This window comes from Somniosus microcephalus, chromosome 8, assembly GCF_052327205.1.
Source record: "Somniosus microcephalus isolate GS21.2 chromosome 8, FLI_Smic_1.0, whole genome shotgun sequence".
Classification (NCBI taxonomy): domain Eukaryota; kingdom Metazoa; phylum Chordata; class Chondrichthyes; order Squaliformes; family Somniosidae; genus Somniosus; species Somniosus microcephalus.
This window is the reverse complement of record NC_140994.1, coordinates 225,675,154-225,738,358: the sequence shown is the minus strand read 5'-3', so window position 1 is coordinate 225,738,358 and position 63,205 is coordinate 225,675,154. Positions and strand designations below refer to the sequence as shown.

Genomic DNA, 63,205 nt, shown 5'->3' with positions numbered 1-63,205 from the left:
CCCCTCCCCTTCTCCCCTCCCCTTCCCCCTCCCCTTCCCCCCTCTCTCCCCTCCCCTCCCCCCACCTCCCCTCCCCTTGCCCCCCCCCACCTCCCCCCTCCCCTCCCCCCTCCTCCCCTTCCCCCCTCTCCCCTCCTCCCCCCCTCTCCCCCCCTTCCCCTGCTCCTCCTCCCCCTTCCCCCCGCTCCCTCTCCCCCCTTCCCCCCGCTCCCCTCCTCCCCCCCTTCCCCCCCCGCTCCCCTCCTCCCCCCTCCCCCTGCTCCCCTCCTCCCCCTTCCCCCCCTGCTCCCCTCCTCCCCCTTCCCCCCCCGCTCCCTCCTCCCCCTTCCCCCTTCCCCCCCCCACTTCCCACCCCTTCCCCCCTTCCCCCTTCCCTTCCCTCCCCTTCCCCCCTTCCCCCCTCCCCTTCCCTCCCCTTCCCCCTTCCCCCCCTCCCCTTCCCCCCCTTCCCCCTCCCCTTCCCCCCTTCTTCCCCCCAGTCGCTCGCTTCTCTTCCCCCAGTCGCTTGCTCTCTTCCCCCCAGTCACTCGCTCTCTCCCCCCAGTCGCTCGCTCTCTTCCCCCAGGTCGCTCGCTCTCTTCCCCCCAGTCGCGCTCTGTCTCTTCCCCCCAGTCACTCTCTCTCTTCCCCCCAGTCGCTCTCTCTCTTCCCCCCAGTCGCCCTCTCTCTTCCCCCCAGTCGCGCTCTCTCTTCCCCCCAGTCGCGCTCTCTCTCTCTTCCAACAACAACATGCCCTCGAAAAAGCCTTGGCAACCCGCCGAGCACTCCAGCTAGTACTGTTATATATCGGTGAATGGTAGCTGTCTTAAGTAAGACTCTCAGTGAAAGGCTACCTCAGGTGTATAGTTTTGCACAATGGTTGAGTCTCAGTGAGAATCTGTTAAAAATCCATGACTGGGGGCATTAGAATTATGTGTTATAAAGCAAAGGGCAGCACGGTGGCATAGTGGTCAGCACTGTTGCCTCACAGCGCCAGGGACCCGGGTTCGAGTCTGGCCTCGGGCGACTGTCTGTGTGGAGTTTGCACATTCTCCCCGTGTTTGCGTGGGTTCCTCCGGGTGCTCCGGTTTCCTCCCACAGTCCAAAGATGTGCGGGTTAGGTTGATTGGCTATGATTAATTGACCCTTAGTGTTAGGGGGATTAAATACGTGCGGTTACGGGGATAGGGTGGGATATGTGTTGGTGTAGGGGGTACAGGGATCAGGTGGGATATGTGTCGGTGCAGGCTCGATGGGCCGAATGGCCTCTATCTGCACTGTGGGGTTTCTGTGTTCTGTGATTTCTGTGAAAGAAAGACTTGAAGTGTAGTGATTGTTATTATGTAGGCAAATGTGGCAGCTATTTTGCATACAATAAGATCCCACAAATGGATAGTGAAATGTACTTCCAACCAGTTAATCTGTCTTGTGGTGTAGATTAAGGGAGGAATTTTGGCCACAACACCTGGAGAACTTCTGACCCGTTTCAAATAGTGTAATCGGATCTCGACTGTCTGTCAGAATGACCAGAATAGACAGAGCCTTTGGGAAATGTCTCATTTGAAGAATGGCACCTTCAACAATGCTGCTGTCCTTCAGTATTGCACTAGAGGATCAGCCTAGATCATCACCTGGAGTGGGCCTTCAATCCATAGTCTTCTGACTTAGAAGTGAGGTTGCTGACAATGGAGCCAAGGGTAACACCATCTATTAGTTATGGGTTTGTTAAGTACAACAAAATGATCCATTCTCACAATGGAACAATATTTTTGGTTAACATTCTTAAAGCTTGGAGCTGTACAAATAAATTAAAACATGTAAAACAGAAATGTTAAAAAATGGAAAAAAAAAACCTAAGAATATGAGACTTTTTTAACCATCACAAATAGCAACATTATGACAATGCCCAAGAGAATGATTGCACAAAGGAAAATGGCCCAATAGCAAAATACTGCGGATGCTTGAAATCTGAAACAACAACAGAAAATGCTGGAAACACTCAGCAGTCAGGCAGTATCGTGGAGAGAGAAACAGTTAACGTTTCAGGTCAGTGATCCTTCATCAGGAAAATGGTTATGGTTGTTGGAGGCCAATTATCTCAGCCCCAGGACATCACTGCAGGAGTTCCTCAGGGCAGTGTCCTAGGCCCAACCATCTTCAGCTGCTTCATTAATGACCTTCCCTCCATCATAAGTTCAGAAGTGGGGATGTTCGCTGATGATTGCACAGTGTTCAGTGCCATTCGGAACTCCTCAGGTAATGAAGCAGTCCGTGCCTGAATGCAGCAAGATCTGCACCACATTCAGACTTGGGCTGATAAGTGGAAAGTAACATTCGTGCCACACAAATGCCAAGCAATGACCATCTCCAACAAGAGAAAGTCTAACCACTTCCCCTTGACATTCAATGCATTACCATTGTTGAATCCTCCACCATTAACATCCTGGGGGTCTCCATTGACCAGAAACTCAACTGGACCAGACATATATATATACTGTGGCTATAAGTGCAGGTCAGAGGCTGAGGATTCCCCAAAGCCTTTCCACCATTTACAAGGCATAAGTCAGGTGTGTGAAGAAATACTCTCCACTTGCCTGGATGAGTGCAGCTCCAACAACACTCAAGAAGCTCGATACCATCCAGGACAAAGCAGCCCGCTTAATTGGCACCCCAGCCACCACCTCAAACATTCACTCCTTCCACCACCGGTGCACAGTGGCTGCAGTGTGTACCATCTACAAAATGCACTGCAGCAACTCATCAAGACTTCTTCGACAGCACCTCCCAAACCCGCAACCACTATCACCTAGGTGGACAAGGGCAGCAGATACATGGGAACACCATCACTTCCAAGTCACACACCATCCTGACTTGGAAATATATTGCCATTCCTTCATTGTCACTGGGACAAAATCCTGGAACTCCCTCCGTAACAGCACTGTGGGAGAACCTTTACCACACGGACTGCAGCGGTTCAAGGAGGCTCATCACCATTTTCTCAAGGGCAATTAAGGATGGTCAATAAATGCCGGCCTTGCCAGTGATGCCCACATCCGGTAAATGAATAAAAAAAGGGGATGCCTGCTTTTTATTAATAATTGTTTTGTCGTTTATTCCTCTATTTTGCCCATCCCAGTTAGTTCATGTCCCATTAATACAATTGCCTTCAATGGCAAGAATGTGGTTGGAGCTATCAACTAGGTGGAGGCAAATCTAACTGGTGCCCACTGGCAGCTTCTGCATCAGGTCTGGCACTTTTGCTCTGATGGTGTTTGGGTACTTTCTGCATTGCTAACATTGGAGAAGAATGACAAAATCACGATGTGCCTTTGTATGAAGTGGCCACAAATGTGCATTTGCTGTAAGATCACAATGGTGATTTCTAAGCAACTGAACATGCTCAAATCCTATGCAAGCACAGTTGTCCCACTGTTGCTAAATCTGCCCTCCAGTGTAAACATTCCGTAATGGTAGAATTAATTCAATTACCGAAACACTTGCAGTGGAAGCAGTTTCATTTTGTCAGTTTTTATCGTGGAATATCACAATCAGTTGTTCAGCTCCTTCCATTCTTCAAGCTCTGGTGTTTATGAACAGGATTGGAGTTAACGTTTTGAAGTTTGTACACACATCAGCTAATCTCTTTCTCTATTCTCCTGCCTTCCTGCTTAGCTTTCCTGGGATTTGAGCGCAGAAGATATATAGGGGTCAAGGGCCTATTTTCTCAGTGTTTAAGCTGCTTAGAATAATTAATTGAAAATATGTTTTAATTTGATAGCAGTAAATTAACAAAAGCAAAAGTGGAAAATGACATTCTAATGGTTGTATGTTAACTGTGTGTAATTATTGTAGACTTACTACTTAAATAGTCTTAATGACTACAAATAAGATGATATCCAATGTAAATGTTTTTGAATCTTTCAGTCCAGTCCTGGACACAGGTCTAACTTTTATCAGGTTTTCCTTTGCCTGTTTAAAAGCATATTTTTCTTTTACAAGAAGCCAATGAATGTCTGCATTTGTCACAGTGTGTTATGCATTAGCAGTGTCTCAAATACATTTCTGACTGCTATGATTAAAAGGCAGTACTAATTATTTCATGCTGTTTTTATTATATTTCTACAAGCTGTGACCCCACTTTGCTTAAAGCAATGAATATCCATCAGACACAATAGAAGCAGAATACAAAAAAATTTGTTCTGTCATTTTTAAAAAAAGAAAATGCTTTAATGAGAGTGGACTAAGGGACACATGGGAACAGAACATTTCCTTTTCTCCTCTGGAATCAATCCAGTCAAGACTGATGGGACTAACATCTCTCTGCTGGCTCCTTCATAGGATCCTAAGCAAAATGAGTGCAGCAGCCTCTGCTCAGCTCAGCATCTGATCAACATGGTCCATAGAGATATGCTAAAGGGACTATTTTAAGGTAGGTCTCTTCAGAACGTTTTAATAAATTCCCCACAGGATGCTGAAGTCCAACTGGGATCTTCTATCAGCAGACTGAGTTCCTGATGTCTGAGGTCTGACACACAACTGCAGGCTTAAGAGACCTGATTGCAGCTCATTTTTTGTGCATTCCACAGGCCTTAGGTCCTACCAGGGGGTGAGCCTATAATGGGAGTGTCCCCAAGTCATGTAAATAGCTCAGGACAGGAAATCATGGCAATTGTGGGGCTGGACAGGAGCAGTACACTTTCGGAGCTGGGGGGCAGGAAAATCTGCCCTCAAGACAGAATCTCAATTCTGCCATGTGGCTGAGTTCCTATCTCCTGTACAAACATATGAAACCAAGGGTAAGGAAAGACCATGAGACTTACCAAATTCACTCCATTCAGTAGACGGTGTAATCTCACACACCGTCCTTTCTAGTACCTCATCTGGCCATTATTTTCTTATATGTATGTTGCTAAGTAAACTGCATTTGCACATTCCTACCCACACATATTTCAAGCCTTGTTTCTGGGGCAGCAGTTAGAACAGAAATCCAGGCAAATGGGCCTGAATTTGCGGTCGGAGGCTTCCCGAGAGGAAATGCCTCCGATCCGCAAATAAAATCCGCGCCTACCTTCTGCCTCGGGAGCCACAGACACTCACGCTCCTGGGCCTCTATGCGTAGACATGTGTAGAGGCCCACGTATCCCAGGGGCGCAGGCAGTTCACAAGCGCCCCTGGGATCACGTGGGCCGGCCCAACCAATGAAAGAAGGGGAATCCCCATTCATACTTATGGGGATTCAGTACGTACAGAATCCCCATAAGCATGAATGGGGATCACATAAAAAACACATTTACATACCAAATACATAAAAAAAAATACATTTTAAAAATTAATTAAAGTACAATTTAATTAAAACAAAAATTTAATTTTTTGAAAAATAAATGTAAATGTTTTAAAGGGGCTAAAAATAACCCAAACTTATTTTACAGGTTTTTTAATGTTTAAATAATTGAATTTTTTTTATTTTTATATTCATTTAAACTCTTATGCTGGTAAAAGCAGGCCTTACACCTGCTTTTACCAGGCATAAGAATTTCATGGGCATTCGCTGGGCAGTAGTTGGGCAAATAGCCCAACTATTTGCCCGCAGATGTCCATTTCCTGGGGATGGCTACGATCTGTCAAGAAGATTCTTGACAGATCACAGTTTTGGGTTTTCGCGCATGCGCTTTGCGCGCGAAAACTGGGAACTTGCGCTGCCCTTACGGGTGCGTATACACCATGTACACATCCGTAGGCACCGGAAAATATGGGCCATTATTAAGTCAGTGAGTAGATGAATGAAGGCACTAACCCAACCACAGCATGGCACAATACACTCTGGCTCTCCAAATGAATGTAAAATTAACAATAAGTAAAATAAGGAAGGAAAGAAAGAACTTGCATTCATAAAGTGCCTTCCTTGACCTCAAGAGATCCAAAGTGAACTGCAGCCAATGAGATACTGTTGAAGTGTAGTTACCATTGTAATGTAGGAGGACAATGATAAAATTACATTGAAAGAAAATGTAAAAGATATAAGACATATTTCTCCTTTAAGAAGAGCCCATATAATGTATGTTGCGATACTGTAACTAATACATTCAGAAACATTCTGTTTGCAACAACAGAGCAGTTTAGGACTCTGAAGATATTATAATACGTAAACCAGCTCGGCTTAGTAGGTAGATTAATCACTAACAGATTTACATTTACACTGGTGAGAATTATACACTTACCGCAGATCAATCTTATTATCTACTGGCACTTGTGCACATGTGCTTTGAGAAAGGTCAGAATTCAGCAGGGAAATGAAATATCCATGATACAGATTTAATTAAAAATATGAACTTGGATGCATTGTTCATAATTCTCTGGCAAAATCAATAGATATTGCACAAAGGTGATTGGTGATTTTTGGTATTTTTGGTTGTGTTTTTGTTACAAGTCCTGTTCTGCCTGTGTTGAGTGTTGTGGTCAGGAATGTGCTGTTTGAGTCCAATTGAAGATGAATATTACCCATGCTCTTTAGCAAGTGCGGCACTGGTTCACTTGGAATAGTAAAGGTTATATTACAAGCACCAAGAATGTGAAATGAATGAAAAATATTAAACAGAAAAATTCCTTTCCAACATTCATCAGCCTGTGGCATTAAATTCCTCATTAATATTGAATTAAATTACAAAGAGACTTGTGAATCAACGGTTAATTGGCAATCCTTTGAATTAATAGATGTTGGTTATCTTAAATTATTGATTGGTTTAATCTTTGTATATTCAATAATGGATGGCTAGGAGTGAAGTACAGACTGAAACCTTTGTAAGGGCTTGCATTTTTTATAGCATTCGATCTGTAAAAGAACAATGTATTTTGATGTGCAGCCTCTGTTGTTATGTAGGCAAAAGTGAGTTACAGGCTGAAATTTAATGAAAGATGGAATTGCCCTGAGGAATGGTGGGAAGCGGGAGTGGAAATCAAAATTAAAGGTTAAATGACTATTAAGAAATTTTCATCCTCGTGTTTAAATCCCTTCATGGGATTGCCCCATTCTATCTCTACAGCCTCTCCCAAACTCTCCATTCCTCTGACCTCTTGTCTATCCCCCCTCTTTGCCACACTATTGGTGGTTGTGCCTTTCATGGTCTAGAACCCAGGTCTGGAATTTCCTCCCTAAACCTCCCCACCTCCCTCTCCTCCTTTAAGACGCTTCTTAAAACCCATCTCTTTGACCAAGCTTTTGGCCACCCCTCCTAATATCCCCATCTTTGGCTCAGCGTCCATTTTTTGATTATGACCCTGTGAAGTGCTTTGGGATATTTTTCTATGTTAATAGAGTTATATAAATGCAAGTTTTTGAAGCTAATCAATTCAGTCTTGTGAACTCTGAATTGCATATTTAGCTTTCAAAATCAGCTGGTTTGTTTTTACTTTCATGTCACAAAAATTGAGGGCAGAATCATCAAGCTTGTGGCTATAAAGGCTATTTGTGCTATAAATGCAGGGTACTTATGCACATTTACGACCTAACTGATAATATGAGTTTTTCCCCCCATGCTAGTTTATCACTGATGGTTAAGCAGTCTAGTTGGACAACAGATGAAACTGTTTAATCAAGTATGATTCAAGTATTGATGAGTGTGACTTAATTTCTGCATTGGGTACTGAAGCAAAATGTTTAAGCAAACCCCATTGATATACAAAGCAACATTTCACGGAACATAAGCTTAGTACTTTAGTGAAAGTATTCATTTCAAAAGAATAGTTAATTGTGACCTCAAAAGCTTTCTACCTACAAAAGTTGATGTCAGCTTCCCCTCGATAGCATAGTGGGTAATACCATGGTCTGGTAATAATCTACACAGTTCAGAAAGTCCTAGGTTTAGTTCCTGGGCTGTGCCAAGTTAACTAATTTCCTCTGAGGTAGCACTTGGGATACTATAATTTTCCTCAGTGATCTGGGGTTGAAGGAGAAAAATCAACCAAGCTTTTCAGACCTAACTGTTATCCAATGACTCCTGCTGGAAGGTGGGTGTGTGCGGACGGGATCAGGCTCGACCTTGGAGCCCTCCATAGTTAACTAATCCACTGACACTCTCTGTCTGGTATTATACTTGAAAACCGGCCACTTGGGCGAGGTATCATGGGGCTGCCAACGTTGATGGAACTGAATCCCAGCAAGAGTCATTACCTTCAGGAATAATACTGATTGAAGTCAATAGAAAGGAAAATTGGGCAAGGTGAATAACGGGCGGCTAATCCGATATCGGCTGTTTCACACTATCGGCAAAAGTTAGAGTGACCCCCCGTTGAGGGCACAAACGATTGACACAGAATCAGTAGGTGACTTTTTGTCAGGTTGACCCCTCAATAATTTGCCTATTACTTTAATTGGTGACTTGTTAATTCTGCATTCTGCCTGTGATTAATTAACTGCACAAAATGCAAGTGTTAATTATGACAAAAGATGGGTTAATGTCAAAATATCTATTCCATAATAATATTAGTGCAGACAAGATGATTGTTCTGTATCTTGCTAATGTGGAATGTTAAAAAGTAGATTAAAATGCAGAGCCACAAAACCTTTATTTTACCCTGTTCTTTGAATAAGTAGAATTTGTTTTTGTTTTTGCCAATTAAATTATACTGAAGGATTAATAAACTTCAGAATTTAAGCCATGTGGATAGTAGAGGCCAGGTTTGGAACACTAACCTGTGTGAATCATTTCATGCTGTGAATCCAATTTGACTGACTCTTTGATTCAGGCGTTAGTTTAGGCTCATGTTCAGATCTCTTTGTGGTGTCCATCAAAGCAACACAAACACACTTCTCTTTCATGTTGCTGTTTCTCTTTTCAAAGCCTCATCACATCTCTCTTATTTATACCAAAGATTTAAAGTTCACATGGAAATAGCCATATGTGAAAGTGGTTTGTGTAATCCTTATTAGATGGTGTGTTATTGCTTATATAATTTAGGATAAATGTATGTGAACCTTCTAGTCAGTTAAATATTGATACACAGACATACATTCAGGAATCTTTTAAATTGTTTTACAATATTGACTCTCAAATAGTGGCAAACATCAGACGTGTAGTCTAATAATTATACCTGAGACATTTGGGTGATTTAATAGGGTATGACACTAGCAAAACTGCAATAGAATTAATTTCAACCTTTCCACTTACATTCTGTAAAATATCTGTTTAATTTATACATCTGCCAGTGCTAGAAAACATTAAGAACTGTTTCTAAAAAATGTTGACTTGATTTGGATGAAAATCAGCTGGGATCCGATCTTGATGGAGCTTGGTATGTATTTGATTCCCGAAACACTCTAACACATTTTTATATTGCAAAAAAAAACACTTCGCATAAGATAAAAAGTTTTATAAACAAATAAAATCTGCTGCAACTCTTTCAATAAAATGAAAACACAAAACACTGCATAATAGCCAGGATTTGTATCTTGATTCTATTTCTGTTCAGGTGACTGTGCAGCCTGTCTCTGCACGCTGTTCTGCAGATGCTGACTGAAGGACTTTTCACAGAATCTTCTAGTCAGTTACATGTTGATACACATGCCCACATTCAGGAATCGTTTAAATTGTTTCACCGTATGGCCTCCCAAATAACAGCAACACACGGTAGGAACTAAACTATGATTGATCTTGAAGGGAGTCAATCCAGGACCCAACCTAGATAGGAGCTGAAATGATCCCAAGACTGCTTGGGAGTGAAATTGTGACCTGAAACTGGTGGGAATCAAAGACCTCAATGGGAGTCGAACCATAACCTGACCTTGATCGGAGTTCAAATCTTACTGACTCGCAATGGCAATTAAACTGTGACCCACCTTCATGGGAGTTGAATTGTGACTTGACCTCAGTGGGAGTCAATCTATGGCCCAGTCTATATGGAGTTCTAATAGCCTATTATGAAAAATATCGGGTTGTTGCAGGAGACCTTTTTTTTAAAGAAAGAACGCATATTTACCAATCACATGAAGTATGTAAAAAATTACAAAATGTGAAAGGCCTCTTGGGGTAGATTACTGTTGCAAAGTTTCAGCAAACATTTACTGTGACTCAACAAGAAAGGTAGAGAGTAACACCTTGTTATTTCAGCAATAACAACATTGTTGGATGGGGCTGGAATCATAACCTTATATTTCCAGTCATGAACACTGTATAATATTTGTCCAAACAGTGGAGGGAAAGAGTTTCAGACCAATTTATTAACCTGAAAATGACTTGATTATTACCTGTCTTCTCACAACCAACACACTTATTCTTTGCAAACAGCTATGAATATAACGACTTTCATCCTTTGTTCTATGGTGTGCTCTTCCTATATATTAACAAGGATCTTTCTTCCTTCAGTAACAGCAGAGTATTGGATCATGTTGGCTGAGCTGTTGTGAAATGTGCTCTAGCAGGTTTTGAGGATCATTGTGTTTTATTTCATCATTTAAAGACCTTTGCAGTAAAGTTCACTGTGAACATAAAATGGTCTGCTTTTCTTGCGGGAAATATATGTTTCAACTGGCATTTGGATTGAGCCAATTCATACATCTCTAACAGAAATGGATTATTTTTGAGCTGTATCACTCCAGTCTTTTACATAAGAATAATAATTGATTATGTTTGCAAGAGATGATGGCTAATGTAGTTTTTTAATAGACTCTTGTTGAAAACCCCAGCATTGTGGCTACAAAATGGTAGAAACTGAATAGAGGCAGGAAGCATTTATATCGTATTAAAAAAGAATCACCTGCCTTCATTAGTCATCTCACCATAAGAATGTTAGAATCATAGAATAGAATGGTTACGGCACAGAAGGTCGTCATTTGGCTCGTTGGGCCCATGCTAGCTCTCTGCAAGAGAACTTCAGCTAGTCCCACTCCCCCGCCCTTTCCCCGTAGCCCTGCATTTTTTTTCTTTCAGGTACTTATCCAATTCCCTTTTGAAAGCCACAATTGAATCTGCCTCCACCATCCTTTCAGGCAGTGCATTCCAGATCCTAACCACTCGCTGCGTAAAAGGTTTTCCTTTGGTTCTTTTGCCAGTCAACTTAAATCTGTGTCCTCTGGGTTTCGACCCGTCCGTCAATGGGAACAGTTCTCTCTATCTACTCTGTCTGGACCCCCCATGATTTTAAACACCTCCATTAAATCTCCTCTTAACCTTCTCTGCTCTAAGGAGAACAACCCCAACTTCTCCAGTCTAGCCATGTAACTGAAGTCCCTCATCTCTGGAACCATTCACATAAATCTTTCCTGCACTCTCTCTAAGGCCTTCACATGTTTCCCATCACAGCCGTTGCTATTTCAAGGGCTTCTGCTCCAGTCCAATTTAGAGTACTCCAGCTCTACTGCAGCTCCAGCTTGTTCCCTCCCTCTCATTGAGGCCCACACCAGGAATTCCAAATCCTCTCTGCTATTGGGACCTGACTTTGAAGATTCATGCTCTGATCTTTCGCTCCCACCGAAGCTCACCTGGAGTAGGCCAGCTCTGACTCTAGTCCCCCTCACCAAGCAAGGTTGGCTTCAGCTGGTCCAGGTTTTGTCCCTTACTATCAGCAGTAGTTTCAGAAGAACTTTGCAGCCCCACGTCCCATTCTGCCCGTCCATATGGCTGCGAGCAGTGCCAAAGAAGATTAACTAGTATTGATTAAATATATGCTGGATTGTTATAGTCTGTTGTCCTGAAGTGGAGTTTTGCCTGTGCAGTTTATAGTGGCCTAGAAATTCGTCTCGGGCGGTGACACAAAACGGGCGGTATCAGATTGGCCGCCCGTTATAAGCAACACCTGATATTCAGTTCTGTTGACTGCAATGGAGCCGAATATCCGGCGCTGCACATAACGGACGGCTGATCCGATAACCCCCATTTTGCATCACTACCCGAGAGGAATTTCTAGGCCGCTATTTCTGTAATATTAAATTCAGTATTTTTTCTCTACAAGGGAGTAGATGAGACAGGAGCCTTTTCATCTTTTATAGGTAAACTGGATAAATATTTGAAGCAGAGGAAGATACAGAGTTATGGGGAAGAGAGTGGGGCAGATGGATTTGTTTTGGACAGTGGCAGAAGGTGGGTAGTGGTGTTCTACAAGGATCAGTGCTGGGACCACCGCTGTTCACAATTTACATTAACGATTTAGACTTTGGAATCAAAAACACAATTTCTAAATTTGCAGATGTCACCAAATTACTGGTTATAGTTAATACTGAGGACTGCAACAAGTTACAAGAAGACATTGGCCCAGAACTTGGTGTCGGGGGCTTGCTGCGCGTGCAAGCCCCCGATCTGCACTCACCCTGCGCGCTGACATCTGAAGCCCGGGCCTGCTTGCATTTCCTGTCACCGGCCCGGTTCAGATGTCAGCGCGCAGTGCTTACCTGATCCAGCGGTGTAGTTAGTGCGATGTGCCGGCTGGGATCAGGTGAGCACTGTACAACCAATCGGGGAGGGGAAGGTTCATTCATGAGTTTGAGAGTAAGAACTGTCAAACTCATGAAAACTACGGGGGCCCAAAACAATATTTAAACTTTAAATAAAAATTTAAAAAACATCCCAATCATTAAATTAAGTATAAATAAGTTAAAAAAAATAATTTAAACAATAATTTTTTTTGAAAATAAATTTTTATAAAAAGGGTCTAAAACTAAACTTACCTTATTGTAGATTCTTTAAAATAATAAACCTGTGGAATTTTTTTTTCTAAATTACACTAAAACACCACTTACCTGTAAAAATAAATACTTACATGTGCTTTTTACAAGCGTAAAGACCGGAGGCCTTTAGACATGCGCAAATCCCCCAAAACAGAGGAAATCCAAGACGCACGCGCTGCCCCCTACAACGCACGCGCTAGCCTCTTCACCTCTTGGGTTAGAGGAGAGAAAATGCCGGTTTTCAGCGCATGCGCTGTGCATGCTGAAAACCGGCATTTCCTCCGGCCAGACGCGCGAGTACCCCTTCCGTACTCACGCGTTTGGGGAGGAATTACTGCCCCATTAATAAACTTGCAGAATGTGCATATAATTGGCAAATGAAGTTCAACACAGATAAGTGTGAGGTATTACAGTTTGTTAGGAAGAATAGGGTGGTCACTTATCACTTGGAGGGTGCTAGTCTAGGTGGGGTAGAGGAACAAAGGGATCTAGGAGTACAAATACACAAATCACTAAAAGTTGCAAGGCCATAAAAAAGCAAACCAAGCACTAGGTTTAATTTCTAGAGAGATAGAATTGAAAAGTAGGGAAGCTATGCTAAACCTGTATCGAACCTTGGTTAGACCACACTTAGAGTACTGCATACAGTTCTGGTCACCATATATAAAAAGGATATAGAGGCACTGGAGAGGGTGCAGAGAAGATTTACAAGGATGATACCAGAAATGGGAGGGTATACATATCAGGAAAGAATGAACAGGCTGGGTCTCTTTTCTCTTCAGAAAGAAGGCTGAGGGGTGACCTAATGGAGGTCTTTAAAATTATGAAAAATGTTGATAGAGTGGATACAGAGAGAATGTTTCCACTTGTGGGGAAGAGCATAACTAGAGGTCATCAATATAAGATAGTCACCAAGAAATCCAATAGGGAATTCAGAAGAAGCTTCTTTACCCAAAGAGTGGTGAGAATGTGGAACTCGCTACCACAGGGAGTGGTTGAAGCGAATAGTATAGATGCATTTAAGGGGAGGATAGACAAGCATACGAGGGAGAAGGGAATAGAGGGTTATGGTGATAGATTTAGATGAGGAAAGACGGGAGGAGGCTCGTATGGAGCATAAACGCCGGCATGGACTGGTTGGGCCGAATGGCCTGTTTCTGTGCCGTATATCCTATGTAATCCTATGTAAAGCTCCGGCAAAGTGTTGGTCAGGCAGGATGAGCTGAATGTTCTCTTTCTGTGCTCTAAACTTCTGTGGCTCGATACTTAATAATTCAGCAGCCTAAAACCATACTGGTTGCCATTGAGATTTGGAGTATTAATTAGTAAACAACAATAGGATCGTTATGTACAATCTCTAGCATTTCATGGAAGATGACTCCCTTGAAACATCTGAGAGGCCAGGCATCATTCCATTCCATTTTCACAGCTGGGGACTGTTAAGTCTGTGTGTCCCAGTTATGCTTATTATAAATCACTGGACACAGACCACAAGAATAACTTTAACAGGTCTTTACTATTCGGAGGTCAGGGCTGAACTGCCCAGCAAATCCCTACACAACACTTATATACCGGTGTGGTCACCACCGGTATTACAGTATACAGCAGCCAAGAGAAAGTAGTACATCTCTTAAGGTAGTTCTCTTAAGGTGGAACAGGTTACATACATCACAATCCTCCCTTTTTAGCTTAACAGTTATATCCCCATTTAACATAACATAATAACATATATATATACAACTTCATGCAAAACAGTTCAAAGATTCAGTCTCTGAGGAGGCCTCCTGATTCGAGTTGGATAACGCCTTTCAGGGGTCTCTGATTCTCGTTGCTGGGGTGACTCATCTAGTTGGTCTCTTATGGATTGGACATCATCATCAGGTACATTCACTTCTGAGGTAGATGCTTCAGGTTCACTAACTTCTTCCACGGTTGTCTCTGCTGTAACCATAGGTTCGACCCTTGTTCTCGATTCTACCAGTTGGTCAGCATGACGCCGTATTACATTTTCACCAATATCTACCGTGTACATCAGGGGTCCTTGTCTGGCCCGAATTGTTCCAGATTGCCATTTCTCGTTTTTATAGTCCCGGGCTAACACTGGTTGTCCTATTTCGAAACTCCGAGTGGTCTTGTTATTTATATGCTGGAACTGTTTGTTTTCAACTTCCCTCCGCACATTTGGTTTTAACAAGTCCAACCTGGACCGCAACCTCCTGTTATAGAACATCATGGCAGGACTTTCGTTTGTCACTGCATGAGTGGCGTTTCGATATGCCAGTAGGAATTTGTCCACCTTGTGTTGTAGTGGAATCTGATCTTCGCTCATGGCCTTTATTGCTTTTTTTGAACGTTTGTACAAATCTCTCGGCCAAACCGTTTGTAGCCGGATGATACGGGGCAGAGGTATAATGTTTCACCCCATTCTTCTTCATGAATTTCTGGAATTCTTCTGACACGAACTGCAGTCCGTTATCTGAACATATTTGTTCTGGCAATCCATTTCTTGCAAATATCGTTCTTAGCACCGCGATCGTCTTTTCCGAGGTAGTGGTAGTCATCTTAAGGTGGAACAGGTTACATACACCACAGGGACATGGTTAAGAAAAGGAGGCATTCCACACAGTGTGATGGCAGCCTGGTGGGCCGAGTCCCTCATCTCACAGACTTATGGGAGAGGGCACTCTCTCTCTCTCTCAGAAACAGTAAGTAAACTGTGCCCTAGTAGGAAGCAACTCAAAGTTATATTTTAAAAGTCAGGACCAGCTAGCTTTGAACAGCTTAGCTAAAAAAGTGAATCTACATTAATGGAGTTAGTAAGTTGGACTTTATTATTTTTCCATAACTGAATACCATAGGATATTGACTGTCCTCACTGTGAAAACGCTATTCCATTTGTTCATGTGCTTTATGTAAAATAAGCCAGTTGATCATTTGAAATTGTGCCTCATCTCGATAGGATGCTTTTGAGTCACCTGCCATAAAGAGGGAACGCACGTACTGGCACATATGATATTTCAAAGAAAGAACTTGTATTTATATAGCGCCTTTCATGACCTGAGGACATCCCACAGTGCTTTACAGCCATTGAAGTACTTTTGAAGCGTAGTTAGTGTTGCAATGTAGGTAACGTGGCAGCCAATTTGCTCATAGCAAGGTCCTACAAACTGCAATGAGAAAATGACCAGATAATCTGTTTTATTGATGTTGGTTGAGGGATAAATATTGGTTAGGATACCGGGAGATCTCCCCAGCTCTTCTGCAAAATAGTACCATGGGATCTTTTACGTCCACCCAAAAGGGCAGATGGGGCTTTGGTTTAATGTCTCATCTGAAAGACGCACCTCTGTCAGTGCAGCGCTCCCTCAGTACTGCACTGAAGTGTTAGCCTGGATTATGTGCTACAGGAAGGAAGACTCCAATCTGGGACTTGAGCCCACAGCCTTCTGACTCAGAGGTGAGACTAAGCCACGACTGACACCATAGTTTGTATACAGAGTAAGGGTTCTCAGTTGCGATCCCATGGCCATGGTAATCTTGATACTGAGTAGTAAAAGGTGTTGAATCATAGGATGGCAAGGTCTGCGTCTGGGAATTTAGTGGAAAAACTTGAAAATTGTGACAAGAATATTACAAACCAGATTTACTGTATATTATGATTTGCCATATCAGCATTGTAACCCAGAAGTCAGAGTCTATTTGAAAATATAAATAGAGTAGTTGCCCTGATGGCTCCAAGGTAACGAGTAGCTTTGAGCCATTCATACCAGGAAGCTCTAGGTATGACGCCCGGTCTGTACTGAGCTAGCCAGTCTCTGCTGGGGGTGTGGTAGAGGCACTACAATTAGTTTCAGCACCCTGGGTTAGGGAGGGGGAAATTGGCCAAGGTTCCAAATTCTAAACCCTGCTGGGATTGTGTGTGTGTGCATCTGGATTGGGGGCTCGGCTGTGCCTCCCCACAGTTAGTAATTTTCCTGCACTCATTTGTCTAGGCTTACACAAGAAAAATGACAACTTGGGTGAAGAATCAGTGCCCATGGAGCCATATCCCACAGAGGAAGGAAGGGTAGAAAGTTAGGAGGAAAAGATAGATGAAGGTAAAACTAATATACAAATAGAGACCCCAGATGCTTTGTAATTACACAGACTATGTGCAACTGAATGGCAGATAATTGACATTCTCCATAAGACTGCCTCGGCTTGGCTTGATTGGAACACATAGATTTCCATAAAATGCTGGACCTAGGCTCAGTGGAAGAATGCTTTATCAGAAGATCTCTTGATTGAATTGAGTTTTAAAACAGCACAAGATAGAGTACGGAGGTGGCAACACCGCCAATGAGCCTCCCAAACAGTATTCTTAAGCATCCATTCTACGTGTGACCTAAATGGATGCTATAGCATACCTGTTTGCCTATAGATGGCAGTATTGCAACATGATCATCTAATCTATTCAAATAAACCACTTTGATTTAACTCAATCACTACCCACTGTGATTGTAGTGTCACCTGCTACACATTCACTTTGCACATCGACAATACTGACATCATCTCCAAAGTAAACCATGTCATTGGCCCTGATTACACGAAGGCTCCAATGACATCTAACTTACTGATTAGATTTGCTGCAGTTAATTAATTTGAATTTTTATCTGGGCTAATTTGTTGACCCAGATCACCCAATTTGATGTCTAATCTGATGTTGGTAATTAAAGATCATTGATTATTCTTACTTTGTGGTCTAGTTCCAGAATAATCCCATCTCCAGCATGTACATGTAGTCACAATTCACTATCTGGTTTAGTGGTCTGGTCCATATCAGATACACTTGCACAATTTATTCCTGATTTACTAATGACAATAGCCTGACTCTTCATTTTCTTGTTTTGATGTTCTCTTAAAAGTGTTTGTGATTTTCTTATGATGCCAACCAAGATGAGGGATGCCAGTGTTAGGGAATAAATCTTTTTGCATTTTCTGTGCCCAATATCACATCAAGCACCCCAATTGAGTCATAGCACAGGTTAGATTCAGACTAAAGCTCCTGCTTGGCCCTAACAAAGCACTTTAACCCTCCCCCACAACAGCAGTGTGTAATTTTCATTTTGTAAACTGACCTACACTGTGACCTCTTTGAGTGAGCCTCCCTGTTTTGTGACAGATGCAGTGAGTTAGGTAATTGGTGCAGGAATTGGTTGAGGATATAGTGTAATGAATAGCATGCACAATAAATCTCTACTGATTAAATAGAAGCATGTTCGGTGTTCTTGTTCACAGCACTAACTACTCATAATTCAACATTAATTACATTAAATTGGCAATCTTACTCAGACATGTCATAAGGACGGCTGTTGTTAGAAGTGAAAATATCTCACTGGTGCTGTGGTGAATACTTTTCTGATGCTGTGAGCTAAACCTTACCTTTGGCCAAGTAGAAGAACCTCTTTGGAAATGAGATTGAAGGCTTTACGGATAACTGAGATGACAATACTCCATTATGCCTGATGGGTTCCTCTGCTACCGGAGTTGTGCATGTTAACTGTGGAGGGCAGCTGACCAGAGTTACATAATAGGAATCTGGGATGGATAGATATTCTGGAATTTTGCTTAATTACCTGTGGGGACACGGGAATGATTATTAAGTAGATGGAGTAGAGTTCATGATCTGTTGAAGGACTGGATGGTGTTTCCTTTTCACATGATTTCTTATGTTCTTACAATATAGATTAGATATTCTGGAATTTTCCTTGATTTAAGCTTTGAGATGCAGGAAGAAACATTGCAGTGCTTATTTAGAGAGATTAAATGTGTTGGATTGAGTGATTGGGAGAGGGTCTATGGAAGAAATGAAATTAATGGGCTGAATGGCCTTTGCTCGCTCAATGCCTTCATATTTCCAGCTTTTCTTTACTTTACCCCTCACTGATGCTGAACTAGGAATTTTTGGTGCTAACATTGGGTAAGAAAGTGTTCCATTCCCAGCATTATATGATTCACCTTGATAAACAGTGTATTAATTCAGAGACGATTCACTCGGTTAATTCCAGAGATGAGGGGGTTGACTTATGAAGAAAAGTTGAGCAGGTTGGGCCTATGCTCATTGAAAGTTAGAAGAATGAGAGGTGATCTTATTGAAACATATAAGATACTGAGGGGGCTCGACAAGGTAAATGCAGAGAGGATTTTTCCCCTCGTGGGGAAATCTAGAATGCGGGGGCATAGTTTCAGAATAAAGGGTCGCCCTTTTAGAACTGCGATGAGGAGGAATTTCTTCTCTGAGGGTCGTAAATCTGTGGAATTCTCTGCCCCAGAGAGCCGTGGAGGCTGGGTCATTAAATACATTTAAGGTGGAGATAGACAGATTTTGCAAGATAAGGGAGTGAAGGGTTATGGGGAGCGGGCGGGGAAGTGGCTTTAAGCCCAAGATCAGCCATGATCTTATTGAATGGCGGAGCAGACTCGAGGGGTCAAGTGGCCTATTTCTGCTCCTATTTCTTATGTTCTTATTAACTGTACTTGTAGTTACCAGATGTGGTCTCAATTGTAAAATAAGGAATTTAAACTACTGGCAGGATTCTGACAGTTATTTAGTGAGTTGGGTTCAGTTGAGTGATTCTAGAGCTTGAATTGACAATAGAAGTGAGCATCTCTCTGATAAAGGGTAACAATACTTATTAATAGCTTCCATCCATGTTTCAAAATTTAAATAAAACACAAACATTTTTTTTTCTGCCTGCCTTTTTGTTATAGTATGGTGCTGATTAAGAGTTAGGCTAAAACATTTCTGACATTTAGGGCCAGAAATTCAGTGGGCTTTGCGCCCAGTTACCGCCCAAAGAGGGCTTCTGCGCCAGTAGAGGAGTTTGCGCTGATATTCAGCGCTGCGGTAATGGCGGCGGTAGCCGGTAGCGCTGCGCCGGCACCGATGACATCATCGGTGTGCGCAGTGCCCCGGTTCCGCCCCGCTACCGGCCCGACCCCCATATTTAGTTGCAGCCGCCTCTTCCGCAGCGGCCGCAAACAACGATGTGAAGACCGGGCCGTGCTGCAGCCTTAGTGGCGCTAGTTAAGGCGGAGGTGCGGCCGGCCGCTTTTTCGGCGGCCGCCTGCCCGCACCTCCTTCCCCAGTCTCCTCCACCCACCCCCCCCCCCCCCCCCCCCGCGGCATTGCCGGCTGCTTTCCGGGAGCCCGGCACTTCTCCGTGGTGCCGGGCTCATTTGCCGGCACTAGCGAGCGGCGATCTCCGAGTTGCAGGCACCTCCCCCTTAAGAGAAGGAGGAGGCCTGCAGTACCGCAGCCTGCCGCTCCGCAGCGGGTGGCGCTGCGGCACCTACAGCGCTGAAATTCAGTTTCAGCGCCCCAAGCGGGGGCGGGCACACCCTGGAATAGCGCCCGGTTCCGACTTGGGGCGCAAAAACTGAATTTCTGACGGGCGCAACTGGCTCCACGCGCAGCGCTAACTTTTGGGCGCTAGCCAGCTGGCGGGGCCAAAGTGAATTTCTAGCCCTTAATCTTTTGAGAAATTCGGGTTGGGGGCTTCCCGCGGGTGTAAGCCCCCGACCTACACTTACTTTGCACGCCGGCCGTTGAGCTGTAGGGCCCCATGGAATTCTGTTCCAGGGCCTGGCCCAGCTGCCGGCGCGCAGTGCTTGCGTATCCCAGGGGTGCAGTTAGTGCGATGCGTCCCCTGGGATCACGTGGGCCATGGGCAGCCAATCGGAGGAGGGAAAAGCCCATTCATAAGGTTGACAGGAAGAGCTGTCAAAACTTATAAATACTGCGGCCCCAAAATAGCAGTAAACCTTCAAATAAATGTTTAAAAAAATCACACTTTTTAAATAAACTGTAAATTACATTAAATAACTATTTTAAACAATAATTTAAATTTTTGAAAAAAATAATTTTATATTCTAACGGGGCTAAAAATAAACTTACCTTGCTTTAAAGTATTTAAAAATAATAAACCTGTGGAAAAAATGTTTTAATTTTAATTAATTGACCACTTACCTTGTAAAAAGCAGGCCTTATGCCTGCTTTTTACATTTCTAAATCCTGCAGGCTTACGATCCCGGGAAAACCTGTAAAAAAAAACCGTATGTTTGACGCGCATGCGCAGACTCTCCTGCGCACGCGTTCGACCTCTGAACCTCTTTCAGGGGAACGGAAGTGCCGGTTTCCTGCGCATGCGCAGTGCATGTAGAAAACCGGCACCTCCATTCGGCCTACGGGTGAGTACCCAGTGCGTATTCACCCATGGAGACCCGAATTTCTGGGTTATGATTGGTGTTACACATGGGTGGAAACAATTAAAACTGAGAGAATGGCCCAGATTTTCCTGAAGGCATGCACTGTCACAATGGTGCAGCTATGTCAGCGGGATCCTGGAATGGTGCAGAAGAATGAGGAAATTAGGGAGTAAGTGACTGCTGCTACCACTTTTATGGCGCGCCCTAGTTCCCGGTACTTTTACGTCGATCTGCCATTAACCCTCACTGAAAACAGCAGAAAGTTCATTTTCATTAGTTTGTCCCCATTAAAACAACAGCGATCGTGATTTTGCTGGATTATCGCCAGTTTTCATGCTGCTGCCATTTGGATTTAAAAATAACAGTGCTGATAGCCTGGCAGTGGCATAATTGTAGCTCATAGATTATGCATTTGCTGGTAGGATTATAAGCAAACCATTGCACTAACTTGCACATGGGCCCATCTGCAGCTAGAAAACAGGCACAGCAAACTGATGGCATCTCTGTCCTCCAGTTCATAATGCTTTATAACAACGTGGCCTCAACTGAAGCAGGCCAACCAATTCCACCGAGAAGAGATCAGGCTTGGTGGGAGTAGCGCTTTTGGTCACTGCCATACTTCAGCTTTGCATAAAAGCCCGTTTTTAAGTCTTTACATTGCTGCCCTGTTTAACGTATTCGTCAAATCACTGGGGGTGGGTGGGGGAGGGCTGCATTGCTTCTGATTCACCGCAATGTTTGCTGTGGTATATTCTAATTAGAATTGCCGGAAAATAAGGACGAAATTATCCACAGCGAGATCAGTGCACTTGACGGCTAAATTTATGGTGTACATCGCCAATCTCGCCATTGCAGGATTGGCGACGGGCACCATAAATCTAGGCCACTTTGGTGCAGAAAGGCTCAATTCAATTCTATTGGACCATAAAATAGCTTCACACAAGCCATATACAATGTTCTCTATTGTGTATTCAATGGGATATATTTTCAACTTGTTTCCTGGATGTAAAACTGGTGTTATGGATCAGGGTTCTAGGAATTTCCTTTGATCTCACATCCTCTTGACTTCCTCCCTGTATTCTCTTCTCCGCTCTAGTTTTCTTCCTCACCACCGCCCCCCCCCCCCCTCCCCCCTTGGGGCTGCTGACTCGGGCTGGAATACAGCTTCTGGATGCTAGATGTCATCCACTTCTCGCTCAAGTGGCTGTTTTTCCTGGGTGAATCAAGGCAATGAGTGTCAGCAAGTTATTTTACCAAGGACGGTACTGCATAAAAATACTAACTGCATATAATATATACTAAGATATGGATAACTGCATCACTTTGCATAGTATATTGCGATATCTACCTATTTAAATTTAAAAATCTTGCATTAGAAGCATATCTGTGGACGAAAGAAATCCTGATTGGCTGAAAGTTTGCCCAAAAACCTATGATTGCCTTCGATTTCCCAGGAGCCAACCAAAGACCCTTTAATAACAACAGAAAATGCTGGAAAAACTCAGCAGGCCTGGCAACATCCGTGGAGAGAAAGTAGAGTTGACGTTTTGGGTCTAACCCTTTTTCAAAACTGGAAAGGAAATAAAATAGATCGAAGGCAGGGCTGCGATAGAACAAAAGAAGTAAAGAGGTATTCAAAACCAGATGAGATGGTAATAGGACAGTGGAGACAAAAGGCAGCTCAGATTAGGTGTGAAGTGTACTGGCAGGATGAGAGACAGCTGCCATGTGGGAGAGAGAAAAAAAAGGAAAGGGGGGTGGTGGGGAAGGGAAGACCCAAAACAAAGGGGTGGAAAAAATATATAAGTAAAAATGTAATAGGGGCCGAGGTTATGATCTGAAATTGTTGAACTCGATATTGAGTCCGGAAGGCTGCAAAGTGCCTAATCAGAAGATGAGGTGCTGTTCCTCGAGTTTACGTTGAGCTTCCGTGGAACAATGCAAGAGGCCAAGGACGGTGAGGTCCGAGTGGGAATGGAGAGGTGAATTAAAATGACAGGCGACCGGAAGCTCGGGGTCACCCTTACGGACTGAACGGAGGTGTTCCGCAAAGCAGTCACCCAATCTGCGTTTGGTCTCCCCAAAGACCCTTTAACATTGATTCTACAGCCTCTGTGCACATTTCTATAAAAACATTCTTTATGTCCTTTTAGCAGTCATGTTTTTTTAGAAACATAGAAAAATAGGAGCCCTTCAAGTCTGCTCCGCCATTCAATATGATCATGGCTGATCCTCTATCTCAATACCATATTCCAGCTCTCTCCCCATACCCCTCGAGGCCTTTTGTGCCTAGAAATCTATCTATCTCCTTCTTAAATATATTCAGTGACTTGGCTTCCATAGCCTTCTGTGGTAGAGAATTCCACAGGTTCACCACCCTCTGAGTCTTCCAACTTGGGTCTTTACTGTTACTCTTCCTTTTATACTTTCTACTATCCATTCCTATTTATTTTGATTTCCCACTTTCTTACTTGTTCCCTGTCAATTATTTCTTTCTTTCTTTCTTGCTTTGCTTACAATAATCTGCCGAGTACCAGGTCCTGCCATTCTTCCCCTGCTGGACGCCGATTACCACTGCTCAGTGCCAGCTTGTTGTGCTCTCCCAAGCTCACTGCCAACTCCCATTGTACTTTTCTCCCACCGAAGCTAGCTTTCAACAGAAAAGAAATCAGACAAAACAAAATGAGCCAAACCGAGCCAAACCAAACCAAACCAAACCACACAAAAACAAGAAATGCTGCATAAAAAATAGGGTAGACTAAAGTCGCAATTCAAAATGACAAATAAAATCGATACAATGGGAAAGTAACTAAAGAAATCCATAGAAACACAAGGAAAAAAAATATCTTTATACCACAATTAGATTTTCAGTGTCCTCAATTTTTCTTTCATGTTTTTCACCTTGAACAATGGCACGGAATGTCCACTAGAATCTTGACAAGCTTGAACTCCTGGCACAGGGCTTCATTGACCGCAGCACATACCGGGATCACAGGTGATTGCCTGTCCCCAGATCATCCATTAAAACTAAAAATAGTGAGGAGTTTGTGCCTGAATTCCCAATGTGCACTTCTATCAAACAAGACCCTTTGCTAGGAATGTGATGTCATTAAATGACCCCTATAGTGTTCATTGTCCTCTTTTATTCACAGTGCAGAATATTTTAAAATTAAAGATATATAGAACAATGTCCTATGCCACTATATTTAAAAACAAAATATACAATTTAATATTATAAATTCCATAAATCCTATGTTTGTATCTGTATAGATGATTCCTCTGCATTGAGAAGTACGCAGAATCTTCAGAAATAGAGTCTGTTCACGTGTGTGACAAGAAAGAAGGAGATAAGTTGGAGCATTGAGAGGAAGAGGATGGGATTGATTCTGCTGGCACCAGAGATCCAACATCCAAGCACAGGCCATATTCAAATGGTTGTCGTCGTTTCTGTCTCTTTACACTCTTCCCTTGGAGAATAAGAATCACAGAATCACAGAAACCCCACAGTGCAGATAGAGGCCATTTTGGCCCATCGAGCCTGCACCGACACATATCCCACCCGATCCCCGTAACCCCTGCACCAACACATATCCCACCCTATCCCCGTAACCCCACGTATTTAATCCCCCTAACACTAAGGGTCAATTTATCATAGCCAATCAACCTAACCCGCACATCTTTGGACTGTGGGAGGAAACCGGAGCACCCGGAGGAAACCCACGCGAACACGGGGAGAATGTGCAAACTCCACACAGACAGTCACCCGAGGCCAGATTCGAACCCGGGTCCCTGGCGCTGTGAGGCAACAGTGCTAACCACTATGCCACCGTGCTGCCATAGTGTGAAGTTGTGGAAGGATTTGCAAGCTGATTAACAGTCTGAGAGGCCGTGACATGAACGCTCTTTCCATGGCCGGAACCATCATTATACCAGCCAATAGGGTGCTTAGTCCGATATGGCGTGGGGGGTGGGGGTTTAGGGGCTCCCACAACCCATACGACGAGGAGTGGCCACTCACACTCACTGGGCACAAGTCTCCCTGCAGGATGTCAACCCAGAATTCCGATCTCCACCTGCCAGGACTAGATGGAGTGGGGTTCAAGCACTGATTCAGAGGCACGAATGCTACCACTAAGCCAAAGGCTCACTCCATCTTTAAATGGTGAAGCATCTGAACAGGAGCATGGTGTGGATTGGCCCTTGCTCTCCTCCACATATGATGCTTTGACAACAGGGAAACAGTACCCCAAGGCTGCAAGGTGCTGAAAACAGTTTGGAAGCTGTGACTTTGTCTGCCTTACATTGGCTAGAAAGCAACACCATGCATCAGAGTATGCAATATGATTGGACATGGCCAGCCAAGTAGCTTGTTCCTGATGTCAATCAGCTGACTGCAGTAGTCTGCATCATCGTGAGCTGCAATGACTCTATTATAGTTGTGTAAATCAAAGGAGTCACTCACTTAGAAGCAAATGTAGGTCAGATTTATGACTAAGCATTAGTTGAACCATGTAGAATGTATTAAATCCTACTTCAGATCTAACTTATTGTGCACACACAAAATGTGGAAAATCGCTCGTTGGCTTAATGTGGTCAAATCCAGCTGCTAATAATTGACTTTGTTTATGCTTTAACCCTAATGTGCTGGTGTAATAAGATTGGCTTTGATTCAATAAGGAAACCGGGACCAGCAGTACTACTTCTAAAAATAGCAGTTATGAATTGGGACAGATTCCGTACTCAACAATATACTGGTTGTGGAAGTGCAGAACTGCAGTTTTCTAGCTTTTGTGCCAGATGTTGCATATTCAAGACTTTTTTTAAATCCTTTTTACTCTAAACTAATTTGGCTCTCGTATCTTAGATCATTCTCATGAGTGAGTCCCAACTCGAGAATGTATATCCTAACCTTGTGATTGAGGTAAACTTCCAGTAACATGCCTGGAATGATGAAACAGAAAACTCTGTTAATTATTTTTAAGCTAGCTTATCCTATGCCGCCATGTGTTCTCTCTCCAATTTTCAAAAATGATAGAGCATTACACCAGAGCTCACTTTAAATCTAAAATATCAAGTGAATTTATTAAACAATGAACAAGTGATTAATCTAAAAAACTAACTCCTCAAACTGGAAAAAAAAATAAGAGTTGCCGTCTAACAGTAAGCTGTTATTTTATAGATAACTTTTATATACATGGGAGCAAATTTGTTCTCCTGCCCATCTACCATAACTTCAGCAGAAGAGCAGCGGAGAACCTGGGGGAAAAAAAGGGGAAAACAGCCATTGTCTACCTTACCTTTTCTTGTGGGGATTCCAATTAGTTCCACTATCTTCTACCAATTAACTCAATGAACAAATCCACATGCTTAAGGACCCTTTCACTTGCATTCAAAAAATAATTGGAGGTTGTAGTGATCAATAGCATGTCATTCTATAGTGGACACTAGGTGGAGCTGTATATAGCTGTATGTTTAAGACTACATTACGCATGAGGCACTAGGCTACCCAGAAGGCAACAGTCAAGATGGCAGCCTGCACACAGGAGCACACATGGAAGCCTCTACAGATACTGTACCTAGAGAATGTGTATTGAATAAATAACTAGCTAGAAGCTAGCTGTGTTCATAATAAGAATGTCTAGTTATTGATGAACATAACATGGTTGGCGTAGTCGGCAGGATAGCGTGGTGCGCAACTTGCGACCCATTAGTAGTTCAGCAGGTGAAGAACCACAGTCTAAAGGTGAGGCTCGGTAGCTCAGCAGGGCGAGATAAGGATCAGACTTGCTTTCTGTCGCTTTCTTCAATAGCTGCTTGAGAACTTGAACACCTTTCTCTGCCTTACCATTTGACTGAGCATACAAAGGACTGGATGTGATGTGCTGAAAGTCATAATGCGCTGCAAACTATTGCCACTCCTTACAGTTGAAGCACGGACCATTGTCGCTAACGGCAATCCTGGGAATTCCATGTCTGGTGAAGATGGATTTCACATGCATTATGACACTGCTTGCTGTGGTGCTTGAGAGCAGCGCCATCTCAGGATAGTTAGAATAGTAGTCAATCACTATTAGATAGTCTTTACCATTTAAATGAAAAAGGTCCATACCAACCTTTTGCCATGCTGCTGTTGGTATGTCAGCTACTATCATTGGTTCCTTTGCTTGTTTGCTTTGGTGTTTCTGACATGTCTCACATTTGCCTATCATGTTCTCAATGTCCTTATTTATGCCAGGCCAATAAACAGTGTCTCTTGCTCTCCTTTTGCATTTTTCAATTCCGAGGTGTCCCTCATGAATCCTTTTGAGCATGTCTTGACGTAGAGCCTGTGGAATGACTATTCTGTTCTGTTTTAGTAATAGTCCACTTGCGACACTCAATTCTGACCTTATGTGAAAATATTTTGGACAGGAACCTTTTGGCCAACCATGATGAATGTTCTCTATTACTGTTTGTAATACTGTATCTTTTACTGTTTCTTCTGCTATTTGCTTCATGGGTAATGTAGTCTTAAACATACAGCTATATACAGCTCTACACAGCTCCACCTAGTGTCCACTATAGAATGACATGCTATTGATCACTACAGAGGTCACATGTTTAACTGAATAAATCACACTCCTGTGCTGGATTTTGTCAATGGGAAGCTTTTGGAGGCGGGATTGCTGCTTGCCGGCTTTCAATCCCGCCTCCATCAGCTTCTGGCCAACCAAAAGGATTTCCCCCTGATTGACCTTGCTCAGCAGGCTAATTAGGGGGAAGTCAGTGACAGAGCACATCAATGTATGACGTGCCATCTGTCAAGAACTCTTGAAAGAAGAAATGTCAGCATTTGACAGCTCTGTGAAGCTGTCAAACACTGACGTTCTGTGTAGTTTGATGAGTCCTTGTGTTCAGGACTCATCTAATCTTTCAACTTTGCAGAAATCACCTGGCTGTTGGTTCGGCGGATCCAACAGCCAGTCTGTGAAATCTACAATGGAGATGTTGGGACTCCGGCTCCACAGCGGCTGAAGGCTGTAGGCAGAAACAAAGGTAAGTGAACATTTTCTGACACTTTACGCTCACCTTACATACTTACTACTCCACACTTGCACCCATCACTCACCTCTACATTGCACTTTCAGACCCCTCCGACCCCCGCAGACCTCCTACTCATCTACTACACCCTGGCAGGGTTCCCCGAGGTCGGGAAGCCTGCACTTCATAGCGAAAAATGGGGATAATCCTATTTTCTGCTGGTTAATAGGCTTTAATCCCTTTCCCGCCTCAGAGACGGGACTCTGGGTAGGACGGCTTCCAGCCTCCTGGAAAAAGGGCACGGAGGCGGGTTGGGGGCAGGTTTGCCACCTGCCCCCAAATTCTTCAACTTTACCGGCAGTCCCGCCTCCATACCTGCCTCCTCGGGGCTGACAGAATCCAGCCCACTGTGTTTGTTCAAAAGTAGCTTGATTCCTTCCCATAAGCCTACAGTTCAAAAGTCAGTTTGAATTGACCTTGCAACATATGTATCAAATTTGGCTGGAACATGTTTTTTTAACTGCACCTGGCTTTAAACTTTTTATGCATTATGACTGGATTTAAAGGGACAGCTTCCAAACCAAATTTAGACAAACCAAAATACTAAATTTTTACTATAGGATTATGCATTTTCCTTCAAAGCCCAGTCTGAATGTGCGCAAGAAAAGGTTCATGTGAGATGGGAGTGTTGAAGAGGAATATGATTTAAATATTTTTCACTGACTTTTAATTGTGTCCTTTTGAATAGTCTTTCCAATATTTGATTTAAAAAAAATCAATAGTACATATTTTTGAATTCACTTTTAGTGGGTGATTTTTACTTACTCATTACGGTAATTTTGTTTCCAAAAAGTAGTCCATTATTGCACATTAAGCCACTCGAAGTGGACTATAAGGTGAAGCATTTATGGGACTCCAGAAAGAGATGAAAAAGAGGAAATACAAAAAGGAGCTCTTCCAAAACCCAACTTTCATGGGAGTTCAGGGAGCTAAAAGCATTCAAGGTATAAGCTGCAGGCTCCTCTGGCTGGCAACAAGTAAAGATAAAGATGGGGGGCTGGTTTGGATGTACCCCAGATACAGCATTTGATGGTAGAAGTAGAACGAGATGAAAGAAGGCATGGCAAGGAGATGAGCAGGTACCTAACCGCACTGATTGCACCTAACATTATACAACTAACTGTAACTGCAGGCCTTGCACACCTACCTACCAATGACAAAGGACAACTGTCTTCACAGGCTGCTGGCTGGCAAGGAGCTTTACCATCCGCAGCCAACCTGCAAAATGGCCATGCTAGTGGTTGGCAAGAACACCGCTGGCTTTAATCTTTCTGCCTTCAGCTCATTTTAGACTAGCACTGTTGTAACCATGCCTGTATCAAACGAACGACTGCTGCATCAGTTAACGTGTCTAGCAATTTCATCTCTTTTCCTACTGAAGAGCAATAGGAGCATTGGTGAATTTGAAAATGTACACAGAGTTATTGATGACAGCCATGTGGATATCTGCCACCCCAACCACCCCCCCCGAGTTTCATAGGAACAGAAGTAGGCCAGTCAGCCCCTTGAGCCTATTTGCCATTCTATTAGATCATGGCTGATCTGTATCTCAACTCAATTTACCTGTCTTTTCGCCACACACCATGATACCCTTAACTAACAAAAATCTATAGATCTCAGTCTTAAAAATTTCCGTTGACCATGCATCATGCTGCTGGTTGTGTTACAATGATTTGATGTTGGAAGGTGTCCGTGTGCCAAGTCTTTTAATTGTAGTTTGCATCTTGAATGTGTCTTGCTGAAGAATGGGTATGCTATCAGCTCATTTAAATACAGTAGGTTGAATATATTTCATGTGCATAATGGCCCAGGCACAGAGTGCACTTGATACATGTGTGGTATATCTGACAATTCAGCAACCATTAAAGAACTGTTGAGAAAATTTAAAGGGACACGGCCACTTACAGTTAAATAACCAATAAGGGTGGAGGGGAGGGTGACACATTTTCACAGCCTTTAGAAAGGCTCAAAAGAGTTGAGCTTATTTAAATGAGCTGATTCTGTGCTTTTACATGCGATCATCTCTTCAAGTAGTGATGGGTGGGAAAACTCAATTGACTTGGAAATCAAAGGTTTCTTTTAAAGGTATATTTGTCATACATATTATTTTAGTGGAAAGTGGGAGCTGAATTATGTATTCATTCCACTCCTGTTTCCTACTAGTTACAGATTTAAGTGTAACCATGATGAAAGATAAGGTTTGAGACCTCAAAGTCTTGCAAGCTTGAGTGGCTGGTTTTTACTTTATAACGCTCCAGAATGTTTGATCTAGAAAGGTTGTTGCTCAGAGATGGGGGAAATTAAAAGATCAAACAACTGCAAATGCTAAAATATATGCATGACCAGTGTCTTAAAGTCAGGTTCAGTAATCATATGTAAGTTTAATTAGAACTTTAAAACAATTGGTTACCATTCACTGAAGCAAGTTATTATTCTAAGAATATTCCTACAAAGCTTTTTACTTTTTAACTCTTTCCTGCTCTCTAGAGATGTAATATAAAGATTCATCGTCAAGTGGGTTGATTTTTAACCCTGAGTAGGATTCAGGTGGGCGAAGCGCATTAGATGGCCTAACTTTGAGGCTTGCGGTGTTTTAACTCCCGGGTCTCATCTACATGTTGCAGGTTAGCTGCCCACCTGAAACGGGTGGCAAGCAGCAGCTGACCGGCAGGTGGGAGAGAAAGGCCAGGTGGCTGGAGATCACCGGCCGGCACTAAGGGAAGACTCGCCGGCAAGCAAGAAAATTGTGGGAAGGAGTTTCGAGAGGATCTCACAAGAGGGAAGGGTGGAGAATTCGGGGTGGGGGTTGTGGGTCGGGTAGGGGTGGCTTGACTTTTCTTGGGAGGCCCGGAGGAGCACCCTTGTTCCTCCTAGCCCCACAAAGGAAAGTTTTGCATTTGTCTCGGTCTTCAGTCCAGCCACAAACCCGCTTTAACCTTGGTGGGAAAGCAGTGGTGGCATCCCCAGTCAGGCCTCAGTTAAAATGCAATCTGCGTCCCATTGATCTAATAGGGCCCCAATTTGCATAAATTCATGAGGCCCTCAGCTGCTTTAGGCAGGCACATCTTCTGCCTGCAGAATCCTGCAAGTTAAAATTGGCAAGTAGCGAGAGACGAGTGGGTAAGTAACCCCCCCCACCCCCCTCATTTATAACAGCCCCATCGGGAAGGTAGAGTTAAAATTGATCCCTATAAGCGAAAGTGAGGGATTAAAAGGATTTTAACGAGATGCTTGGCTCTTCAGTAAAGCTATAAAGCCACATTATTAATTCATAGAAAATGCACAGTAAAGAATGCCAAAGTGAATATTATTTGAGCTTAAAATTACTATTTACAGACACAAAAAGAAAAATGCCTGTTAGTTGTTGTTGTTTAAAGAGTACACTCCTCTTCAAAATTACTCTTAAAGAATTATGTTCAACATAAAATATCTTTTTTATTCCAGCAACAACAACTTGCATTTATACAGCACCTTTAACGTAGTAAAACATCCCAAGGTGCTTCACGGGAGTGTTATCAAACAAAATTTGACTCCGCGCCACATAAGGAGCTATTAGGACAGGTGACATAAAGCTTGGTCAAAGAGGTAGGTTTTAAAGAGCGTCTTAAAGGAGGTGAGGGAGGTAGAGAGGCGGAGAGGTTTCGGGAGGGAATTCCAGAGCTTAGGGCCTCGGCAATAGTGGAGCGATTAAAATCGGGGATGCTCAACATGCCAGAATTGGCAGAGTGCAGAGATCTCAGGGGTTGTAGGGCTGGAGGAGATTACAGAGATAGGGAGGGGCGACGCCAGGAGGGATTTGAAAACAAGAATGAGAATTTTAAAATCGAGGCATTGCTTAACTGGGAGACAATGTAGATCAGCGAGCACAGGGGAGCTGGGTGAACAGTACTTCGTGTGAGTTAGGACATGGGCAGCAGAATTTTGGATGACCTCAAGTTTATGGAGGGTAGAACTAGTGAGGCTGGCCAGGAATGCATTGGAATAGTCAAGTCGAGAGGTAACAAAGGCATGGATGGATGTCCCCATAATGTCACCAGCATGAGGTCTGGCCGATTGTAATTCCCGTGCCTTATTCCAATATGATCGATGGGCTTCCCACCCGATCGCGGCAGGATACCGCCTACTTTCTCTGCGCAATTTCTGGTGGTCCTCCTGAGGCCTAATTAAATTGGGAATGCATCTCTTAAAGTGAGGTTGCATTCCCTGCTGCCATTGCCTCAGGCAGAACCAGATTGTTTGCAGTCTGAGCGTCATTTCAACCCTGTTCTGCACTTCTGACCTCATATCCTCTCCATCAAGACCTCCCACTGCCACCTCCATAACATTACACATCTTCAACCCCACGTCAGCCAATCTACCACTAAAACACTCGATCCTACTTTTGTCACCTTCAGACTTGATTTTCTCCTGATTGGCCTTCCATTCTTCATCCTCCATAAACTTTAGCTCATCCAAAACTCTGCTGCTGTAGCCTATCCCACATCAAATCACGCTCACCCATCACACCTGTCCTCGCTGACCTACTTTGCCCTTGGTCTTCAAAAACTCAATGTCCTTTCATAACCTCCTCCAGCTCTACTATTCCCTTCCCCATACTCTCTGTTCTCTGACTTCTTGTGCATCCTCCCTTTCCTTTGCCCCACCATTAGTGGATGTGCTTTTGGCCACTTAGGTCCCACTCTATGAAATTTCCTCTTAAACACTTCCACCTCCCGCTCCTCCTTTAAGACCATCCTTAAAATCTTTTTGACCAAGCTTTTTGTCACCCCTCCTTCCTTGGTTCAATGTTTATTTTTTCCCTTACATCTTTGTGCAATGCCTTGGGATGTTTTTTTTTCTAGGTGCTATATAATTGCAAGTTGTTATTAAAAATAAATGAAAAAAAATCTTGATTGTTTTTGTGAACCTATTGAGAAAAATGTTACGCATTAATTAAAAAAAAACTCGATGAATTATCTCAGCAGTCAGATTCTTTTTTTTCCTATTTGAGATAAATATTCCTTTTATAAATCAAACTTTTATTCTATTTGGCCTACTCCTGCTCCTATCTTCTATGTTTCTATATATGGGGAGAAAGCAGGGACAGGGTACTGAATTTGGATGATCAGCCATGATCTCATTAAATAGCGGAGCGGGCTCGAGGGGCCGAATGGCCTACTCCTGTTCCTATCTTCTATGTTTCTATTAGATATGTTCAGATGTAAGTGTTTCAACCACTTTTCAATTTCCTGCAGTAACTTGAGCAGCTCTTTAATCAGGAGGTAAAAGCTTTTGCAGCGATCATGATGTTTGAGAAATTTCAAACTCAAACACAATTGCTCCAAGACAAAACTTATCAGTGAATATCAGACGTCAAGTTGCCTCTTTGTGTAGTCTGTTTGAAGGTGATATTCCATTTTATTTGTTACGCCTGTCGCTGCAATCCATCCGGAAATTGTTTTCTTTAAAAATCCACTTTTTGGACAAAGGAAATCATACATTTTGAGCAGCCCCTCAGGGTATTGCGTTGTTCACTTAAGTTAAAATCCTGCAATGGAAATTACTTGTGGAATTGATGTGCCCTTTCAGGTTTAAAAAAAACCTGACATCATCTTTACTGTGGGAGGTGTTAAGTTGTGCCACAGCTGAGGAATGAACATTCTTGCTGCAGAAGTGGGATCTATGCTAGTCAAAAGTGACAGGGGTTTCTTGCCCAGCTGAAGTCTGTAGGACAATAGCAAAATACTGCGGATGCTGGAAATCTGAAATAACAACAGAAAACGCTGGAAACATTCAGCAGGCCAGGCAGCATCCATGGAGAGAGAAACAGAGTTAACGTTTCAGGTGAAGGGTCCCAGACCTGAAACGTTAACTCTCTTTCTCTCTCCACGGATGCTGCCTGGCCTGCTGAGTGTTTCCAGCGGTTTCTGAAGTCTGTAGGGCCTTGGCCTAGGGCCTGGAGCCTGGGGCATAGCTTCAGTGGCTCCAGGAGCTCCATCCAGAAGTGTTGGAAACTGGGGCAAGACCATAATGTGTGTACGAATGTTCTGAGCTGACCCTATCTCATTCTGCTCCAAGCGGAGGTTGTGAGGATCCATCTAAGGACCTCCTACTAATCTTTCCCGGAGATTGAATGGCCTAGGACATGCTCCCAGAGGCCATGTAGGTTTTCTGTACTGCGTACAGAAGAAGGGCAAGTACTGAGTAGAAAAGAAAAATGCTGCGGATGCTGGAAATCTGATATAAAAACGGAAAATGCTGGATATGGAGGAGTCTGGGACGTTGGCTGAAATAAATTGGGGTGATTCTGTGAGTATGACTATGTCAGGCTGTTGCTTGAATAGTTTGTTGCTTGAATAATTTTGGCACAAGTCCCCAAAGGTTAGTAAGGTGGATTTTGCAAGGTCGACTGGGCTGGGTTTGCCTTTGTTGTCTGTAGCCGGTGCCTAGGTCGATGCTGGGTGGCCCGTCCGGTTTTATTCTAATTATTGTTTTTCATAGCGGTTTGATACAACTGAGCAGTTAAAAGTCGACCACATTACCCTGGGTTTGGAGTCATATATCGGCCAGATCGGGTAAGGATGGCAGATTTCCTTCCCTGAAGGATATTAGTGAACCAGATGTTTTTTTTTACGACAATCCGGTAGTTTCATGGTCACTATTACTGATACTAGCTTCTTATTTCAGATTTATTTAATTAACTGAATTTAAATTCCCCAGCTGCCGTGGTGGAATGTGAACTCGCGTCTCTGGATCATTAGTTCAGGCCTCTGGATTACTAGTCCAGTAACATAACCACTATGCTATTGTACCCAATAAGTAGCCGTTATTAGGTTGTTCTTTTCCTATCTACGCAATCTTTGCTTGGGGAATCATCGAATGATACAGCACAGAAGGAGGCCATTCGGCCTCTTTGAAAGAGCTATACAGTTAGTCCCACTCTCCTGCTCTTTCACCATAGCCCTGTAATTTTTTTCCCTTCAAGTATTTATCCAATTCCCTTTTGAAAGTTACTATTGAATCTGCTTCAACCACCCTTTCAAGCAGTGCATTCCAGACCGCAACAACTCGCTGCATAAATAAACATTTCCTTGTGCTGCCTCTGGTTCTTTTTGCTAATCAATTATATCTGTGTCCTCTGGTTAACTTCTGCCACTGGAAACAGTTTCTCCTTGATATACCTATCAATTCATTCCATGAAAAGCGACGAGTTAAGATAGTAATTATAGGTTTTTATTGGCTAAATAACAGAGCCCACCCTCGTGGGTGATCGGTTCCAACAAGGAAGAATACTAGCCAAGCGGTCACCTTTATACCTGGGCAAGCAGGTGGAGCCATGGGCGGAGTCAGCTGAGGTATGCCTAGGTATAACAGCGTGCGTGGCAAGAGGTAACCTTGTGTAGTGATAACAACAGTGTAAACAGTGATAACAACAGTGTAACAATAGTGAACGGTTGTGAACGATAACAGTGGTTTACCACATTCACCCCTTGTTTAAAATTGAGTCCGGCGGGGTGAAGTGTACTACCAGTTCGTGTATGTCAGTCTATCAGGAGGCCTCGTAAGCCTTTCTGACTGGCGCAGCAGCGGCGGCGGTGGTGCAGTATCCGATGTTAGTGCTGGTGTCTGCGTGGTCGACGAAGGCCCCTGGGGTTCCGGCATGCCGCCTACAGGAGCTGGATTTGGGGGAGTGGTGGGGGATAACGGTGGTGTCTCAGGGGTGCCCGAGGGTGCAAGGTCTCGCAAGGAGACTGTGTCCTCCCGCCCGTCTGGGTATTCCACATAGGCATACTGGGGGTTGGCGTGCAGGAGGTTCACCCTCTCGACCAGGGGGTCCGTTTTATGGGTCCTCACGTGCTTCCACAGCAGGACGGGCCCCGGAGAAGTCAGCCATGTTGGTAGCGAGGTTCCCGTAGTCGACTTCCTGGGGAAAACGAACATTTGCTCATGAGGGGTGGCGTTAATGGCGGTACAAAGCAGTGACCGGATGGAATGGAGCGCTGCCGGGAGGGCTTCCTGCCAGCGAGAGGTTGGGAGGCCCTTAGACTTTAGGGCTAAGAGGACGGCCTTCCAAACTGTCGCGTTCTCTCTTTCCACCTGGCCGTTCCCCCGGGGGTTGTAGCTGGTGGTCCTGCTCGCAGCAATACCTCTCGCGAGCAGGAACTGGCGAAGTTCCTCGCTCATGAAGGATGAGCCCCGGTCGCTATGTATATAGTTCGGGAACCCGAACAAGGCGAAGAGGTCGTTCAGGCATTTGATGACCGTGGTACTGGTTATGTCTGGGCAGGGGATGGCGAAGGGGAAACGGGAGTACTCGTCAATAATGTTGAGGAAGTACACATTATGGTCAGAGGACGGGAGGGGCCCCTTAAAATCGATGCTCAAGCGCTCGAAGGGGCGGGTGGCCTTGATCAGGCTTGCTCTGTCCGGCCTATAGAAATGCGGTTTGCATTCGGCACAGATTTGGCAGTTCCTGGTCATGGTCCTGACCTCCTCGATGGAGTAGGGCAGGTTGCGGGCCTTAATGAAGTGGTAAAGTCTAGTGACCCCGGGGTGGCAGAGGTCGTTGTGGAGGGTTCGCAGTCTATCACCTTGCGCGTTGGCGCATGTACCTCGTGATAGAGCATCTGGGGGCTCGTTGAGTTTACCAGGCCGGTACAAGATATCGTACTCGTAGGTGGAGAGCTCAATTCTCCACCTCAAGATCTTGTCGTTCTTGATTTTGCCCCTCAGCTTGTTATTAAACATAAAAGCAACCGAACGCTGGTCGGTGAGGAGGGTAAATCGTTTGCCTGCCAGGTAATGCCTCCAGCGTCGTACCGCTTCCACAATCGCCTGGGCCTCCTTCTCGACAGAAGAGTGTCGGATCTCAGGGCCCTGGAGGGTCCTTGAGAAGAAGGCCACAGGTCTCCCCGCCTGGTTAAGGGTTGCAGCTAGGGCAAAGTCGGATGCATCGCTCTCCACTTGGAAAGGGATGGACTCATCCACTGCGTGCATTGTGGCCTTCGCAATGTCTCCTTTTATGAGGGAGAAGGCTGCGCATGCTTCTGCTGTCAGGGGGAAGGAGGTGGACTTCATGAGGGGTCTGGCTTTGTCCGCATAATTGGGCATCCATTGGGCATAGTAAGTGAAGAGCCCCAGGGTTCTCTTCAGTGCCTTTTGACAGTGGGGAAAGGGAAGCTCCATGAGGGGGCGCATTCTTTCGGGGTCGGGGCCGATGACTCCGTTCTCTACTACGCAGCCGAGGATGGCAAGGCGCGAGGTATTAAACACACATTTCTCCTTATTGTAAGTGAGGTTCAGCCATTGGGCCGTACGGAGGAATTTCTCCAGATTAACATCGTGGTCCTGCTGGTCGTGGCCGCAGATGGTGACGTTATCTAGATAAGGAAACATGGCCTGCAGCGCGTTCTGGTCAACCATCCGGTCCATCTCCCTTTGGAAGACCGAAATCCCGTTGGTGACGCTGAAGGGAACCCTAAGGAAGTGGTAGAGGCGGCCATTCGCCTCGAAGGCGGTATACTGGCGGTCCTCAGGGCGGATAGGGAGTTGGTGATAGGCCGACTTAAGGTCGATGGTGGAGAATACCCGGTACTGTGCAATCTGGTTGACCATGTCAGATATGCGGGGGAGGGGGTATGCGTCCAGCTGGGTGTACCGGTTTATGGTTTGGCTGTAGTCGATGACCAGGCGGTTTTTATTGCCGGTCTTAACGACTACGACCTGGGCACGCCAGGGGCTGGTGCTCCCCTCGATGATGCCCTCCTTCAGGAGACGCTGCACCTCAGAGCTAATAAAAGCTCTGTCCCCGGCGCTGTACCGCCCGCTCTTGGTAGCGACGGGTTTACAGTCGCGGGTGAGGTTAGCAAACAAGGAGGGGGGCGGGACTTTGAGAGTGGAGAGGCCGCAAGTGGTATGCGGCGGGCGGTTTAAAGACTGCTGGTTGTAGACTGTGAGTGGGGGGAGGGGTCCACCGTATGCCAAAGTGACACTTTGGAGGTGGCATTGGAAATCCAGCCCTAGTAGGACGGCAGCGCAGAGCTGGGGCAGGACGAGAAGTTTAAAGTTTTTATATTCCGTGCCCCTAACCGACAGGGTCACCACACAGTATCCGCTGACGTCTGTTGAATGGGACTTCGACGCCATCGTGATCCAATGGCGCGTTGGCCAGACAGTGAGGGAGTAGCAGCGCACCGTGTCTGGGTGAATAAAACTCTCCGTGCTCCCGCTGTCGAACAGGCAGGTCGTGGCGTGGCCGTTTACCTTGATGTCCATCATGGACCTGGACAGATGATGCGGGAGAGCTTGGTCAAGCGTGACGGAGGCCAGCGTATGGCTGAGTGAGCTGCTGTCGTCGGCAGGTGAGGCGGTGGTCGGGTCTGGAGACAACATGGCGGCCGAGTGCGGCGAACAAAATGGCGGAGAAGTTGGCCGCCCCCACGACTCACATGAGGCACTGCTGGCGTCTGTGGCCTTGATCAAAGATGGCCGCCCCCACAACTCACATGAGGCACTGCTGGCGTCTGTGGCCTTGATCAAAGATGGCCACCCCCACAACTCACATGAGGCACTGCTGGCGTCTGTGGCTTTCCCTCTGCAGGCGTTCGCGAAGTGGCCTTTTTTTCTGCAGCCGGAGCAGGTCACGTTCCTTGCAGGGCAGCGCACCCTTTGATGTCTCGCCTGGCCACAGAAATAGCAGCTGGCGGCCCGATCGCGGGGCTCCGCTGCCGCAGCAGGTCCCGGGGGTGGCGGTCCCGATCGATTCCGGGACACCGACGCCGTAGTAGGTCCCAGGGGCGGCGGTGCGAGGGGTATTGCGGCCGGAGTCGGGCCCGAGTCCCACGGTCGCGCAGCACTGTACCCGGAGTACGCCTCGAGGTCCCGATGGGCCACTTCCAGGGAGCGAGCGAGGGCTGTAGCTGCTTTCAAGTCGAGGTCCTTTGATTCAAGCAGTCTTTGCCGTGAGTAGTCGGACCGAAGGCCTTTCACGAAGGCATCCCGGATATTTCCTTCAGCATGTTGTGCAGCCGATACAGCTTTAAAGTCACAGTCCCTGCCGAGTGTTTGTAGCGCCCGTAAAAATTCATCTACAGACTCTCCTGGCTGTTGCGAGCGGGATCTTAGGAGATGTCTGGCATACATTGAATTTACTGGGCTCCGGTACTGCTCTTTTAGCAGGTCGAGGGCCTCCTCGTATGTATCAAGGTCCCGGATGAGCGCAAATACTTTAGGGCTCACCTGGGCGGTCAGAACTCTTAGTTTGTTGGCTTCCGATGGCACGCCGGAGGCTACCAGGTAGGATTCAAAGCAGCTCAGCCAGTGATCGAAGTCGAGGGCTGAATTCGCTGCCTGTGGGTTTAGATCCAGGTACGGCGGTCGGAGGGCTCGCAGCCAAGTCGGCTGCTGGGGCTGGTCAGTCATTTCAAAATTTAGCCAATAAAATTGATATACCTATCAATTCATTCCATGAAAAGCGACGAGTTAAGATAGTAACTATAGGTTTTTATTGGCTAAATAACAAAGCCCACCCTCGTGGGTGATCGGTTCCAACAAGGAAGAATACTAGCCAAGCAGTCACCTTTATACCTGGGCAAGCAGGCGGAGCCATGGGCGGAGTCAGCTGAGGTATGCCTAGGTATAACAGCGTGCGTGGCAAGAGGTAACCTTGTGTAGTGATAACAACAGTGTAAACAGTGATAACAACAGTGTAACAATAGTGAACGGTTGTGAACGATAACAGTGGTTTACCACACTCCTTATTTACTCTAGTAAAACTGTTCATGATTTTTACACCGCTATCAAATCTCTTAACCTTCTCTACTCTAAGGAGAACAACCCCAGCTTCTCCAGTCTCTCCACATAACTGAAGTTCTTCATTCCTGGTACCATTCTAGAATATCTCTTCTGCACCCCTTCTAAGCCCTTGACATCCTTCCTAAAATGTGGTGCCCAGAATTGAACACGATACTCCTACTGAGGCCTAACCAATGTTTTATAAAGGTTTAGCATAACTTATTTGCTTTTGTGTTATATTCCTCTATTAATAAAGCCAAGGATCCCATATGCTTATTTAACAGCTTTCTCAACCTGCCCTGCCAGCTTCAAAGATGTGTGTACATACACCCCCAGGTCTCTCTGTTCCTGCACCCACTTTAAAATTGTACCATTTAGTTTATATTGCCTCTCCTCGTTCTTCCTACCAAAATGTATCACTTCACACTTCTGAGTTAAATTTCATCTGCCATTTCTCCATTCTGCCTATGCCCTCCTGAAATCTGTTACTATCCTCCAATGTTTACTACATTTCCGAGCTTCTTGTCATCTGCAAACTTCAAAATTATGCCCTGTATACCCAAGTCCAGGTCATTAATATATATCAGAAAGAACAGTGGTCCTAATACCGACCCCTAGGGAGCACCACTATATACTTCCCTCCAGCCTGAAAAACAACGGTTCACCACTACTCTCTGCTTTCTGTTCCTTAGCCAATTTTGTATCCATGCTGCAACTGTTCCTTTAATCCCATGTGCTTTAATTTTGTTTACAAGGCTAATTTTGTTTACAAGGCTATTATATGGTACTTTATCAAATGGCGTTTGAAAGCCCATACACACATCAACCGCACTATCCTCCTTTACCCTTTCTGTTACTTAATCAAATGACTCAATCAAGTTAGTCAAACACGATTTGCCTTTAACAAATCCGTACTGGCTTTCATTTATTAACCCATCATTTTCTAAGTGCCAGTTTGGGTACAGTAGCATAGTGGTTATGTTACTGGACTAGTAATCCAGTGGCCTGGACTAATGATCTGGGAAACAGGAGTTCAAATCTCACCATGGCAGCTGGGGAATTTAAATTCAGTTAATTAAATTTAAAAAAAATCTGGAATAGTAAGCTAGAATCAGTAATGGTGACCATGAAACTACCGGCTTGTCGTAAAAACCCATCTGGTTCACTAATATCCTTTTAGGGAAGGAAATCTGCCGCCCTTACCTGGTCTGGCCTATATGTGACTCTAGACCCACAGCAATGTGGTTGACTCTTAACTGCCCTCCGAACTGGCCTAGCAAGTCACTCAGTTGTATAAGGTGGCTCACCACTACCTTCTCAGGGGCAATTAGGGGTGGGCAATAAATGCTGGTCTTGCCAGCGAAGTCTACATCCCATGAACGAATTAAAAAAAAATAATTTTGTCCCTGATTATTGGCTGTAAAAGTTTCCCACATTAGCCTGACTGGTTTTTAATTTCCGGGTTTATCCCTCTTCCCTTTTTTAAACAGGGGTGTAATGTTTTCAATCCTCCCCTGGAACCATGCCCATATCTAAGAGAGATTAGAAGATTGTGGCCAGAGCCTCTAATTTCCACTCTTACTTCCCTCCGTAACCTAGGATGCATCCCATCTGGACCGGATGACTTTTTTACTTTGTGTACTGCCAACCTTCTAAGTACCTCATGTATTTTTTATCTTATCCAATATTGCTACTACCTCCTTCTTTACTACTACATTTGCAGCATCCTCTTCTCTAGTGAAGACAGATGCAAAGTATTCATTTAGTACCTCAGCCATGCCCTCTACCTCTACAAGAATATCTTTTTGGTCCCTAATCAGCCCCCACCCTTCCTTTGACTACCCTTTCACTATTTATATGTTTATAAAAGACTTTTGCGTTATTTTTTATGTTAGCCTCTAATCTATTCTCATATTCTCTCTTCGCCCCTCTTGTTCCCTTTTTTAGATCTCCTCTATACTTTCTGTATTCAGCTTGGTTCTCTACTGTATTATCTCTATATCTTTAGTTATCCCGGGAGCTCTAGCTTTGGATGCCCTTCCTTTCCTCGTCATGGGAATGTGTCTACTCTGCACTGAACTACCTCCTCTTTGAAGGCCTCCCATTGTTTGGCCTTTACCAAGATGGTGTCCGGTGCAGCCCACACCAGAAGTGTGCGTGTGTGACGCGAACGTCAATTTGGACCCAAAACAGCACATGTAGCACTGAAAAACCTGGTGCTACGGCGCTGGATTCAAGGCCAAGTGTAATCTTCAGGCAAAGCAGGGTTAGAGGGCAGGCTATAGTTGGAGCAGGGCAAGCAGATGCAATTCAGTCACGGTTCTTGATTTTAACTGTGGGCCAGTTTTCGGCAGGTGTCAGTTTAAAACTGCAGCAGAGAAAAAAGCCCATAAGAACATAAGAAATAGGAGCAGGAGTGGGCCATATGGCCCCTCGAGTCTGCTCCGCCATTCAATAAGATCACGGCTGATCATCGACCTCAACACCACTTTCCCGCCCAATCCCCATATCCCTTGATTCTCCTAGGATCCAAAAATCTATCTCTCTCAACCTTGAATATACTCAATGACTGAGCATCCACAGCTCTTTTGAGGCAGAGAATTCCAAAGATTCACAACCCTCGGAGTGAAGAAGTTCCTCCTCATCTCAGTCTTAAAAGGCCTGAAAGGATAATTACTAGTCCTAGCCCCTTTAGGGCAACCCCGGATCAGGCGTATTCCTCAGACGTTCACTTTCAACTAGAGTTTGAGGTAGCCGAATCCTAAAGATGCTTAATTGGGTCTAAAGGTCCAGACTATCTCTCCCTAAAGGAAAGGAACAACCTGAAAATGTTACCATCCTCCAGATAGCACTTTTAATAAGTTTAGCTAGACTATAACGTTCCGGATATTATGAGGGTCCGGAAAACTCCCCCAGAATTCTGCAACTCCTCACCAAAGAGTGTACAGAGATTGAGTTTGTGAGTTTGACACAGAAGTATTATGTGAGACAATTCTAAAAATATATAGATTTATTAAAGAACCGACATATAATTTACAGTTGGTGAGTCAATCGCAACATTAACAGTTCCAAAAAGAGAAAGCTTTACAATCTTATCAGAGGCCCTTACTCTCAAATCTTAACTTCGCTATAGTTTTACAGTTCTTAAAGTTTATTCAGGATATCCACCAAAATCAAATACAGTACCTTGATCCCCAAGGTACAAAGAGTTGGAGACTTACAGAGCTAACTCTGAAGCCGACAATTGCTTTGCCCCTTTAAGCGAGTCTATTATCCCATTTGAGAGTTCAATATTTATACCCTTTTCCAGTGGTGTTTCCTTTAAAGTTTTCTGCTGATGTAAGCTAATTATCACTGGTCATTTTACTGCTGATCCCTTCAGTTCTTAGTCACCTCAGCTGGTAGCACTACAGAATTATGGCCTAGAAATTCAGTTGCGTGCGCCAGCCGTTAGCGCCTTAGGAGGAGTAGATCTCGAACGCTAGGCACTTAGCGGCCGGGCGCAGGGCGATCTGCGCCTACGCCCAACTTCAGTAGACATTTAGCGCCGGCGCAAAGTGTTTGCACGTGCTCAGCTGCGCGCGCAGCTTATGACGTCATTTTGTCGTGCAACGCCCTTTGTGCGCCCCAAACCGGAACTTCAGTCGCGCCCGCCCAATGTGGGCGTGGCGGTGCTAAGAACTGTGAAGTGGAACGCAGCAGAGGCCCTGCGGGCCTCGGGGAGCGCTAATTAAAGGGGACTTACACTGAACTATAAAGGCCAGCCATTTTGCTGCAATGACTTTTGTGCAACGGATTTCTGGACAGAGACCAAGGAAGAGACCTTACTGATTTGGCCCAACATAGGAGAGGTATTTTTGGCTTCTGGCCAGAGCTTGGAAATTTGCCTCATTGTGATTTCATTGTTTGCAAGTATATTATGGGGGCTGCATGGGGTTCCAACCCTCAGTTCCAGCATTATGTGCGAAGGGCTCGCAGACGCTGTGTGAGAGGGGCAGCCATGCCTAGACGCAGAGGGGGCATCAGGCGTCGGCAACGTAGGCCTTACCCACTCAGGGAATACCGGCAGCAGGTGTCCTATCTCACCATGACTGCCGCGCAGTGTGTTAAGAGGCTGCGCTTCAGAAGGGAGGTGGTTGCAGAGATCTGCCAGCTGCTTCACAGAGATCTGCGTCCACAGCTGATGTGCAGGACGTCTCTCTCGGTGGAAGTGAAGGTCACGGTGGCTCTGAACTTTTATGCAAGCGGCTCCTTCCAAGCCGCTGCTGGGGACATAGCTAACATATCCCAGTTCACCGTGCATCGCTGCATCCGGCAGGTCACCGATGCCCTTTTCACAAGGAGACACCAATTCATCTCCTTCCCCATGACCCTGGAGAGGCAGGAGCAGCGTGCAGTCGGATTTGCGAGGATTGCAGACTTCCCCATGGTGCAGGGCGCCATTGACTGCACGCATGTGGCTTTGCGGGCACCTATCGACAATGCCGAGGATTACCGCAACCGGAAGGGCTACCATTCCCTCAATGTACAGCTGGTGTGTGACAACAGGCAGCGCATCCTCGCTGTCAATGCCCGCTTTCCAGGCAGCAGCCACGATGCATTTATCCTGCGCCAGACTACTGTGGCTGACATGTTCCAGGCACAGCCTCCCCCAAGAGGATGGCTTATCGGGGACAAAGGCTATCCTTTGTGTACATGGCTCATGACCCCGCTCTGCACGCCCAGGACCCCTGCTGAGGAGGCATACAACGAAAGCCATCAAGCCACAAGGAACATCATAGAGCAAACGATTGGCGTCCTCAAGCAACGGTTCCGCTGCCTGGATCGCTCCGGCGGATCTCTGCAGTATTCGCCGGATAGAGTCTCCCAGTTCGTCGTCGTTTGCTGCATGCTGCACAACCTGGCTATCCGCAGGACTCAGGCACTGCCACCTCACGTTGGACCACCACCTCAGGAGGAGGAGCAGGAGGACCATGAGGAGGAGGAGGAGGAGGAGTACCAGCCCAGGAGGGAGCCACAAGGTCCAAGGGCCGTCCGTCGGCGGCTTATTGAACGACACTTCTAGGCCCCCTGTCAGGGAATGGCTTGTGGCAATGAAGGGACATGAATGCAGCCGCTCCGCAAGCCCTCAGCCGGTTAACGCAACAACCACTTCAAACATCAAACATGGACAAGCTGAATAAAGAAAAAGCTTTATTGAACAAACTCAGGGCCCTTCCCACATGAAACCCAAAAACAGACAAGACCCCCAAAAAACAGTAAAACACATGACTCACTCCCACAACCTGGGGAGGAATAACAAAACTTTTCCATCCAAATGGCCTTCATCCTCAGCCTTACCAAAACAACCCCCCCCATAGACAACACAACCACCCCCATATAAAAAAACATTTGGCAACACACTCTACTTTGTGTGCCGAGAGGGCGAGTCCTTGTCCAGCCTTTTCCGGCCCCTGGCCGACCTGCTGCTCCGCCTCAACCTGGGCCCTGTGGGTGCTGCAAGGCTGGGGGAAGGCTCCTGAGGGGCACATTGTGTGACGGCAGATGCCCTTGGGTGTCGGCCTAGACGAGCTCTGGCCCTCGAGGGGCCGGCTGCTGACTGCTGCAGCTGTGGCTGGGCAGCATCAGTCTCTCCAGCAGCTCGTGGCAGCTTCGCTGGGGGAGTGGCAGTGGCAGCTGCAGCAATGGGGGCAAGCTGGCTGATGCCAGGCGCTCGCTGCTCGCCTGAGACACTGGCACTCGGCCGGGCTGGCACTGCAGCAAGCGCAGCAATCTGCTGAAGGCCAGACCGCTGTGCTGCTGCAGTGCGGCGGGTGCCCTGGCGATGCCTGCCTGACACAGCGAGTGTGGCAGCAGTGAGTGCCCGTACTGCCCTGGTCTGTGCCCGCATCAGACCAGCCAGTGACTGCACGGCACCACTGATCAACTGGCCACTCGCTGCCTGTGCTGCCCTGAAGTCGTCCCGACTCGCGTCCTGTGCTGCCCTGAATTCGGCCCGACTCGCGTCCTGTGCTGCCCTCAATTCGGCCCGACTCGCGTCCTGTGCTGCCCCGAATTGTTCGAGACCCCTGGCCTGTGCTGCCCCGAGTTGTTCGAAACCCCTGGCCTGTGAGGCCCCGAAATCGGACACACTATGAGCCAGGGACTCGATGGCCTCAGGCAACCGTGCCACAACCCCCATGAACTCGGTGTGCCGGCGATCCGAGTCCGCGGACATTTGATCGAGGAGGCGCACCTCCTGGGCGAGGACCGTCTCCGGACTGGAGGCCGGACTCTCCCTCTGGGGAGAAGGCCGCCGAGCTGGCCGACCCTTCCCGCGTGGCTGGACGCCACTGGGCCCAGCAACTACACTCCCCTGCAACACTTCTCCCCTCTGGGGAGAAGGCCGCCGAGCTGCCCGACCCTTCCCGCGTGACTGGACGCCTCTGGGCACAGGAGCTACACTCCCCTGCAACACTTCCCCCCTCTGGGGAGAAGGCAGCCGAGCTGCCCGACCCTTCCCGCGTGGCTGGACGCCACTGGGCACAGGAGCTACACTCCCCTGCAACACTTCCCCCCTCTGGGGAGAAGGCCGCCGAGCTGCCCGACCCTTCCCGCGTGGCTCGATGCCACTGGGCACAGGAGCTGCACCCCCCTGCAACACTTCCCCCTGGCTCTCCTCCAGGGAAGACGTGTCCCCTCCATTGCCATCCCCTGGCGCGGATGAGGGTTCCCCCGATGGGCCGCCTTCCTCTTGCTCCTCCTCGTCCTCCTCTTCCGAGGGACTGTCACTGGCAGCTTCAGGGACCTCCTCCTCACCAGCTGAAAGCAGGAAGGCACAAGAGTAGCTTTAGAGTGAGGACAGGGCGTCAGCGAGGGAGGCATGAGTGGTGGCATTCAGCGCATTGGTCGGACAGTGGCAAAGGATGTAGATCTGAAGCGCAAGGGGAACGAGAGAGGTCCAAAATGTCATGTCCTTACCATTGGGGCCCAGCACAGGGTCGGCATCTCCACATGCAATGGGGCCAATCAGCCGGCCACCCATGAGTCGACCCACGCGCTCCTCCAGGTCACTGAGCTGCTGGAACTGGGGACGGCCTCCCCCGGTGACAGTCTGGCTCCTCAGATTCTGGGCCAGCTTGGCCTGCAAGAGAAAGGACGGCCTCTAAGTACAGTGTGGTGCCCTGTTGTTGTGTGCACTGCCTCCCATGGTCGAATAGCTTGGCCAGTGTGGTGCCCTGTTGCTGTATGCACTGCCTCCCATGGTCGAATAGCTTGGCCAGTGTGGTGCCCTGTTGCTGTATGCACTGCCTCCCATGGTCGAATAGCTTGGCCAGTGTGTAAAGTGCAGAAAGTGCAATTGATGTTCATGCCTGTCCCAAAGCTGCTGGATGAGGGCTGGCCATTAGGGCTTTGAGGTCCCTTTGCCCATAATGTGAGGTGCACATGCAAGGATGAGGAGGACACTGGAAAGGGTACTCACCCTGACAATCCGAGTGAGGTCGTTAAACTTTTTCCGGCATTGGACACCAGTCCTGGGGACATCGCAGGTGGCTGTGACCCTCTGGGCGATATCCCTCCAGGCTCTCCTGTACACCCTGGTGGCAGGCTTCTTGCCACTGTCCGGGAACAAGATATGGCGTCTCCTCTCCAAAGCCCTAACCAGCACCTTTAAATCATGGGCAGAGAAGCGCTGCGCTCGCTCACGGGCCCTCCGCATCCTTCCTGGCGCTATTTCTCTCCAGCAGCAGTGTTTAGGCCTAGCTGGAGGGCTGCAGTATCCAGGGCGTGGCAGCAGACCAAGTTGACCCTTCCCCCTTTAAGAGCTGGCCGGCGCCAGGGTGTCTGCTGTCAATCAAAACATGACCGCACCTGCGCTGTGCCCGGCCTCGGCGGTATCAGTCTGCACTGCCGGCTTAGCGCCTAAAGATAGCCGTGCATCGCCAGTTTTAGCGCTCGAGCAAACTCCTTGGCCAAAGCTACTGAATATCGGCGAAGTGGCCTCCACTTTGCGCCGGGCGCAAACTTTAGCGGCCGCCCGACTTTACCGCCCCAAAAGTGGCTATACTGAATTTCTAGGCCTATGTCTCTTCTCTCGGTGTTCTAAATTTATCATAAAAAACGGCGTAACAGCAGGTGCGCTTTACTTGGTATCATTTTTATGAAGGCAGCTATTTGTTACTTTTATGTGCTTCTTTACGAGGTGTAAATTAGAATACCTTGTACCGGGTAACTATTGTCTTGTTCCCAAAGGTTCAGACTTCAGGAGCCTTTAACCTTCTGTTTCAATAAGGCTATTGATTCAGTGTCAACAACTTATCTTATCTCAATAGCCAGAATGCTATCACAGCTTTTTCATCGTTAGGTTTCTAGATTTCCAGACCCAGTTTGTCATGTTTTAATTAGGCCAGAATTCTCTCATAGAATGGTGTATTTTTCTGAATAGGTTATATGGCTTATTCCTTCATAGGCCGACCCCTTATCCTGAGACTATGCCCCCTAGTTCTGGGCTCTCCAGCCATGGGAAACAATCTCACAGCATCTATCCTGTCAATCCCCCTCAGAATCTTGTATGTTTCAATGAGATCTCCTCTCATTTTCTAAATTCCAAAGAGTATAGGCCTAATCTATTCAATCTCTCATCCTAGGACAACCCTCTTATCCCAGGGATTAGTCTAGTGAACCTTCGTTTTACCGCCTCTAAAGCAAGTATGTCCTTCGTTAGATAAGGAGACCAAAACTGTACTCCAGATGTGGTCTCACCAAAGCTCTGTACAATTGTAGCAAGACTTCCTTACTCTTGTACTCTAACCCCCTGGTAATAAAGGCCAACATGCCTTTTGCCTCCCTAATTGCTTGCTATACCTGCATGCCTACTTTGTTTCCTGTATGAGGACACCTAAATCTCGCTGAACACCAACATTTAACAGTTTCTCACTGTTTAAAAAATATTCTGTTTTTCTATTCTCCCTACCAAAGTGAATAACCTCACATTTCCCCACATTATACTCCATCTGTCAACTTATTGCCCACTCACTTAACCTGTCTATATCCCTTTGTGTCCTCCTCACAGCTTACTTTCTCACCTAGCTTTGTATCGTCTGCAATTTTGGTTACATTACTCTCGGTCCTTTCATCTAAATCATTAATATAGATTGTAAATAGTTGAGACCCAAGCACTGATCCTTGCGGCATCCCACTAGTTACAGCCTGCCAATCTGAAAATGACCCGATTATCCCAACTCTCTGCTTTCTGTCCATTAACCAATCCCCTATCCATGCTAATACATTACCTCCAATCCCATGAGCCCTTATCTTGTGTAACAACCTTTTAATGTGGCACCCTATCAAATGCCTTTTGGAAATCCAAATATACTACATCCACTGGTTCCCCTTTATCTACCCTGCTAGTTACATCCTCAAGAAAACTCTAATAAATTTGTCAAACACGATTTCCCTTTCATAAAACCATGTTGACTCTGCCTAGTCATATTGTGATTTTCTAAGTGCCCTGTTACCACTTCCTTAATAATGGATTCCAGCATTTTTCCGATGACTGATGTCAGGTTAACTGGTCTGTAGTTCCCTGTTTTCTCTCTCCCTCCTTTCCTGAATAGCGGGGTTACATTAGCTACCTTGCAATCCATTGGGACCTTTCCAGAATCTAGGGAATTTTGGAAGATCACAACCAATGCATCCACTATCTCTGCAGCCACCTCTTTTAGAACCCTAGGATGTAGTCCATCAGGGCCAGGGGATTTGTCGGCTTTTAGTCCCATTAGATTCCCGAGTACTTTTTCTCTACTGATATTAATTACTTTAAGTTCCTCACTCTCATTAGCCCCTTGGTTCCACACAATTTTTGGTATACATTTTGTGTCTTTTCAATTCAATTCAACTCAATTCAATTTTATTTGTTATATATGCAGCAGACATGTGTACTGCACAATGAAATGTTGATTTTTACGAGTCCTCCCAACATTGGAATAAATATGGCATAACAATGATAAAATACTAATGAAATACAGTAATAATAAATAAAACAACAGTAATAAATAATAATAAGTTATACGTTCATGAGTCTTATGGCCTGGGGGTAGAAGCTGTTTCGAAACCTGCTGGTACGAGACCGTATGCTTCGGTATCTCTTACCGGATGGGAGCAGGGCGAAGAGGTTGTGGCTGGGGTGGCTCGCGTCTTTAATGATTCTCAGGGCCTTCCCCCGGCACCTCTCGGGGTAGATATCCTGGACAGCAGGTAGTTTAATTCCTATAGTATGTTGTGCAGCTTTCATCACCATCTGTAGAGCCTTGCAGTCTGTGGTGGTGCAGTTGCCATACCAGGTAGTGATGCAGCCGGACAGGATACTCTCGATGGTGCACCGGTAGGAGTTGGTGAGAATCTGGGGGGCCATTCCAAATTTCTTCAGTCTCCTGAGGAAGAACAGGCGTTGGCATGCCTTCTTCGTTATGACGTCGATGTGATGTGACGACGTTAAGTCCTCCGTAATGAATACACCCAGGAATTTGAAGCTGCTGACTCTCTCCACTTCAGCCCCTTCGATGTAGATTGGGGTGTGTCCCTCCCCCTGCCGCTTCCTGTAGTCCATGATCATCTCCTTTGTTTTGCTGACGTTGAGGGAGAGGTTGTTGTACTTGCACCATTCTGCTAGAGCTCTTACCTCCTCCCTGTAGCCTGTCTAGTCGCCATCTGTGATCAGGCCTACAACGGTAGTGTCATCAGCAAACTTGATGGTGGAGTTGGAGTTGTGCGTGGCCACGCAATCATGAGTAAACAGGGAGTACAGAAGGGGGTTGAGCACACAACCCTGGGGAGCTCCCGTGTTCAGGATCAGTGTTGAGGAAGTGTTACTGCCTATTTTCACCACCTGGGGTCTGCCCGTCAGGAAGTCCAGGATCCAGTTGCATAGGGAGGTGTTAAGTCCTAGCTCATTGAGCTTGTTGACAAGCTTGGAGGGGATAATGGTATTGAATGCTGAAATATAATCAATGAACAACATTCTCACATAGGTGTTCCTTTTATCCAGGTGTGATAAGGCAGTGTGCAGTACAGTGGCGATGGCATCATCCCTAGATCTTTTTGGGCGGTAAGCAAATTGGAGTGGGTCCAGTGTGTCAGTTAGTAAGGAGTTGATGTGGGTTTTGACCAGCCTCTCAAAGCACTTCATGATGACAGAAGTGAGTGCTATGGGGCGGTAGTCATTTAAACAGGTTACTTTTGTTTTTTTTGGGGACTGGAATAACCGATGTCATCTTGAAGCAGGTGGGGACTACAGACTGGTACCGTGAACGGTTGAATATATCCGTAAACACGGCTGCCAGCTGGTCAGCGCATGCTCTAAGGACACGCCCAGGGATTCCATCTGGACCGAGTGTTTTGTGGGTGTTCACTCTCTTAAAAGTCTTGCTCACGTCAGCCACGGAGATTGAGAAGACCTGGTCGTCCTGAGCCGTGGGCGCCCTTGTAACAGGCCTGTTGTTGTTGGCCTCAAATTCTACTGTGAAGACAGATACAAAATATTTATTTAAGGTCACTGCCATTTCCTTCCCCAATATCTCCTGTCTCAGCCTCTAAGGGACCAATGCTTGCTTTTACTACTCTCTTCCTTTTTACATACTTGTAGAAGCTCTTACAATCTGCTCTTGTATTTCTTGCTAATCTACTCTCCTATTCCAATTTCTCCCTTTATATCAATTTTTTGGTCATCCTTTGCTGGTTTCTAAAGCTCTCCTAATCATCAGGCTTACTATTATTCTTCGCAACATTATAAGCCTCTTTTAATCTAATACTATCCTTAACTTCTTTAGTTAGCCACAAGTGGATCATTTTCCCATGGATTTTTTATTTCTCAATGGAATGTATATTCTTTGAGAATATTATAATATTTCTTCAAATGTTTTCCACTGCTTATCTACCATCATACCTTTTAATCTAGTCTCCCAATCTACCTTAGCCAACTCGCCCCTCATACCTACGTAATTGACTTCATTTAAGATTAAGGGGGAGATATTCAGTATCGCCCTGTTTGGAGCACAAAGTTTAGCGCCTGGCGCTAATTATCGCCTCCGACTGCAAACTTGGCCTCTATCGTCCCTGGAGGTGATTTGAGCACTAAATCAGGTGCTACACACCTGTCTTAAGGCGCTATTGCTGAGGAGCTAGGCGCTACCACAGAGCGCTGGCAAAGCTCAGGTGATGTCAGCTGGCAATGGAACACAGGCACATTGGCGCCGGCCAGTTCTTAAAGGGGAGGGTTGATCTTGCTCTCCAGCCACACCCTGCTCATTGCAGCCTTGAATCTCGGCCTGGAGAGACCTGTACATCAATTCTGCTGGAAAGAACAAAGGAGAGACCCAGGGAAAGAGCTCAGAGTGCAGCCCTTATAGTCTCTTCTAAATCGATGCAAGGAAGGTCAAATCAAAATGAACCTGCAAAGTGTTGCTCAATACCCCAAACTCCTTCGCACAACGTGGAATCTCTCCAGAAGTCTCTCTCTCTCTCTCCGAATGCGTGGTGCAAAAATGTCGGCCACAAAAAAAGGCAGGAAGTGGCCGTCTTTAAATAGCGCTCTCCCAGTCCCTTCCCGACTGCAAAACGTTCCCCTCTACCTGTCGTTGCTAGCGGCAGGCGGCGCCACTCAATATCCGGTCCGGGTGGCTACCGGGGCAGTGCACGCTCGACTGACATCATGATCTGCGGGCGCAGGAGATCGTGGCAGTAGTGTTTAGCGCCGCTGCAAAATGTCTGGTCAATTTTGCGAGCGGCGCAAACATCGCCGTGCCTGGGTGCTAGTTGCTTTGCATCCCATTAGCACCTTCTTAGGGCACTAATGGGAGGCGCAAATCAACCGAATTTTTCCCCCTAAGACTCTAGTTTCGGACTTTTGAATGTCACTCTCAAACTTAACGTGAAATTTTACCATATTATGATCTCTCTTCCCTAGAGAATCCTTTACTATGAGATTACTAATTAACCCTGTCTCATTACACAAAGCAAGATCTAAAATAGTCTGTTCCCTGGTTGATCCCATGAAATATTGTTTTAGGAAACTGTCTCGAATGCATTTTATGAACTTGTCCTCTAGACTACCTTTGCCAATTTGATTTGCCCAATCTAATAGGAAGATTAAAGTCCCCATGATTATTCCATTATCTTTGTTACAAGCTGCTATTATTTCTCGATTAATACTCTGTCCTGCAGTATAGCTACTGTTAGGGGGCCTATAATCTACTCCCACCACTGCTTTCTGCCCCTTGTTATTTCTTATCTCCACCCATACTGATTCTACTTCCTGATCTTCCAGCCAAGATCCGTTCTCGCTGCTGTCCTAAAATCATCCTTAATTATCAGGGCTACCCCACCTCCTGTTCTAGCCTGCCTGTTGATGTAATAAAACTCACTACGCACTTGGTTTGAGCATAAAGCAAGGCTTTAATCAACTTATTTCAGAACATGGAAGTCTAGTTGTATCCATTTGCTCCTTGTCTTTACAAAATGTCCCTGGCAAGCTGGGGCCAACGCCCGAGTATTTATACTCCATGGACGGCGCCACCAACTGGCCGTCCAGTGTTATTTCATTGGTAGTTTCTCGATGATGAGATTTATGACACCTGTCTTTTTGAAACATCAAAACCCTGGAATATTTAATTCCCAACCTTGATTACCTTGCAACCATATCTCTGTAATGGCTATTGTATCAAAGCCATTTATCTCTATTTGTGCCACTAATTCATCTATCTTATTACAGATACTTTGTGCATTCAAATAAAGGGCCTTTAATTTTAACTTTTTACCAGTATTCCCTGCTTTGACTTTATTCGCTGATGTACTGTTACTTTTAAACACTCTGGGGGGAAAAAGTCAGTACCTTAGCGCATCCCATTAGTGCCAGCAGATGGCGTTAATGGGGCGCTAGAGCATTATTTCCAGGGTGAGGCGAATCCAACACCGCATGTCAAATCCCACCCCCCCCCCGCTGCGCCACCGCTAACAGTTATCACCAGGAGCCTCAATGCCAGGTGGATCATGACATCAGTGACTGTGCAACACTCACTGAGCGCCCGATCTGCGAAATTGATTGTCACCACCTACCTTAGTGCCTGGAGTAAACAGCGACAAGGAGAGCTGGCATGAAGCAGCAAGAAGGCGGCTCCAGGGATGTTATTTAAAGGGAACATCAATAATGACTCACAGCTGTCAGGTTAGTGGAGTTTCAGTGGTTACTTGTCAGTTTCACATAGTCCAACAGCTTAATTCAGTAATTTCAAAGTTATTTTTTATAAGGAGTGTTGTGACAACTAAAAAGTAGCTACATTTATTTTTAAAAAATTCAAATTGCTACACTTGATTACATTAATGTACTGGCAGTTGACCTGGCCCTCCAGGATGTATGGCAGAGAGAGTGGAGGCAGTCAGAAAGACTGGAACATGTGCCCAGAGGGAGGAGGGCCATCAGGGCTCTCAACAGGAGGCCTTGACCTTCGAGGGTATTCCGAGAACACTTCTCCTACCTTCAATTAAGTGAGGAGCAGTGTATTAGAAGGCTCCACTTCACCAAGGAGTTGGTCACAGAACTCTGCCACCTCCTGCAACCGGACCTCCAGTCTCAGATCAGGGTGACCACGGCCCTCTCAGTGGCAGTCAAGGTCACCGTCACCCTCAATTTCTTCACCAGCAGATCCTTCCAGTCTGCAACAGGTGACATAGCTAACATCTCGCAGTTCGCCATCCATCGCTGCATCCGGGAGGTCACAGAAGCTCTCTACAGCAGGAGAAGGGACTACATTTCCTTCCCCATCACCAAAGAGAAGCAGGACGAGCGTGCATGTGGCTTTGCCAGGATAGTGGGATTCCCCATGGTGCAGGGTGCCATTGACTCCACCTACAAGGCTTTGCAGGCACCCCATAACAATCCTGAAATCTTCCGTAACTACAAAGGCTATCATTCACTTAATATGCAGTTGGTGTGCGACCACACACAGCAAATCCTCAATGTCAATGCCCACTATCCTGGCAGCAGCCACGATGTTTTCATTCTGCACCAGACCGGTATGTGAGCACTCTTTCAGCTACCATGTCAAGCTCGCGGCTGGCTGCTCGGAGAGAAGGGCTATCCACTCTCCACCTGGCTCACGACTCTCCTCCACAACCCCAACACTCCTGGCCAGCACTCATATAATGAGAGCCATGCTGCCACCAGGAACATCATCGAACAGACCATCGGCCTGCTGAAGCAACGGTTCTGCTGCCTTGACCGCTTGGGAGACACCCTCCAGTACTCGGCTTAGCGGGTGTCCCATTTTGTGGTGCTATGCGCCACCACTTGGGCGTCATGAGGGCCCAGCCCTTGCCACCAGGGATTACGGGACCACCTCAGGAGGAGGAGGAGGACGAAGAGGAGGAGGAACAGGAGCGAGGGAGGAGGCATCCACTCAATCGGCCTTTGGAAGGATGGCCTGTGATCGCCTCATCAGACTGCGGTTTGAATGAATTAAACCCCAGATCCCCATTGCTCACCACATCCCCATCATTCCATCCCTGTCACACGCCATATCACAGTGCAAAGCTGAAATGAGACACACCACAAAAGATTACAAATTGAATTAATAAACTTATCAGCAATCAGTGAACACATATTTAAAACAAAAATATTAACTATTCACCCTTGTGCACTCCCTTAGTGCTTCTCGTTACGGTGCCTTTGCCTACTCTAGTGCTCCTACAAAGTGTTGGCCCAGTGGCTACAGCAGGGCTGGTGGAAGGCTGCTGAGTGTCTGTACGGGAGACTTCAGATGGCTTTGCAGAATGTCCTTGACCAGCTGTGGGCCTGGAAGGCCCAGCTGTAGACTGCACCACCTCAACATGGGCAGTGTGGTGTATGTAACCTGTTCCAGCTTAAGAGAACTTAAGCCTGTTCCACCTTAAGAGATGTACTACTTTCTCTGGCTGCTGTATACGTAATACCGGTGGTGACCACCGGTATATAAGCACTGTGTAGTAAGATTGTATTTTATATAGTCCTGACCTCCAACCAGTAAAGACCTGTTGAACTTTAATCTTGTAGCCTGTGTGTTATTAATTACAACTAGAACACACAGACTTTACAGTGGCGACGAGTCAGATTCTTACCCTGCGGCAGTTATATCCACGGCGGCTTCGTCCACAGAACGGACGTCGAAGAGAGGTTTCCACCCTCATCACCCTGCTGGAAGACACGTCGCGCGGCAGACATCGAGAAACCAGAGTGCAGAAGACATCCTGAACTCGAAGCCTCCATCAGCGGCTGTCAGCTATCTTCTTTCTACCTCGGTAGTGGGTAAGCCGAGCAGCGACGCGACCAGAAAATCGGCCACGTTGGCTGTACAGACGGGGAGGGAAGACGGAGGAATAAGGGCGGTGAGATCGATCGCGACCGGAGATAAGGGCCGGGCCGCATTCGGGCCGAAAGGCGCAGCGCGGGGACATCGATCGCGGCTGGTGATAAGGGCCGGGCCGCATTCGGGCTAAAAAGGTGCAGCGTCTGGGGGCAACTGAAGGCGCGAGAGCCGCGGTGAAGCGGAGACAGCGTCGGGGGAAGGGTGAAGACCGCCAAGCGCGGGAAAACCGCCATTTTGTAGGCGGAGGACGAAGACAAGAGCGCGGAAGCCGCCATCTTGGAGAAAAATAAAAAGAAATTAAATTGCAATGATGCCTAAACATGGGAACATTAATACCTTTGATAGCGACATCGAAGATTGGGCTATGTATGTAGAACGCATACAAAATTATTGTAAAGCAAATAAAATCCCAGATGCAGAGAAAGCACTAACATTATTAAACTTAATGGGTGCGAAGACATACGGGCAATTGAAACACCTTGTATCACCAGATGAACCGGCGGATAAGACGTTCGAGGAGATTGTTACTGTCCTGAAAAATCACCTAAACCCCACGCCGCTGATGCTAGCGGAACGATTTAAATTTTACAGCAGAAGGCAGCTGAAGGATGAAAGCAATGCTGAATATTTAATGGAATTGCATAAGCTAGCAAAGTACTGTCAATTCGGAACGAGATTGACAGAGGCGCTACGAGATAAATTTGTGTGTGGTTTATTAAAAGAAGATACACAAAAGCGATTGCTCGAGGAGAATGAGCTGACGCTTGAGAAAGCGGTCACTATGGCAGCAGCACACGAAGCCGCAGCGAGAGGCACGGCAGTAATGCAGCTACGGTCACCGGAACTCAGTACAAATAAATTGGGTTTGAGTACTGTAAAATGTTATCGTTGCGGAAAGACAACGCACGATCAGAACCAGTGTTGGTTTAAAAACCAAGAATGCAGAACGTGTGGCAGGCTTGGCCACATAGCTAAAGTATGCCCGTCAGGAAAGAAGACCAGCAACAAAAAGTCACCGCAAGGAAAATACATAAAGGTACACAAGGTGACAAAGAACAGTTCGACCGAACAGAAGTCGGATTCAGACGCTAGCAGTAATGAACTGGGTAGCTTAAGAGTACACAACGTTGGTAAGGATGCAGATCTCCAGACAATTTGGTCACCCTTCAGATAGCAGGAGTCCAAGTAAAGATGGAATTGGACACTGGATCGGCATTGACGGTCATGAATAAGAAAGATTACAAAAGGTTATTCCAACATATTCCCCTACGGGATACGGAGATTATATTGAAAACATACACGGGGCAAAGAGTGTACCCCGTCGGAAAGATAGAGGTAAAAGTGGTCCACAAGGGCGAAGAAAGCCAAGTAATGGACTTATATGTGCTACCTGAAGGAGGTCCACCACTACTGGGACGGGAGTGGATTAGGAAAATGAATATGGACTGGCACTCCTTGAAGGCACTAACGGTAGATTCCGGGGAAACAGATGTCAAACCTAAACGATTGTCCAGAATATTGGATGATGCTAAAGAGGTGTTCCAGCAGGGACTGGGAACACTGAGAAGAATTACGGCAAACATCAAGATTGATGAACATGCACAACCAAAATTTTTTAAAGCCAGACCGGTACCCTATGCAATACGACCTACTGTAGAAGCGGAACTGGAAGCGCTAGAACGTTCAGGTGTACTGTCTAAGGTAGATTGGAGTGAGTGGGCTACGCCCATTGTTCCCGTTATGAAATGTCCTTCGAGCAACAAGCCAGGAGAACCAGGGAAGGTTCGCATCTGTGGAGATTTCAAAATCACCGTTAATCCGGTGCTTCACACGGTGCAGCATCCGCTTCCGCGGATTGAGGATATTTTTGCTTCGTTGTCTGGCGGGAAACACTTCACCAAGATAGACCTGGCGCAGGCGTACTTGCAGATGGAGGTTGAAGAAGAGTCCCGCCAATACCTCACGATCAACACGCATCGAGGTTTGTACCGGTACAATAGACTGGTTTTTGGAGTGGCATCGGCTCCAGCAATTTGGCAGAGGGCCATGGAGCAGGTATTACAGGGAATTCCAGGCACACAATGTTACCTGGACGATATTCTGATTACAGGTGATGGTGATGAAGAACACCTCGCAAACTTGGAACTGGTGCTCAATAGACTGAAAGAGTATGGACTTAGAGTTAATCGGCAGAAATGCGAGTTCTTCCAGAAGCGGATCTCGTACTGTGGTCATGTCATTGACCGGGAGGGGCTTCATAAGTCTCCTGACAAGATAGAGGCAGTTGTAAAGGCTCCCGCTCTGGATAATGTCTCTCAGTTGAGGTCGTTTCTAGGATTGATGAACTATTACCATAAATTTCTACCAAATCTATCCACGGTACTGCACCCGCTAAACGCTCTTTTACAGAAGGGGGTACCATGGGAATGGAGCGAAAACTGTAAGAAGGCATTTCGCAAAAGCAAAGAATTGATCACCTCAGAGGAAGTGTTGGCTCACTTCAACCCGACACTGCCTATTCGGTTGGCTTGTGATGCTTCTCCATATGGTATTGGGGCAGTACTCTCACACAAGTTGCCAAATGGCGCGGAAAGGCCAGTCGCGTTTGCATCCAGATCATTGACCTCCGCTGAGCGCAACTATGCGCAGATCGATAGGGAGGCTCTCAGCCTTGTATGGGGAGTGAAGAAGTTTAATCATTACCTGCAGGGCCAAAAATTCACACTTCTGACAGATCATCAGCCGTTGGTATCCATTTTTAACCCTAAGAAGGGTGTTTCAGTGATGACAGCACAGCGTCTCCAGAGATGGTCCCTTTTCCTAGGGGCACATCAATATCAAATAGAATTCAAAGGTACGAAGCAGCATGGCAATGCTGATGGGCTGTCGCGCCTGCCACTACCTGAAGAAGAAGAAACGACGAAAGTTGACCCTGTTGAGTTATTTCATTCGACCATCATCGAGTGTTTACCAGTCACCAATGCAAGTATTGAAAGAGAAACCAGGAACGACCCGACACTGTCCAGAGTCTACGAGGTGACAGTGAAAGGATGGCCAACACTTGGTGATCTTCTGTTACCGGCATTCTCGGCAAGGCGAGACCAGCTGTCCGTCTGCCATGGTACTTTGATGTACGGGACAAGAGTGATTATTCCTCCCAAGTTAAGGGAAAGAGTTCTAAAAGAACTGCATGAAGGTCATCTGGGGGGAGTTAAGATGAAAAGTCTTGCTAGGGCTTATGTATGATGGCCGGGTATTGACCAACAGATAGAGGAGTTGACGAAAAGCTGCGCTGGGTGCCAAAAAGTGCAAAATGCACCTCCGATCGCACCACTACACCCATGGGAATGGCCTTCAGCCCCATGGCAACGCGTACATATTGACTTTGCTGGTCCATTCATGGACTCCATGTTCCTAATTGCGGTGGACGCACATTCCAAATGGCCAGAAGTGATCAAGATGAATACCACTACTTCAGAAAAGACAATTGCGGTGTTAAGAACAATATTCGCAAGGAACGGATTGCCAGAACAGATCTGTTCGGACAACGGACCACAGTTCGTGTCGGAAGAATTCCAAAAATTCTTAAAGAAGAATGGGGTGAAACATTATACCTCTGCCCCATATCATTCGGCGACAAACGGGTTGGCCGAGAGATTTGTCCAAACATTCAAAAAGGCAATAAAGGCCATGAACGATGACCAGATTCCGCTACAGCACAAGGTGGACAATTTCCTAATGGCGTATCGAAACGCCGCTCATGCAGTGACTAACCAAAGTCCTGCCATGATGTTTTATAACAGGAGGTTGCGGTCCAGGTTGGACTTGTTAAAGCCAAATGTGCGGAGGGAAGTGGAAAACAAACAGTTCCGGCATATTAATAACAAGTCCACTCGAAGTTTCGAAGTAGGACAACCAGTGTTGGCAAGGGGCTATGGAAACGAAAAATGGCAGCCCGGAACAATTCGGGCCAGACAAGGACCTCTGATGTACACAGTAGATATTGGTAACAATGTGATAAGGCGTCATGCGGATCAACTGGTAGAATCAAGAGCAAGGGTCGAACCAATGGTTGCGACAGAGACAACTGTGGAAGACGTTAATGAACCTGAAGCATCTACCTTGGCAGGGACTGTACCTGATGATGACGTCCAATACATAGGAAACCAACAAGCAGAGTCACCTCAGCAACAAGAATCAGAGACCACTGAAAGGCGTTATCCAAACCGAATCAGAAGGCCTCCTGAGAGACTGAACCTTTGAACTGTTTATACCTGAAGTTATATATGTATATATGTTATTATGTTATGTTAAATGGGGATATGACTGTTAAGCTAAAAAGGGAGGATTGTGGTGTATGTAACCTGTTCCACCTTAAGAGAACTTAAGCCTGTTCCACTTTAAGTGATGTACTACTTTCTCTGGCTGCTGTATACGTAATACCGGTGGTGACCACCGGTATATAAGCACTGTGTAGTAAGATTGCATTTTATATAGTCCTGACCTCCAACCAGTAAAGACCTGTTGAACTTTAATCTTGTAGCCTGTGTGTTATTAATTACAACTAGAACACACATGGCCTAGAAATTGGGTTTTGGCTTAGCCAGGGCTTTAGCGCCGGAAATTAGTGCCGGCGCTAAGTCCCCTGCGCGCGCCAAAAATTCAGTGGCGCCGCGCCCAAACGGCTGCCGGCGCTACTGAAGGGTCTTAGCGCCTGGAAAAGGGCGCTAACTGCCGTTTTGCGCCGCAATTCCGGCGCTGCGGCACCCGATGCGGTGCGGCAGGCTGGGGAAGTGCAGGCCTCCTCCTTCCGTTAAGGAGGAGCTGCCTGCACCCGGCCGCGGCCCGCGGAAATCTGCTTAAAAATGAGCCCGGCACCTCGGACAAGTGCCGGGCTTGCATCTGTTCCGGGGGGGGGGGGGGGAGAAGTCCGGGGAGGGAGCTGCGGGCAGGCGGCCGGCGGGAAAGCGGCCGGCCGCCGCGGGGCCTTTAATGCGCCGGCGCTAACTGCAGTGAGGCACCTCTGACAAAACGCTGGTTGCGGCTGCCACGGGCGAGGCGGCCGCAACTCAATTTCGGAGTTCGGGCGGGTTACCACGGCAACCGGGATGCTGCGCACACCGATGATGTCATCGGTGCCGGCACAGCGCTACCGGAGCAATGCCGATTTAGGGCCCCAGGGAATTTCACTACTGGCCATAACTCCGGCGCAAGGCCCTCTAACGCCTCAAATGAGGCGCTAAGGCTACTGAATTTTCAGCTGACAGACTTTACAGGCAGCAGGAGTCTGGGCTGGCTGGATGACAGGCAGCGACAAGGGCAATGGTGGAGTGGCAGTGGTGGGAGCAGGAATGCTGTCATCCTGAGAGAGGACAGCAGGTTCCTGCTCCACTGACCCACTGCCACTCCCCCGGGGCAGCATCTCTAACAATCTGTTGGAACACAGATTGCAGCCCTGCTGCGACACTGTGAAAGCCCCAGTTGACAGTGGTAGACCTAGCCACGATGACAGCAGTCAGAGCTTGCGTGGCATCAAGCTGAGACTGCATGAGAGCAGTCTGAGATTAGATGCCACCAAGCATTGACTGCATTACAGCATGAAGACGTTGCATCGCTTCCGCCTGTGCTGCAATGGAAGTTGCCAGATCGCCCATCACATATGGCATCAGGTCTGGGTTGCCACGGTCTCTCTGGGAGTCGACCATCCTTTGCAGACTGGAAATGATGGGCTCCAGGGTGTGCATAGAGCCCTGTGCAATGTTGGAGGCGGACTCCTCCACGCTCCTTACCATTGCTGAGAGGCTCTCTGGCATCCTTGCCATTGCACCTATCATCTCGGTGTGCATGACCATCACCCTTCTTCTAAAGGACTCCCCATCGAGATCCGCATCTGAGTCCAGTGCAGCAGAACTCGCACGCAAACTCGCCCTCTGGGGAACTGGCCCCCAACCTACCCTTTCCCCCTGGCCTTGCTGCAGCCCACTTGTCTCTGGTGCCTCACCCTATGCAGATTGTGCTACTATACCAGCCTCTAAAGAATGCATAGTGCCAGTATCTGAGCTAATGTCTGTGGGTGAGGCATGCAGTGACGCGGTGTGTTCTTCCTCTTCCTCTTCTCCTGCCTCACTCTCAACGGTGCCCTCAGGGACAGGCTGCTCAGGTGCTTGCTGATTATCTGAAAGCATAAAGGCACAAGAGTTGGGTTTAGGTGATGGGAGGGGGCCAGGAAGGGAGAATGGCATGCATACAGCATGATTAGCTGGAAAGTGCAAAACGCTTGTGGGGTAAGGGTGAAGTGGGATGTGAGAAGAAAGAGTAGGGATCAACATACTGTTGTTGTCTCCAAGGGGGTCAGTGTCGCCGGTGGCCACGGCGCCCACCACCTGGTGCCCAATAATCTGCACCACAGTGGTTGGGTGTTGGCTTGTCCCCTGCCTGTGCGCTCCTGCTCCATCCTGTTGTGAGCCACCTTGGCCTGCAAGAGAAAGGAAAGTGTGTGAGCAAGTGTGGAGCAATGTCTTTGGGTCATATGCCTGCCATAGTTGAATAGCAGTCATTGTGTGCAAGGTGTGAGATGTCGGTGTTGAGTGTTGGTAGGTAGAGATTGTTGGCAGGCGAGTGCTGGGGGTGTGGTGCTTCAGGCAATGTGTGAAGACTATGGTTCAGCTGGTGGTATGTGACATTTGTTGAAGCATTCAATCACCCTGATCACCCGAGTGAGATCGTTAAATTTCTTCCTGCACTGTGTGCAAGTCCTGGGGACCACAGTGCTGCCCGAGACATGCTCTGCCACCTTCCTTCACATGGTGCAGAAGACTTGCGGCGAGGGTCCCCTGCCATTTTCTGGGTAGAGCACCGCATTCTGTCTCTCCACAGCAAACACCAGTGCCTGCAATGCTTGATCGCAGAATCTGCAGGCTCTCTCCCTGGGGCATAGATCTTCCATGAGTACAGCTGCTTCAGTCCTCCGGCTCCTTCTCCTTTACTTGCTGAGGCAGCTGCACAGCCAGCAATGTTTAGAATGAGTTTCTGCAGCATCAATGAACCTCCCCCTTAAGAACTGAAAAAAGCCTGTGGCAATCATGACTTGCACCTA

The 63,205-nt window shown here is 46.3% G+C and overlaps 1 long non-coding RNA gene across 1 annotated transcript; it reads right to left on the bottom strand.

Moving 5' to 3' along the window:
- Positions 1-14,131: 14,131 nt before the first annotated feature.
- Positions 14,132-20,711, bottom strand: LOC147114123 (uncharacterized). Its single transcript, XR_015079358.1, has 2 exons — positions 20,643-20,711; positions 14,132-15,801 (listed from the first exon to the last, which is right to left on the bottom strand). It is a non-coding gene; the product is annotated as an uncharacterized LOC147114123 (long non-coding RNA).
- Between the last annotated feature and the right edge of the window lie 42,494 nt (positions 20,712-63,205).